At 40.7% G+C, this 53,365-nt stretch overlaps 1 protein-coding gene across 1 annotated transcript; it reads left to right on the top strand.

Moving 5' to 3' along the window:
- The first annotated feature begins 6,762 nt into the window (after positions 1–6,762).
- CPA3 (carboxypeptidase A3) lies at positions 6,763–38,421 on the top strand. Its single transcript, XM_056121917.1, has 11 exons — positions 6,763–6,856; positions 7,124–7,199; positions 11,903–12,027; positions 25,488–25,590; positions 25,742–25,843; positions 26,831–26,929; positions 28,526–28,636; positions 29,903–29,993; positions 30,910–31,112; positions 34,208–34,292; positions 37,975–38,421. The coding sequence occupies exons 1-11, from the start codon at positions 6,789–6,791 to the stop codon at positions 38,160–38,162; spliced, it is 1,251 nt and encodes a 416-aa protein (XP_055977892.1). The 5' UTR covers positions 6,763–6,788; the 3' UTR covers positions 38,163–38,421.
- The last annotated feature ends 14,944 nt before the right edge of the window (positions 38,422–53,365 follow it).

Here is a 53,365-nt window from a genome sequence, read left to right as displayed (position 1 = left end):
AATGGCTCTAGTCCAGCAGTCGTCTCCAAATCTCATTACGGTGTCCAGCCCATCTGATTTTTGATGTCTTGGCAAACGAGACAGCATCCCTGATTCTTAAGCATTGATGGAGGTCGGAACTCCATCAACATGATGAATGACCTGGCACCTGAGTTGCGCAGGAGGAAGAGAGTGGCTTGGAACGCCTTCAAGAGCGTCGAAGAAATAGCTAAGAGGATGAAGAACCTACAGCTCTGGGCACATCTCTTCGATTCCACTGTTCTTCCTGCATTAACATACACCTCAGAGACCTGGGCCCTATGAAAATAGGATGAGAAAGCTATTCAGGTCTCTCAAAGAGGAATCGAAAGAGCTATGCTTGGAGTATCACGCTTCACTCAAATGATAGAGATATGCAAATACAATATAGAATTAAAACTTCAAAATTATATGATCAAGGTTACATAGGAGAAACATTTCTTTCCAATCATACAAAATATTATTTCATTGATTTTATGTGAATTCAAGGAAAATAGACCTGAATAAACTTGTAGCTAAAATAATATATTGAAATGCCTATACTAGTCCAAGACCAGAATCCTCTGAAATCACCATAGTTCTGACATTAAAGGTTGATGAAAGGTTCACTTGCATGCTAAATGAAATGAGTCAGAAAGAAAGGGACAGACATAGAAAGACTGCTTTCATCTGGGGAACATAAGTAACAAAATAGGAGACTAACACCCAAGAATAGCCGAGATAAGTACCAGGAGGTTTACTCCATGGCTTGGAGGCCAGCCGCACATGCGAGGGGTAAAGGCAGCTCAGATAGAGAAGGGAGCACCAAATAAAGGGTGTTAGGAAGATCCGCCCAGGATGGGAGACGCATGCTGAAAGCAGACTCTAGACCGAACATGATTGCCACTCAATGCCTCTTTTGCAAACCACAGAACCCAAAAGGAGAGAGAGAACAAAAGGGAATGCCCTGCCACAGAGGCAGGGTGGGATGGGGGGATGGGGACCGGGAAGGATACTGGGATTAGTGGTGGTGGAGAATGGGCACTGGTGAAGGGATGGGTACTCCATCATTGTATAACTGAAACCCAAGCACAAAAGTTTGTAAGTCTACAACTGTACCTCATGGTTTTCACTAATAATAATTTTTTTAAAAAACGAGTAAGACATTCACCAAGATAGAGTTGACCAGAAACAACTCTATGGTCCATTCCAGGTCAAAGGGTTTTATCAGGAAAATAAATTAAATGCAAACGAAAAAAAAAAAAAGTTGACGAATTGCATTAATTGACCAGTAGATGGCGGTAGTGTTGCCGCTACACTTTGTCAAGCAATCATCAAAATAATTTAATACATCATTTAAGCAGGCAGAGAATATCGCCCCGTTTTATTTAAGTTATATCCACATTGTGAAATGGAGCAGGCACTCCGGTGTGCTTATCTGAGTGGGTATCATGCTTCAGGTTTATCATTCAATTCCCGATACCTCCTCGGCACACAACTTGACTCACCTCTGAAAAGTGACCTGGCCTTGAACTAATAAGATTCCTTGAGACTCGAGGTATCTGGCCAAGCAATAAGGAAGCTTCTTTTTCATAAACTGGGTGTTTTAAAGTCAAACTTTGAAATATATGCGGTCTTTTTCTAAACGACCACGATCCTTTTATGAAGCAGAGGAATGAGAAAGTGTATGAAAAATTTTCTCCTGTAAAATCTTCTGTCACCATAATTCTCTACAGCACAAACATTTCTGCTACTTCCTCTGCAGATGCAAAGGCAATAGTTCACACTCACACTGATCCAATGTTTGTACCTGAATTGGTAAGCTCTATTCAAATTTCAATTCCTCTATTCATTTGTTGACTGAATCTGTGCATATTACTTGACTTACATAAGTCCATATTGCCTCATCTATAATGCCGATATAAGAATTGCTTACAGTGGATTTGTAAGGGTTATATGAAATAATATGTATAGAGCAACTGGAACAATGTCTGGCAAGAAATAAATGAGGTTTTTTCTGGGGGGGGGGGGGGAGACAGTTCACACTCCACGAGAGCTAATTGCCTGGAGTAAAAGCAGAGCAAACCATGTGAGCTCTAGCTGGTCATGCAGATGTGGCTGAGGGTCTCTGCCCTCCTGGCCAGTGGAGCTGAGAGAAAACCTTCCCTCTCTTCTTGGTGCACTGGTCGGGCTGAGTCTGATTCTCTCTTTCAGGCTTCAGCTCTCAACTCCCCAACCCAGCAGCTGGCCAATGCCATAAAAACTTCCCTTTCCCAAAAGGCATCCAGAGGGCAAGACTGGGTTTCCCATCTTTATTACCGAGGTTCTGCATACGTAGAGTCGCATGCTTTATTATCACCTGCTGGACCAACTGACCTATATGAACTGGCACAAGAGAAAATTTCAGGCAGAAAAGGCAGAGGAGGTTGAGGTTGAAGTTGGTGAGGTGATTTGGGCACCTGATGGAGTTTTGGTGAGTCTCTTTCACCCTCCAGGTCAGGGAGGGTGTCATTCTCCTCCTAGCCAGGTCTGGATCACTCACTCACACACACATGCACACACACGCACACGCACACACACACACACACACACACACACACACATTTCTGTCCCAAAATAACCACCTGATTGCAATGCCTGGAAACAGGTGTGTCTGCAGTATTTTGCAGTATGGTTCTGATACAACCTCTACAAACAACTCCAACATTCACGACTAGAAGCAAGGGATTCTGCTTTCAGCCAAGCCCTTATGAAAACCCCAAGCTATTCTAGACATTGAACAGATTGAATTTGAATACAGAAAATTACTGGAACAGTGCTAGAAAATTGAAAGAGAACATTTGCTTCCATTTTCTAGGGCATTTCCTTTATACTACCAATGTTTGAAAAACATGCAGGAAAACACGGCTTTGACAATAAAGCGGCGTTTTAAACCGAGATTAGACACACAGTACCACAAGAAATCCCAGAAGTGCAAGCATCCAGAATGATGGAAAATTATTGCCAGGGGAAGCAGTCAACTTTAAATCTCCTTCTAAAGAGATTAATTTAAACCATGAAACATCTTAAATAGTCGATCCTAAAATGATATGGTGTCCAACAACGATTCAGCCTACGCTATACATGCCAAGACCTTTTCTAAATCTTGATGCAGTAATATATGGTTGTAGTGAGGTCTGCCTGCCAAGACATCAGTTCTGAGAAAAAGCTCCAGAATATTCTTGAAATGCATCTATTGTGCTGTTCCTCAGAGGCTAAATAATTGGAGAGGGGAGGAAAGTCCTAAGATGCCTTTAAAAGCATCGCATGTCTATATCCCGATCCAGAAATAGCGAACTGTCAATAAGCAACAGATATTATAAAGTCAAAGATGCATTTCCCATCTGCACCTGCCCCTGAAAGACAGCAGAATCCAGCAAGCATTTATTCAGATTCTCCCCCAACCCGCCCCGCCCCCCGACTAGAAACTGCCTCACATAGCTCTGAAACTCATCACATAGAAAAAGACTTCCAAAAAATCTTTAGCAGAGCAATAGACTGATGGCAATATGTAATTTTTTCTCCATTTTCAGTCTTTGTTGAATTGTTTTCAGTGGTCATTTATTACTTATACAACCTGAAAATAAAAGCAACACATGAAATTGTGCTCATGAGGTAGACCCCAGGAAAATCAAGACAGAGATGCTACACGCCTAAATGTCCAGTAGAACTTATCAAACACAGGATCCATGCTGGCACTCAATTCTGACACAGCCAATAGAATGCCAGTCTGCAGAGCCTTACCCTGATGCTCTGAGTGGCTTCCGTCTACCTGTAGTCCCTACATATGGCATCTCATTTAGCCCTTGATGCCACACTCTCTTGGCATGTCTGTTTCACACATGAGCAAACCAATGTCAAAGTGAAAAGGCAGCCTGCTGGGGGTAAAGGGCCTAGTATTAAGAGGCTGTTCTTAAGTTTATGCCTGTCTAAAGTAAAATCAAACGCTTGCTTTTCCCCTCAGCCCTGCCAAATGCTCCTTTGAAGCCAGGAGCTTTAGGGGTCTCCAGTGCTGATGAGTCTGTTCCGTGTCAAGAACATGAAGGCATTTCCACGAGTCTCCTTTCCCTTGTCTGTGGGGTTGAGGAAAGACAGCCCTGTAGGGGAAACAACGAAAACGCTGGCGTTACACCGCAGACCAATCAAATGGAGAGGTGGGAGGTTTCACGGGAGACAGTGCCTCTCCCCAAAGACACCCCCTTTTGATATCTAACCCATGAAACCATGATGCCCAGTGTCTTGCATACGGTCATCTCAGGCTTGCCCATGTGGAGAGGTTGTTTTTAAATGGAACTTCATTGGACGGTGTCCGTTGAACTGATAAGCTAAAATGAGACCAATTAGCTCAAAATAAGCAAATAAATCGGAAAGAAGAAAGAAAAACAATTGGCACTCTTGTTCATATGCAGGTCAGGAAGAAACAAAGAAAGTAAAGAGACGCGGAATTAAACCAAAACTGCCCCTTGGATTCAGACCACAGAATGCAGACTGCCACAGGAGGCAGAAAGTAAGGAGGGATCCGACAGACAGTAGTGAAGGAATTCCAGCAATGTGGTGGAGGGGTTAACATGACAAGTTACTTTGCAAAAGAGTGACAGGGTGAAAAATACTATGATGTAAACCAATGTTACCACCACCACCACAACAATAATAATGATGATGATATAGTGATAAGAAAGTAGGAGCCCGGGTGATAGTTCAGGGAGTAGAATGTCTGCCTTGCATGAGATCAACCTGGGTTTGATCCCTGGCATCCCATACGGTCCTTCGAGCACTGCCAGGAGTGCTCTCTGAGTACAGAGTCAGGAGTAGTTCCTGCGCATCACTGGGTGTAGTCCAAAAAAAATAAGTTAAAATAAGCCTTTCACATCCCAGAGAGATAGTATAGAGGGATAAGGCCTTGCTTTGCACGTGGTTGATTCTTGGCACCATAGATGGTTCCCCTGAGCACCACCAGGAGTAATCCTGGAGCACTGCTTGGAGTGACTCAAAACTTAAGAAAAAATATGAATGGTTGAGAACGTAATACAGGTTTTATAGGCTTATGTACCGAGTATATGTCCAACCCAGGTCCGATCCCTGGTACCATACAGCTTCCTGAGCCTCACTGGCACCATATGCTCGAGCTCTCACATTCACTGCCATCCTAGTTGGTTAAGAATCCCACAGAGTGACTCATGGGGACCCCCTAAGTACTGTATTAGAGACCCAAAATAAATAAAATTCACTGGCTGAATTACCTATGATTCAGGATGAAGGCATTGCCTTTCCTCAGATAACACATTATTAGCCAAAGACCTACCCAGAAACTGTTTCCAGTGGTCTATAAGTTATTTTCACTGATTCTGTTTTCAAAAAAGCATTCTAGGGTGTCTACAGTCATCCAGACCCTGAAGGCAGAAGCTGATGACTGAATATTTGAACAACCGAATTTCAGGGTCCCCATTATCCAAAAGTAAGGTGATCCAACGAAACCTTTCACAAGCTGAGATGGCAGTAAAGTGAAGAATTCGTTACCCTACGAATTTATATAGGCAAAAACATTTCCATACCATAAACAGAGCCTAACAAACCATCACAGATAACACATAAAATAATACTCCCATCTAGAAAGAGTGGGGATTTGGTAACGAGCTCACTGGCATAAAGCAGTTTCCTGGGAAAGAGCTTTGTAAGACTCTTGCTGCTCGGAGTTTGAAGTGCAGCTGCCACTAAGAACAGTGGCTGTGCGGGTGCAAATGCGGCTCTGGGGGAGATCACAGGTCTTGCACGTGTGAGGTCCTGGGTTTGATCCCCAGCGCCATCAGACATGGTTTCCTGAGAAGATAGTAATAACAGCAACGTTTAAGTACTCTTCTAGAACAGCTGTTGCAAAACTAACACTGAGTGCTACTGTCACTTCTTGCCTTGAAAAAGCAAAAGTGCTCTTGGGCTTTCTTTTGGCTTGAGAAAACAACGAATGGTAAGTTTTTATAAAATCTAAGTGGTGTTAGGTGAAAATTTGCAACACCAGGGTTAGCTCTTACACCGTACAAGATTCCTGGTTGCTTTAGAAAAAAAAAGTTTTATTTTCCGTGAACCAAAGATGGCAGAGGGAAGACAGCCGCTTTGCAGATGCTTTGACTCTTTCTGTGCATTCAACTCTTCACAAAAAAGCACAGAGCAAATGTTAGGGACTTGGTGTCCTAGAATTGAGATGGTGAACACATCTGTTTTCCAGATCGTAGCGTTTTTAATGCGTTAAAAATATGTTTGTGGTTTCAATGTTTTTAACGATTCCCCTGCAGCTTCAAAAGTATAGTTTATGCAATTAAAAATCATTCACCCTTGATCCAAAGTCCTTTCAGCCCGAGAGTGTAAATTTAAGTTGATTGCTCCTCTCACTCGATTCCACCGGAGAGGTAGCTCACGTCTCAACTTGGTAAACATACCTCTCTGCACCGTGGGGACATTATTTGCACTGCCCTCTCCTTCCTGTATTTGTACAATAAGAGGTTCCAACTGTCTTTGAAGGCATCACAGTCACACGACTTTGGGGTAGCCACCAAATGAGCAGCTGGTATCAGAGCTGCCACTGGGTTCCACCATTTCCAACTAGGAAATACAAGGAGGGGACATTTGGTCCAGCAGAACCCCAAGAGGAAATCAGCTGCTCCCCCAGATAAGAGCTGAGTCATAAAAAGGCGCAGGACATAGGGCCAGACAGGGCTGAGGCATAAAGGGCACTGAGCGTAGGGTCAGTCCAAGGAACCATGTGGTTCATCCTGCCTGCAGTTCTGCTCGCTACCACCCAGGGCATCACCCCCGTCCGCTACGAAAGGTACAATTCCATGCCCGGATTCCCATCTGCAAGGGAAGAGGACCCAATGCCCTTCCTGGTGGTCCTGTTGACTCTTTTGCTTTCTTCTTCTTCTTCTTCTTCTTTGCATTTTGGGGGTTACTCCTGGTTCTGTACTCAGGAATTACTCCTGGTGCTTGCTCAGGAGACTATATGGAATGCTGGGAATCAAACCCAGGTTGGTCACATGCAAGGCAAACACCCTACCTGCTGTACTATCGCTCCAGCCCCTCTTTTGCTTTCTTACAGGGACAAAGTACTCCGGGCGAATCCCCAGGATGAGAAGCAAGCAAACCTCCTAAAGGACTTGGCCCGAACCTACCAGGTAAAGCCTTTAATGGACCATTTGTGATTGTGTGTGTGTGTGTGTCCTTCCTGCCTGCAGATGCTTTTCTCTCTGATTCAATGTGCCCTGCACAAAGACAGAGCCCAGAGCAAGTGACAGGAGCTATTTGGGTAATTCACTCGTGTGGTTATTTCGCCCACAAATTTACCTTCTATTTTTACCTCCCCGAAGCTTTGCAGGCTGGGTCTGGAGCAATAGTCCAGCAGTTAGGGCACTTGCCTTGCATGCAGCTGACTCACAATTCAACACAATTCAGTTCAATTCCAGACACCCCCAAATGGTTCCCTGAGCCTGCCAGGAATGATCCCTGAGCACCACTGGGTGTGGTCCAAAAACAAACAAAGCTTTGCAGGCCATAGCTTTAAGTGAAATTGTGAGATAAGGGCCTGTCACGTTAGATCTGTCTTGGAAACTCACAGGTCTCTCAGGCGACTCCTCAGACACTGCACTGTGGCTGCCTCCTACATACATCCCTTCAAACTGCCTGACACATTGTCAGTGTCATCGTGAACGTGCCAGGAACAGAACTCAGGTCCCAAGAGAATCAATGTTCTGTGACCAGGAGGACGTCAGATTTAAACCCCACAACCAAACCTGGGACTTATTCTAGTCACAGACCCCCTCGTCTCTACATCAGAACAATGCAAAGCACTGAGTATTTCTAACTGGTACTTGGTTCTCTGCTCTGCCACTTGCCACTGGCAAGTCATGTCCAGACTCCTGCAGAGCAGGGCAACCTCAACAGCCCTGCACTGGGGTGCAGGGTTCAAGCTCTGCCTCCCACAAAGCCACAGCTGCACTGCAACCTGAACTGTCTCTCTGATACCTGATGGTCACCACCTCCCATTCGAAGCTTGGTGTTGGCTTTGTTCTGTTGTTTTTGCTATTATAACTTTGAGTGGCTTTATCATTGCTTGCCAATATCACAACATTTCAGAAGTGTAGCTTTATGCCGCATCCCACACAGCTAAGTTGACCAGGGTCCCCGAGGCTAAGGGAGTAACTAAGTCTCCCTTCTGGCAACGGAGTAAGGAGGCCAGACAAGCAGTGTTTGTGCAGCATCTTTATTGAACAAGCAACCGACTTTTATAGGTCTCTAGAAGGAAACATACATTGGAAAAATATACAAGAATGTTCAGGATACATAAGTTTAGAATGTACTGGGCTTCCAGACGTCAATGACGCTTTTCTATAATTACATAGTTTCAATATTTGCCTTGGTTATATATTGATATACCTTAGCAACATGTTCTGCCATAAGAACTAGGAAAGAGCCATCGAGAAAAACAAGAAAGTCAGCCCTTAGATTGCATAACCTCCAGACAATGGTCTCTAATAAACCAGCCTTTAGACAACACGTCCCCAGGACAAGAACTCTGCTAGTATTAACTAGCATAGGCTCCCAAACAGCTTTTCACCGGAATACATCACCACGTTTCCAACGCCTTGCCAACACCAGAAAGAGCTTTCTTCCCATTCCCCCCACCAGTTTCCCTCTGACCTTAGTTTGCACCAAGTTTCGTGTTTGGGGCCAGGCCATTTGTGTTATCTTTCTGAAATGAGTGAAACCATTTTGTACCTCCTTATTTCACTTAACATCAACCCCTAAGGCCCTTGGTATTTTATCCCCAAAGGCATGAGTTCATCTTTTTGAACAGCACAATAGTATTCCATTGAGAATATGTACCACAGCATTTTTGTTCATTTGTTGATGGTATTTAGGTTGTAACTGTGTTTGGGCTAACTGTGAATAATGCTGCTATGAGCTTAGAGGTGCAAATATTCTTTCAAATTAGTATTGTCTTATCCTTTAAATATATGCCTGAGTGGTATCACTTATGGCATTTCTGCTTTGTTTTTCACAGAGGTCACACTAATTTAGTAAACTGTCAAGGTGTGTATGTTCCAGGGGTAAATGGTACTACACCATGCCTACCAGCAAAGTACCAGTAACCTTCTACCAACTCCATTGGATCCTCTTTACCCTTCCTTCCTCACCTCTGTTACTTCTGCTCTGTGAGTCTAAGTGTTTACGTTCCTCATTTTTGAAGGCTTGTATGGTTTTAAAAAGCACTCTACAATGGAAACAGTCTTCAGAGGTCCAAATCTCAGTTCAGTGCTCTTAGGCAAGTGACTTATTCTTGTTCTAAATTTCCCCCTCTACCAAACAGGACTAATACTCATATCAACTCTCTGTGATTATTGTAAAGACTATGTTAGAGCTATTGAAAAGATGTTTAGATCCATCTCAGAAATGGGTGTGGCCATTCTGAGCATTATAAAACCATTTTCTGTTGCGGTTGGTGTCTCCCAGACAGACAGTCTCTGTCATCTCCTACCTGCCATCCTCTTTCTTATCAAACTTCATGGACATCAAAATTCATCACGAAGCACCTTTTCCCATGAGAAACGTGTTTCCTTCATTACTTTCAACTCGTACTAACTCTTCAAGTACTAACTCTTTCCAAGCATAGCCAGGAGTAATTCCTGAGTGTGTGAGTCAGGAATAACCCTTGAGCATCGCTGGGTGTGACCCAAAAAGCAAAAATAAAAAAAGATACTGCCAAATCTGTGTATGGGCCAAAAATAATAAAATAAAAAAGAAGAAGAAAAAAATTATTCTTGTGACCATGCCTGGCATTGATGAGAATGTAGGAAATAAATGACTCTCTCTCTCTCTCTCTCTCTCTCTCTCTCTCTCTCTCTCTCTCTCTCTCACTAACCTTTTTCTCCTCTTAAGTTCTATGCTAAATCTTATAACCATTGCATCCAGCTTGTACCAGTTGTCTAGTGAAAGCTCATGAAAGTTCTCTGAGTCTAAACTCTTGTTTCACATTACCCTGTTAGAGCAGATCAAGTCCTATTGTAGTGACATGACCCTACCTAGTTCAATCATGTTGCATTCTCCATATGCTAGCATGGATTTTTGATCAAAATACACCAATAAATACTGGTTGGATCACAGAAGTCATGCATTCCCACATAATTGTCTGGTTTAGTATGGAGTTCAACTATGAAATAGTCAGGCAGACCAGGATATGCCTACAGTGTCAAGTAATTAATATAAATGGAACCTTTCCTTCACATCTCCTAAGCTGGTGAATCATATTTCATTTGATTTCCCAATGCAGTGCAGTTCTGAAGACCTACAAGAATTGGAATCTTCTCTAGTTATTTTATCGTAGTGCTATCCTCCTGGGCTTAAGTGCCAAATTTCTGAAATTCCCAGCTAGGAAAATAAAGAGAATGAATAGACAGTTGTTAAATGTCTGCATGTTCCAGGCTTCACCTCATTTCACAGTGGTGCTCAGGAGGCCTGGAATTTGGAATTTCCTCCTGGGGATTCTCGGTCTCTGAGAGAGTGGTTCAATGCAAGGGCCCAAAGATGTCGTGCTGCTCAGGCTGGTGCCATCTCAGGGACTCTGAGGTCTCCAGGGCTGTACCCACAATGTAGGGGGGTTGGAGAGGGCAGACTGTCATGCTGAGGATAAAACCAGGGTTGAGCACATGTAAGACATGCACATTAAGTCATATACCATCTCTCTGTCCCTTAATCCTCTTTCAAGGGTTGAGTCTGAAACTCAGAAGTCAGCTGCCCTAAGATGTGTTACAAGAAAAATGGTTAAAGATCCAACTTTCTGTTGGAATCAAGACTTCCAGTAATTTCACAGTTTATAGGGGCATCTGTTTTGAGGTCTGATTGGGGAAAGGGCCATATATTTAATCTATATTCCCAACTAGAGACAGATGTTGTGACGAAACCAACTATAAAACAGCTCAACTCAGTCCCCAAATGGTAGAAGCATAGAGATGAACCAAAACTTTTTGTCCACTCCTTTGGATTTTTGCAGACATGGATTTCCCTCTCTACTATATGAAAGTAGAGAATTCACTTAAAATCTTTCACAAGTCAAAATAGTGAAAAATGAAGAAGCAATTAGCATTTCTTTCTACAAAAACAAAAAATTCATATTCTAAAATCAGAAATATAATCTACCAAATAATATCAAATAATATAGAAACATTTCATTCACATTAAAAGCAGAACTGATACGAGAACAGTAATTCCAGGCAAAGAGTTTTCTGGGCCCCACTAATATTTGGGGATATCAACTACCTCTAGATGTGCTTTCATGGAGCTAATGCTGAAAGCAGTTGCCACTTCTGTCATAAAGCAAAAATCTTCTTCAGATCTATTTAGTTGGGAAAAAATAAGTACTAAAATAGGACTTTTGTTTTAAAAAAAGGAAGAAAAAAGAAAGACAGAAAGAAAAGAAATGGGGTGGTATACAGCAAACTTTCAAAAATCAGGGATACTTGGAAAAAACAATCATCAGTGGAAATGATTTCTTTCCATTCCTTAATAGTAAACAGTTATTTCATATTCTGCAAAAATACCATAAATTTACAAAAATAGTCTATACTTCAGTTGTGTTGAGCTCCAAATTTCTTTCAGGATGTCTGCCTTACTTCTTTATATATATATATATATATATATATATATATTATTAGTGAAACACCCTGAGGTACAGTTGTAGACTTACAAATTTTTGTGCTTGGATTTCAATTATACAATGATCAAATACCCATCCCTCCACCAGTGCCCATTTTGCACTTCTTAATAAAAACGTGGTAGGTGAGCAAATAAGCCCCCTTTGCTAACACTGACTTCATCCCCACAGCTTGATTTCTGGTACCCAGACACTGCATACTACATAACGACAAACATGACGGTTGATTTTCAAGTTGGTGAAAAGGAATCTCAATCCATCCTGAAAGCCTTGGACCAAAATGAAATGCACTACAAGTAAGTCCTTGTCGAATATTCAAATGTGTTGAGTGGAGAATATTTGGGGAACCTTGAAATTAAAGGGAAATACTATTTTTATCATTAGACCACCTGAAACAAAAACTTAATCTTCGTGATAAAATCTATGGTTTTAAATAAAATCTAACTGTAGATAAAAATCTACATTTTTTTAAACAAAATCTTGAGGTAGCTTCTAGGGAGAATAAGACCAAACCTGGTTAACTCTCCTTCCTTCTAATGCTTCCTTCGATCTGCAGTTACCTGCAGTAGCCCAATCCAAAACTTACTGGTGAGCTCTGGTACCACACTCTTGTATTTTGTATTATCCCAGTGCATAAAAGGAGACATGCCCCAAACATAGTTTGCCAGCAATGTGGGAACATGAAGTTTAAAATATATCACTCTTATTTTATTTTATTTTTTATTTATGTTTTTAATTTTTTATATTTTAAATTTTTTTAATTGAATCATTGAGAGAAAGACCCTTACAAAGCTGTTCATGATTAGGTTTCAGTCATACAGCGTTCCAACACCCATCCCTCCACTAGTGAGATGTACAATTCTTCATACGAGAAATTCCTTTTTAGAAAAAGCAAAAGCAAAGCATTAAAATCAGAACTAAATCCAAGAGAAGTGAATTCTACAAGTGTCTAAGGTTCAGCCACGAGGTCCTTACATCTCTAAAGATAAATAAAGAGAAGTTTTGTGTTTAAACAAAATTTAATTTTGTGCCATGAACAAGACGAAAATCGGAAAATACATTATCACAAGTCACTTCATAATATTAAATAAAAGATGTGATTTTGTCCTTTCAAATGTTTGGTAACCTGATCTGAAACTGAGGGACCCTGATTCCAGTCCAAGTTCCTTTTATGAAGACTCATCCTCAAGGCACTACTAAGCTTTTTTTTTTCTTTCTATTTCAGTCCCCAGAAAAATAGAAAGTCAAAATTAATGCTATCACACAAAATAATCTCCTGAGTGATTTATAGGGTTCTAGTGATGTCAGAAAAGCCATACTGTAGAACAGGACTGACTGCTTATCGTGAGTTCTAATGACTGTTGATATTGCCACAATATCGCCAATAAATATAAACTATTGAAATTAAGAAATAGCAAGCAAACAACAGATATTATGACTTTAATGGTTGAAACACTAGTAGGTTAATACAATGGTTATTGACCATTGTTTCATTTTCACTTTCATTTCAGGGTGTTTGTGATATAAATGTAGAAGTCAGAATATTGGAAAAGGATATTTAAAAGTAAGAGATTGGTGAGATAGTATAGGTATGAAGGACTTGCCTTGCATGCAGTTTCCTCCCCAACATCACATGTGGTCCCTTGAGGGATACCAAGAATGATCCCTGAGTACGAAAGCCAAGAGTAAACCCTGAGAATCACTGGATATCGCCCCAAAATCAAACAAACAACAACAAAAAATTAAACCAACAGTTAACCCTTTTTTAATTAATATATCAACATGCGATTTTTATAAATTGCACCATAAAATTAGAAGTGACAATACATAAATAGAACTACGAGGCTATAGAAATGAGTAGGGTCTTAGAAAGAACGTATGGTAAGATTTGGATGGCATCTTGATTTGTTCGTCCAAAGGAAATCGCCCCTTTCTCCTCCCAGTCACCAGGTGAGCCTATCCCTGTTCTTTTCATGGCTGGGGTTTTCCAACAACTCCCTTCCTCACTCTACTCTTTTTATTTACCCCACTGAAACCTGAACCGATTCCTGAGGTCAACAAACATAAAGCAAACGGCCCAGTCTAAAAATAAATTTTAGATGGTCAATTTTATGTAATTTGGCTTGAAGAGAAGAGTGAAAAATGAACTATCATGTTTTCCTTACCATCCGGATAGTGTGGACAGAAAGTTAGTTGCCTGGCCTGAGGGTAGAGGCTGAAACCAGTCACTGTGACACAGGAAAGCGGGACCTGTAGGTGACATGTGTCCACTTCAGGACCCTGCCCACACACCTCTCTCTCTCACCCTAAGGGAGCAGTTCTGACTCCAACTGAGGTCTGCCTCCAGCCCCTCCCAAAGAGTGTGTTTTTCGCTTTGCCTTATGCCAAGATACTTCCTTGCTACCTTCATCAAGAACCAAAGCATTAAACTACCTCTAAAATTGAGTTTTATTTAATTAGGACCTGATTTCTAGAAATTGGCCTAAATTAGCCACAGTTGTGGGAAAGCCACTTAATTAGATAGTTACCTTCCTCAGAAATATAAATATGTAAAGTGATCTGTGCAGACAAGAACGATTTAAAATCTGTCTCCAAGTCCTAATTATATAGATAATTTTATTTGCATATTAATTATATGTGTTACTTTGTGTCAGTCAGCAGCAGAACAGAGTTCTAAGAACAGAGACATCTGGACGGACCCAGGCACTGAGCTGAATGAAACTCTAAGAGGCTGGTTTGACACAATGATTTACTTAGACACCCTTCATTAGACAGTGCATATAAACCACTATTTAGTTTAAAGCATCTGTGTGCAATATTTTTTAGTTTTGTAAATTAAATTACTAAGACAGATTTGATTTTAAAGTAGCGTGTTTGTTCCCTTTCTATTTACACTATTACAAATTTTTAAAAAGTCAACTCCAAAAAAAAAAGAGCCCTTTATATAGTATAAATATAAACTGACAAACCCAAACTGACTGATGAGTCAATATCTGCAGGAAATCACAGTCATTTGGACAGAGCCTAGAGGAGCAGATACTATATTTAAATTCAGCTGTTAAGAACCTTAATGATGTGACTAATTTTTTTACATTGCAAATAGTCAATTTTTAACATTATCCTTTTCTTTGATCAAAAGTTCAAATTAGAAAGAAAAGAGTTGTTAATGAAAGGAAATCCAGAATACAATTGTTAATATAGTATTAAAACCCAACTGGTACAATTAAGTAAAACCTTATTAAGAGCCACATACAATTATGTAGAAAATGCAAAATAGAGCTACACAAAACTGACGCAGCAATAATCAACATTCATATTAATGTCTAATTACCCAATAACGTTCAGTCAGACACAGACGCTGAGTCCCAGTCTCTGCTCAGTCCTATCAAATAAGTATTCAAATCAACCATTCTAGTGGGGCATTCCATGCCTTTTGCCTTCTGTTCTGCATTTTTATGTGTTTATATGCCCGAAAAACCCCATGCAGGTCCACTTCTGCTGCACATGAGGAAGATGTCCAAGTGAGAGACAGAAGTGAGTTTCGGAAGTAGACTTTCCGGAAACATTGAATATTTGACATTTCACACTGACAATTCATTGAGATCCTATCCAGTTTTCTCTCCTTTGGGGAAGTGGAGGGACTGGGCTACACTGAGTGGTATTCAGGACTTCTCCTGACTCTGCTCATGAATCACTCCTAGAAATGCTCAGGGAACCAAATGTGGTAACAGGGATCAAACTAAGAATGGCCACTTGCAAGGCAGGTGCTTTAACTCCTGTACTATTTCTCTGGTCCTATAACTTGTCTCCACTTTCTTTATCCCTAAAACAGTCTAACAGAAAGTTATCTGGGGGATGACCAAGGGCCATTAATCTCTGCTTGGTTACTTCTGTTGACCAAGTGGAGAAAATCTCACCCCCACCCTCATAAACATGTTTCTGTGGGCACACACAGGTACGCCCACACACACACACACACACACACACACGCGCGCGCGCGTGTATGTGAACATACATGGAGACACACAGAGTCAACGGAGATAAGTATAGTCTATCACTAGCTGTCTCCAATCCGTCCTAGTGAATACACTTGTCTTTTTAATAAAATTTCTAAATACAGTGTTTAATTAAAATACAACCTAAAAATAGTTGTAATTCATTATTATTCTGAGTTGCAATAAAATATACATGTAGAATATTACTTTTGGGTGGTTTTTGATGTTTTTTTTTCATTTAATTTTTTCCGAAGCTGTTCATGATTGGTTTTCAGTCATACAATGTTCCAACACCCATACCTCCACCTGTATAATTTCCCAGCACCAAATGTACCCAGTTTCCCTCCCACCCCTCCAAGCACCTCTTCTCTATCTCCCTCTATCTCTCTCTCTATATATATATAAAATTTTAGGCATTATGATTTTCCATAAAGATACTGAAAGTTTATCATGTACATCCTTTTACCTACTTTCAACACTCCTTGTTCAGAGTGACCATTTCAACCAATGTTGTTATAGTGGACTCTCCTCTATCTTAACTACCCTCTGCCCCCCACACCCTTGTAGTAATTTCCAGCCATTGACCAGTCCTCCTGACCAGTTTTCCCTGGCCTTAGATATCAGTTTCAGCCTGTTTTTTGTTTGTTTGTTTGTTTGTTTGCTTTTTATAAACCTGTTTTATGACCCAAAACAGAGATACGTCTGTGAAATCCATGCTCCATTTAACACAGAGCAACCCAATCAGGGACTTACCAGGACCAATGGCATCTTATAGAAATCCAACACACTATTTTGTTTTCTAACTCATTTATCATTGGTCAATGATATTGTTAAATTGCAAGGTTTTAGTTTTACACTTTTTTTTTACTTTTTGGGTCACACCCAGCAATGTACAAGGGTTACTCCTGGCTCTGCACTCAGAAATTACTCCTGGCAGTGCTCAGGGGAACATATGGGATGCTGGGAATCAAACCCGGGTCGGCCACATGCAAGGCAAATGCCCTACCTGCTGTGCTATCACTCCAGCACCTAGTTTTACACTTTTAATATGTACACGAAACATTCCCAGCATCAAGTTTCAGCATCATCTTACCACCCAAAATCGAGGAGTTAGTTTTTTTTTTTATTAGTGAAACACCATGAGGTATAGTTGTAGATTTACAATTTTTTGTGCGTGGGTTTCAATTATACAATGATCAAATACCCATCCCTCCACCAGTGCCCATTTTCCACCACCATGGATAATATACCTCCCACCCCCATCCCCCCCCCATCCCACCCTGCCTCTGTGGCAGGGCAATCCCTTGTGTTCTCTCTCGAGGAGTTAGTTTTGTTTTGTTTTATGTCCATGTGTTTTCTTTACTTGTTCATAATCTACGTATGAGTGAAATGACCCCATGACTGTCTTCCAATTCCTGACTTATTTCACTGAGCACCATCTCCTCGAGTTTCATCCATTTTGTCTTAAAAGGCATGATTTCAATCTTTTGTCATGGAAGAGTACTATTTTCATGGGATAGAAGGAGAGAGAGAGAGAAAGAAATAGAACTTCTTTTTATCTAGTCATCTGTAAATGGTCATTTTTTTAAATTTCAGGGTTTGGTTATAGTGAATATGAGCATAAGTGTGCAAATTATGTCTAAATAAGTACTCTAAAATCAGGCTTTCTGAGTAGCCTCTAAAGGCTTCTCAGGGGCATGGGGAGGAGTCCATACAAATTTTAAAGACAACAACAATAACTCTGCCTTCCTGAAACATCTTTCCCCACTACAGGTACACACACACACAGACACACACACACTCGTGAGCGCACATGCGCACACGCACACAGCAAAGTCCCTAGGGCCAGTATATACACTGGTCCACCATTTTCCAGCCTTCCTTTTTGTTCTCTAGAAAGAAACAAATGGTGGGGGGGGGGGGGGTACCTTGAAATTGCCAAGATAGGAGGGCCATGGCATATTAAGAAGTTGACAGGGAATCTATGTCAGGCCCAGAGATTCCATTTCCTGCAAAAGGCCATGGGATGAGGACCCCAGCTCGATGCTGGGGTGAGGTTCCATGAGCTTCCAACCCAACTTCTGTGTGTTACCACATGTCTCAGCCATGGAGTCTCCCGAAGCACTAGGAATACGGGGTGATGCCAGGACTCAATTAAGATAGTCCATATGACGATTACACAATCAGATATGGAATTGCATTCTGAACAACATGTCCCTCTAAAACACGAGACCCAGTGAACATCAGCCCTTCTCAGCAGCATTTATCCTCTTGCCTACCTTTGGGAATTTTTTTAAACAAGGTAAACATATCTTCGTGGAGGGCTAAAATAATATTCGGGAGAAAATAATTTGGTTTCTTCTGCTTAACTCTGGCTGTTGGTAGAGTGGAAGGGCTCAGTGAAAATAACATCTGGCCCTAGTTCTTAATTTCCAGCCTTAGGCTTAATTTCTCGGCCCGAGCAGCAGCAATCTGGCACTGATCTGATGTCCTCATGCAGCTGCATTTGTGCAAAGGTCGTATTTCAGCTCACACAGTTTTCTTTTGCGGCTGTTACCACAAGAGCTAAGTTGATATGTATAACTCTAAAAATATTCTTAGATACAAGCTTCCTGTGACTAATTAATACCGCCTTATGTTACGCATCAACCTCTGGGACCATAAAATTTCTTTTTTGCCTGATTCTGCTAGTAGGAAGGCAGGTGGAGCAAAAGGGAGCAAAAGCCACATGCCCTGTTCGGAGTCCAAAGCAAGTCAATCGATCTGGAGTGGCCACCCAGGATCCCTGTGACTTTCACACTCCCAGCAGTTCCAAAACTGTTGTCACTGAGTTGTTTCCGCCCTCCTTCCCCCGCTCTCCAAAATCCCAGATTTATCATAAGTCAAAATCCAAGCGTACAGTGAATTCAATATAATGTGCATGATAATGTACTTGCCTGTGCTGTTAATGAGAATCAATATTCATGAGCAGTACTTTGGTCCCATGTGCTAAATAAACTCTAATTAGGAGCATACCTCCTTTATGCGCTGTCTGGGAACTCAGATCAGTCAATCAGCAAGAAGCAACCGACAAGTAGACCGGACCCTACAGTGTCATAGTTCGTTATCATCCAAAACGGGAGAAACCGGAGTCAAACAGCCACGCATCATCGAAGCCTCTTCTTACAAGCTTGTGAGATCATTGTTGATTTTGCAGCTTCGCGTGTCACTGTTGTACTGAGATTTCTGGGTGCCAGTGGTATGGCAAGCTCTTTGCTTATTTCACTTCGTTTCAACTGCATCACTAGCCTGACTGCCCTTTTGGTCCCTTTATAAAAGGCAAGAGGCTGAGACTCAGACAGGAACACTACCCAGACCACAATACTAGAAGGCGCCGCACTCGAGGGGGAACCCAGTAAGATCTCATCACAGAACCTTTTCCTGTGAGCTACTGCTTCCTTAGTGAACAGGACAGACAGGGTGACAATGTGAATGCTACCGGACTGTGTGGCTAGAATGGGACAAGTACTTCAATGATAAGTATAGATTTTGTATGTAGGATTTTCTGGGTTCAACCCCCAGCGCCATGCACAGCAAATACTCATGTAAGCTGAATGACTGCTGTGAATGTTTTAAGAAATAAACTGCATCTTCCCACAGAGGCATCACTGCTAAGAGGACAATACCTGGCATTTCACCCTCTAAAGCAGGACAGTGCCTTTTGTCATACAGAGTCCATGGGAAATGAAATATATCATCTGGAGGAGAAAATTATTCAAACAAGCACAATTTTGGAAAAATCCTTTTTAAAATAAAGATCTCATCAAATATTTTCATCATAAATCATGGTTGTCTACTTTACAAACAGGATATAGAATGTATTTATCTTTGGTTAAGACATCATTGATTATTGACAGGAATTGCCAGGCTTTGCCATAAAAGGAAAACACTCTCAATGGCTGCTGAAAATCCCCTTTATTTGCAGGGTCACTTGGATCTATATGAAAGTATCAGTGATTTGCTAGATCCTGCTGGCTAGATACTTTCACCTTCTTTTTTTCTATCACTTACCGAGAGTGTGCTTGCTTCTGCAAGATATTGTTACTATGCCCCATGTATTTTTCTAAGTTAAGCATACTTTTTGTTATTTTAAACCCTTTTTATTTAGGTTTAAGTGTTCTGTTCTTACTTTTCATTGATACACCACACCACTCCCAGGCAGCCCACCTCCCTTCACCAGTGTCCCTAGGGCCCTTCCCAGCCACCACCCCCCATTCCCTCCAGGTAAGCCCAGTTCTGAAAAACCCTCAGCGTTGTCAACCAGAAGACCAATCTATCTGGGGAGGTGGGCAGCGAGCAGGTTTCAGGAGCTGTGGAGCTGGACCCATCAAGATGACAGAGGTTGGGCCTGGAGGCTGCTCTATGCAGACTTTTTAAAAAGGATTTGTGAAATAAGAGAAATGAGGATCTTTGTGAGATTGGCTTTATAAAATTCTTAGGGTTGTAACATTATAGCTAACATTAAGAATTCCAGTAAATTTTTATGCAGCCACATATTCACGATCACGATCACGATCATCCTATTGTTCGTCGATTGCTTCGAGCAGGCACCAGTAATATCTCCTTTGCCCTAGCCCTGAGATTTTAAAAAGTGCCATATTCAAGTCTCTTTCAGGGTTAGGAAAATAAGACCCATCATTGTTACTGGTAATTGGCATATTGTGTACACTATGGGGAGTTTGCCAGACTCTGCCATGTGGGCAGGTTATATTGGGTAGCCTGCCAGGTTGTCCAAAGTAAGAATGAGATAATAAGATGTAACACGGCCGGCCGCACGCTTCCAGGAGCTGGGTTTTGTAGTCTCTGGGTTCTTGGCCGTTGATGGGATTACAGGGCACCCGGGGTGGGAGGGTGGGTAGTTGGTGGGTGTGACTCCTGCCTACTGGAAGATGGAGGATCTGGCTGGAGGATGCTCAGCCCCGATCCGAGCAGGCTTGGAGATCTCAGCCCCGGGACCCGCATGCCTTTGTTCCTCTGCTGGTACCTTCATGCGTGTGGAGAGTGGTCTCAGCATGGCTGTGGCTGGTTCTGGAGGTCTTCAGCTGCTGGGGCTGCCCGAGGTGGGGAGAGAAACTTGACCCACCCACCTCCAAGGGGCTCTGGCGAGGACAGCCAGGGGCAGGAGACTCTGCACTGTTCTCTTCTGGGAGCTGGGTTTTATAGTCTCTGGGTCTTGGCAGTTGATGGGATTACACAGCCACATATTCATGGAAAACAAATATTTGAACATATCAATAGATCTATCTTATTCATCTCAAAATGGCAATCAGCATTTTATAGTTTCTTATTTAAAATCAGAAGAAAAAATGAGATAGCTCTCTCACCATTATTCATCCCCAAAGTTGAAAGAGTTTAGTAATTGCAATAAAACAAGGATAAAAGTAAAATGTTAGTTTTGGGAGAGAACTCTACAGAAACCCTGAATATATCATTTATAAAAATATAAATATAACCCTAAAAATTCCTAGAAGTTATCTTCTAAATTAATAAAATAAATATAAATAATAATTTTAATATACCAATGATAAGTAGTTTAAATATTTAATTAAAAATGTAAATGTAGAATTATAACTAAAAATCAAAATACACAAAATTTTACTGAAAAATAAGTTACAACTATATTATTATATTTAATAATTCTCAAATAAATTATAAGAAACTCCCCTTTCTTATAATTCTCATAATTTTTAATGATTCTGGCAAAACCCTGTTTCAGAAGAGGTTGGAGGGTCCGGAACGATAGTACAGCAGGGAGGGCATTTGCCATGCATGTGGCCGACCCAGGTTCAATCTCCCATATGGTATCCCAAAAACCACCAGGAGTAATTCCTGAGTGCAGAGCCAGGAGTAACCCCTGAGCATCACTGTATGTGACCCAAAAAGCAAAAAATAAAAAGAGGTTGGATTACTCATGACTATTGAAAACAGGAATAAGGAGACATGTTATTATATATTAAAAGTTGCTGTAGGAGCCAGAGATTTAGGGGGTTACAATAGGGGTTTAGCCCATTACCTTGCATGTGGCCAACCCAGATTGAGTTGGCGAATCCAGCACAGCTGACAGTCTTTTGACCATTACCAGTCATGTTCCCTGATCACAGAGCCAGGAGTAAGCCCTGAGAACTACCAGATGTGGCCCACAAAACACAAACAAATCAACAAATAAATAAATAAATATAAAATTGTCTAAGTCAAATGTGGTTTGTTCTTACACAAGAGTAGGAAAACTGATCCAAAGGTGACTTTAGAGAAACCCCAAAGAGAAGATAGCACTACACTGTAGTACTGTCCTCCCATTGTTCATCAATTTGCTCGAGAGGGAACCGGTAACATCTCCATTGTGAGACCTGTTGTTACTGGTTTTGGCATATTGAATACACCACGCGGAGCTTGCCAGGCTCTGCCGTGTGGGCAGGATACTCTCGGTAGCTTGCCGGGCTCTCCAAGAGGGGCGGAGCAATCGAACCCAGGTCAGTTGTGTGCAAGGCAAACACCCTACCCGCTGTGCTATCACACAGAAGATACTCAAAATTAAATATTTGTGTTTATAATAAAAAAAACTTTGAGGCATAATTATTTTATGATTACCATAGTTTAGGTAATATGGTTTCAAATAATGTTAAAGTTCACAGCGTTGATATACAAAGTTGCTGCACCCCACCACCATTAAGTTCCCATACCCTCCACCACTGTCCCTGTGTCATGTCTGGCTTGACCTTCATCCACCCACCTACTCCCACTATTAGTCCATTTTGAAATCCAAGGCCAAGGGTTTATTATTATCCTAAACTACCTAGTTCCTTGTTTTGTTGCGTTTTTTTTGTGAGACATCAGTCTTGACGTGAGCAAGATTGCATTCAAATTCCCAATTCCACCACATGCATCTTATGAGCATTTAAATTTTTGAAGTCGCCTTGGGGAAAACAGTGAGAAGATTAACAAGAGGAAATAAAATCCAACAGGTCAAACAGCACCTTGCCTAGGTTAAACAAATGGATGTTGGAGTGAATATGTCAAGTATGAAGTTAGACATGGGGGCCATGGGGATTCCGGAAGCTAGAGATGCAAATATGGTCAGTACTAGAGTTGGAAGAGCTCACATAAAGAAATGAGATCATTAACCAGTCATCTGTTCTCGGGCACTCAGGGTTTTTCCAGATTCTGGCTATTGTAAACAGTGCTACAATGAACAAACAAGTACAAATGTCACTTCGACTATACTTTTTTGCCTCTCTGGGATATATTCCCAGGAGTGGTATTGCTGGGTCAAATGGGGGCTCAATTTCTAGTTTTGAGAATTGTCCATACTGTTTTCCAAAAGGGCTGAACCAGTTGGCATTCCCACCAGCAGCATTGCATTCATCTAGGGAACATAAAGTAACAAAATAGGAGACTAACACCCAAGAATAGCCGAGATAAGTACCAGGAGGTTTACTCCATGGCTTGGAAGCCAACCACACAGGCTAGGGGTAAAGGTAGCTCAGATAGAGAAGGGAGCACCAAATAAAGGGCATTGGGAAGATCCACCCAGGATGGGAGATGCATGCTGAAAGTAGACTATAGACCAAACATGATTGCCACTCAATTCCTCTTTTGCAAACCACAACACCCAAAAGGAGAGAGAGAACAAAAGGGAATGCCATGCCACAGAGGCAGGATGGGATGGGGGGGGGGGGGGTAGGAGGTGGGAAGGATACCGGGATTAGTGGTGGTGGAGAATGGGCACTGGTGGAGGGATGGGTACTCGATCATTGTATAAATGAAACCCAAGCACAAAAATTTGTAAGTCTACAACTGTACCTTATGGTGTTTCACTAATAAAAATTTTAAAAAATAGAAATGAGATCATTCTTGGCAAGATTAAGAGAAAAGAAGGGAGAGCATAAGCCCTCTACACCCAGTGTTCACCTCTCTAACAATCTAAATCTAATTTCATCCCCTTCAAAGCCATCCTAGCCATGTTTAGCTATATAACCACATGGCACTTATTGAAGCACTGTTCCTTGGTTTTCTCATCCCTGAAATGAAGATCATAATCTTATGGGCAGATGAAATTATTTATTGTACATGCCTAGCACACAGTCAGAAATAAGTCCATGCTCACTATTGTCATTGTAGTTACATTTCTCCCCACTCTCAAAACATGAAATGATAAGGAATTCCACACAGTCAGTCTGTGCATAACAGTATCCATTGCTGCTTTTGGGGTATGTGTGTAAGCATGTGTGTGGCTTACAGAGAAGATGAGGGGTGGCTATAGATCAGTGCTGACGAGGCATGATATGATGCAGGCCATATATATACTTCAAATATTTCCATAACCAAGAAGCAAGAGCAATTAATTTTAGCAATATAATATTTAACCTCGTATATTCAAAATATTATTTAAATATGTCATTAATGAGGTATAATACTTGACTTTTTACACTTCAAATTCCAGCATATATATTATTTTTCATTTTTTATAATTTTATTTATTAAATCACCGTGAGAGCAGTTACAAAGCTTACGGGTTTAAGTCTCGGTCATACAATGAAACACCCATACTTTTGCCAGTATCCATTCTCCACCACCAAAAACCCCAGTGTGTCCCCATCCCACACCCTGCCCCTACCTGTGGGGCAGATGATTTCCACATTACTCTCTCTCTGCTTTGATTACATTCAATATTTCGACACCAGACCCACTATTATTATTTGAAATTTTACCCCGACACTCAGATCTGCCAAAAAGGCAACAGTAGACAATTTGTTTTCTATTGCTAGTTATAAATAGCATAGGACGTCGCGTGGCTGCAGTAGTGGCCACACGATTTTGAAATTCCAAAATTTTAACAATTAAATCTGGAGGGATTTCTGCCAAAACCTTCTGGGTTCCAATATTTGTTCTTGAGCCTCTTGGATCATGACCATTAAGCAGCTTGATCAGGAGCCAGAGAGGCCGTTCGTGAGCGGCAACTCAGGGTCTCGTTGGGGTGGGGAGGAAAGGGCCTGCTGCACCCCCATCCTGTGAGGCTGCGCATGTCTCATCACTGCGGGTCCAAACCTGACTGTCCAATGGCCTCTGGAGGATGGGAACCACCGAGCCGGCAAGGGGGAGCAGGCAGAGGGACTACACCCTTTCCCCCCCTGGGGTGGTCTGGCGCTGGTAACCCATTGTGGGGACCAGACACATCTCTGCCAAAAGCCGTTGGATTTCGAGATTTGTTTCTGAGTCACTGGGATCATGGCCATTAAGCAGTTCGATCAGGAACCAGAGAGGCCTTGCCTCCAATTATATACCTGAGCTGGAGGTGGTTTGTGGGTGTGTCTCCCACATACCTAACTTTTGGTCGTTTACTTTCTTGGTAAACTTTGCCCCAAGTTTTTGGGGTCTGGCCAAAGGCACAGCAGCAATTTTGGGGTATCTGGAAGTCTGAAGGCATCATCAGGCTGCTGATATCCAGCATATATATTTTAATGGTACATTCAATAGTTTTCATTTTTAATGACTTTTTTAAGTTATTAAAAACTCTACAGTGAGAGGTGACCATGTTGGACAACAGATTTTCTCAATTAAAAAGGAGCTCAAAAGTCAAACCTAAAAGAGATGGGGGAGGAGAAAAAAATCGAAAAACAAGGCAAATTGAATCTAAGTAGAGAAGGAAGGCGAGAACATTTCTGCAAATAAAAGACATTTCTATTTTTCTTTCTCCAGTAAATGTTTATTTTCTCATTGAACAGAATCCTGATTGATGATCTGCAGGAAGAGATTGAGAAACAGTGTGATGTTAAAGAAGAGAGAAAAGGCAGACATAGTTATGCAAAATATCATAACTGGGACGAGGTACAGTATAAAATTCCTGGACTTCTAAAAACTACCTTCAATATTTTGTGTCACTTAGTTTTCTCTTATTAAGAAAAAAATCTACCCTCAGTATTTGGTGTCATTACGTTTTTTCTTATTCTTGTTTCTCAAAATTGGTTTTGCTCTTAAGATCGTTGCTTGGATGGAAAAGATGTTGGATAAACACCCCAAAATGATCTCACGAATAAAAATTGGGACCACTATTGAAGACAATCCACTTTATGTTCTGAAGGTACAAACAATTCAAAACCTACTGATTTGTATTACCATTGAAAATGATGTTTGAAAGTTATACTGTGACAGAAACTGTGTAACAATAGGAAGTCTTAGCTGTTGAGGAGTATTTAAGCTCTAGATGGTCATTCAAGGGTAGAAATGGCAGATGGTATTAGTCCAAGCCAAGAAAACTCTATAATAAACCAGTAATGAGACATTGCAGGCTAACCCAGAAAATGAATGCAAGAGTTTATTATGTTCCTAGTACATGAAATATTTCCCATTGATTGAGATTCAGCAACACTAATAAATGTCACAAGGTAAAAGAGAAACTAAAGAAGCACAAGACCACAAAATCCCAGAAGAGTGAGGCATTTCATGCGTATATTGATGGAGATTCCCTTCTACAACAAAGCAAATGAATGATACTCAACTGCTGTTGGATTTCTGTACAAACGCCACTTCCTCTAGCATTCCCTTAATAACTGGGAGGAAATTTCTTACCTTGAATCACCATCAAGTCATTGTCTCCAACTACCCAAAACAAACATAATTCCTTTCAAAGAGGTAGCCCTTCAAATATCAGGGCACTGTACCTCCTCCCTAACTAAAGATAGTTAAAGTATTTTTTCTTCACTCCAGACCACCACATCTGGCTCATGAAGCCAAAATATTAAGAGAAAATTGTATGGGAAAAAATTACAATCTGTTGCATGGTAGCAATAAAGCGAGAAAAAAAGCAGTCCAATGGAAAAAATTTTAAAAAGCCAGAAGTAACTCTAATGCAGGAAAAAGTATTAATATTTTGAAAAACACAGTATCCATGGATGATTGATGGATATATAGAAACTCCAGATGTTATGGCCTTCCCTGAGAATCTCTACACACTTACTCATTACACAGGAGATGAGGGAAATAAAGTTTTAGGAACAGAGTTATTGGACTACATGGAATCTGGGGGTGAGTTCTTGCAATACAACATTTCCAGCTTACTTTTAAATAGGTTGGGAATAAAGATGAAAAGAAGGCTATCTTTATGGATTGTGGCATTCATGCCCGAGAATGGGTCTCCCCAGCTTTCTGCCAGTGGTTTGTGTATCAGGTAAGTGACCCAGCACACTCACACATTTCTCCTGGATTGTCATGTCCCCAGAACTTTACTGAGCAGCAAGTGACAGCAGCTCCAACTAACCAGCAGAAACACACTCTGTGCCAGAGGGAAATAAGCACTCTGGACTTGACTCAAAACTTCACACTTGATACAACTGACACTTTCCTCCCGACTTCTTGGGCTCCCAGCTGACAGTTTATTAAACTGTCACAGTTTTATAAGACATTAGAAAATTTGGGGGGGGGGTTGTGGGAGGGGATGGGGACAGCTACCTTATGAAAGTTTCTCCAAGAGTTATGTATGCAACATCTGAACATCTATTATATAACCTACAAGTGTGGTCCTTCTTCCTTGAGCCGAAAGTACAGAACCTAAGTTTCTGTTTAAATAGTTCATGCACAAAAAAGCCAGTTAGAAACCTGAACAAAAGTGATTTTAAATAAGACTATTATAAGTATCTTCAATACCTAAACCCAGAGGATTTACTTTTTTTTTACACTGTAGGGGAGGAAAAACGTTCATATTTCTTCTACTCTTCTAGGATTCTCAACTGGTCTTTATAACCAAGGAGAAACATACAAATTTATTCAGTTAAAAAGTTTTATATGACATGGAAGATTTCATAAGGAAATAAAAACCTAAAGAGGAGTATAAAAACAGAAAAAAAAATATTAAAGTGAGACACACACACTTGAACTTACTTTTCAAGTGAAAAATCACTCTCTTCTATAAAAAGATGAATCCTGATTATAGTCTAGCTATTCCCTCTTACTTTATTTCTACTGTATTTTGATTTCTACTCTCCAAATCTCCTTCCTGCCAGATTTTGCATCCACCACTGATGAGATGTGCATGATAATGGCTTTCTGGCCATGGATACTTTCACTGGGAATGACTTTACAACTAGCACTGATTTATTCCAGTAGTTGTTTTAGCACTTCCAGCTGAGAGGCCAGAGCCCCTCTTACTCAACCCATAAAGGAACACACATTCCAGGGCAAATAAGAAATCTCTTGGTTCCAATATAGAGATCGCTTGGAAGAAGGTGTTCAAGAATGATAAGATATTTAAGGCAGCCAGAAAGAAAGTCCAAATAACTTAAGAAACTTCAGTTCGATGCAAGAAAAATGTTGGTGGGTCAATTTCAATAGTTTGAGTTTTTAATAGAAAGCTTTTTCTTTATTTTTACATAGAGCTAACTTATAAATCTTCCCCAATATTTACAGACTCTATCTATATTGACCTAACAATATTAAATCAAATTATTCCCTAATTTTTACTGCTGGTTTCAGACCACCATTCATTGCAGGAAATATATTTCCTATATAATGTTTTTAGCACTTCCAATCTCAATGATCATTGAAAGAATGTTTCATTCAATTACTTTCTCTAGTCTAAAGAAGTGTCATATCTTTCTGTCATCTACATGGGTCAGTAACTTTTGTACAATTTAGAAAAAAATATGGTTTAAGTACTTTGGGCAAAATGAAGAACTGCAGGATAAAACAGCTTTTCATTTCAACCAAAGGTTTTTAGATGGTAACAAAACTTCAACAATAGCTTAAGTTTTTTTTTCTATGCCTACAGGCAGCCAAATCTTATGGGAAGAACAAAATCATGACCAAACTCCTAGATCGAATGAATTTTTATGTTCTTCCTGTGTTCAACGTTGATGGATATATTTGGTCATGGACACAGGTAGGTTTTCATTCATAGATTGATCGTACTTATTGACTTTATGACCACTGATCATCATGTGACAAGTTTGTGTAATCAGCAAATTCCAACTCAGATGAGTATATTGTTTTATAGTCTCAATTTCAGACAAGAGCAAACATGACTTCCTGGTTGCTTGTGTATCCTTGAAATCATACGACATTTTTGTTGCTAAAGCTAGTACTGTGGGGAAAAAAATGAAGTAGTAATTTTATATGATATGATATAGCATAGCTAATTAAACAAAAATTATAAATAAAAATTGATATGGACCAGAGAGAAAATACAACAGATAAGGAGCTTGCCTTGCATTGGCCAACCTGGGTTCAATCCCTGGCATTGCTGATGGTCCCCTAAGAAATGCTAGGAGTGACTAACCTTTGAGCACAGAACCAGTAATATATTTCCTAAGCACCATTAGACGCGGCCCCTGCAAAAATAAAAATAAATAAATAAATACAATTAATTAAAAGGCACTATATACAGTGATTGTAAAGCAAATGTCATTGTACCCTATCAATTTGAGGCAGCGTTTAAGGTAAAATAATTATATCCAAAAAATTTAATACAGTTATCTGTTATTAAACAGGAACCTTTATTGTCCCCTTACTGTTTTATAAATAAGATTAATAATAAACATCCACACTGACATAGAATACCAAATTATTTTATGAAAATTATGCTCCAACCCTTTGAGCTATATTATATCTGAATTTCTAAATAGTGAAAGGTGTAATAAAGTTAGTATCTAAATTACAGGCAATTTTAGAGTACTTTTGATTTTTTTTGTTTTTTTGCTTTTTGGGTCACACCCGGCAATGCACAGGGGTTCCTCCTGGCTCTGCGCTCAGGAATTACCCCTGGCGGTGCTCAGGGGACCATATGGGATGCTGGGAATCAAACCCGGGTTGGCCACGTGCAAGGCCAACGTCCTACCTGCTGTGCTATTGCTCCAGCCCCTGTTGATTATTTTTTAAGACTGAAAACTAACCAGCAGGTTTTTTTTGAAACTATAGAATGGCTTTATTAAGGTCCTAGAGTGTTAATGAAAAACTAAATTTCTGAAGTTGTTGCAAATTATAATTTTAAAAGGCATTTTTCCTTTATAATAAAGGGATGCAAGGTAACTAGACTTTTAAAAAAAAAAGGTTGTAGATACGTGCTGAAAAAATACAAATGATCAAACTGAAAAAAGTGAGTGTATCTATTGTGTAATGATGTAATCACTTCCATCATTCAATACCGCAGGATCGCATGTGGAGAAAAAATCGTTCCAAGAACCAGAACTCAGAATGCATCGGTACAGATCTCAATAGGAACTTCAATGCTTCCTGGGATGGTGAGTAACAGACTTGATTTCAAGAGACAGTGCAATAAAGCGTGTTTAGCCACTGAATTTTGCTAAACCACCTACTTATTTAAGGAAGCAAAGATTGATCTTGGTTGGGTGAATGTTACTTCTCCTACCTGCAAAATAAAACGATGCCCCACTACCGCAGAGGGATTCTGAATGATTTGTTGTATGGGAGGAGAGAGGATCCCGGGGACCCAACCATCTTTACTCGTTACATCAACTTGGCACACTCCAGACGCACAGAACGTCATACAGTCTGGAGTGAGATCTCAGTTCCCCTCCCTCCTCTTCCTGGTCTTATAAATTGGAGAAGCACCATTGGTTAAACCCAACCTACAAGTGGTTCTTAGATGGTTTGGGAAAAGAGACATCTAAGGCACAGAGCCTGCTCATGGAAATAGCCCGTGCTAGCAGAACTCACACCATCAGGAGACACACTGGTCAGGAGAAATTACACGAGTCCCATCCGTGCAGGTTGTCCTTCCCTCATTTTCTTGAACTGCGACCCCAGCATTTAGTCCTGCTCTGCCATGATAAATAGGATAGTAAGGTGGGGGCAAGCTGCCTGCTGAGGCAGGTCAGATACTCAGGCTCCAGGAATGATGCTCGCCCACCCCACAGTAGTGCCCAGGTTGAACTGGACTGTGGACAAGATGACCCCAGACTGCTGGGTATGACTCCTGTGACCTGGGAAATATTAGAAGTGGGAAGCCAGCAAAGCTAGGATACCCCAGGGGGCCTCAGCCTGCGATGCTGTGACGTGCGTGAACCAGTAACCTACAGTCAGTGGGACTTTAAGTCTGGCTCACACGTTCTAAACATTTCGGGAATCCCCCTGGGAAGAGGCAGGGGCTGCGCGATGCAAGTAGGGTGGGTTCTCATGTACCCATGTTCTCTGCAGCTTTACCTGTCACCAACAACCCATGTTTTCCTATCTATCGGGGCCCCGCGCCGGAATCGGAGAGAGAGACAAAAGCTGTCACTGACTTCATCCGAAAACACCAGCAATCTATCAAGGCCTACATCACCTTCCATTCCTACTCCCAAATGCTAATGTACCCCTATGGATACACCAAAGAACTGCCCTCAAACCACAAGGAACTGGTACGTAGGGGGAAGTCTACGTTCATGCCTACCCCCCATTTTAAATCAGCTCCTTATGAACTACTTGAGTTGTGTAATGCTGAAGAAAATAAAGGAAGAAATTCACTTTATTAGAGTTAAAATCATCTTCAAATTAACTTTTCATTTGATAAAAGTACATAGGTAATAAGATCTTTCATGCAAAGTGATTATGCTAATAGTGATATAGGTATCACTGTATGACTGTCCTCCCGTTGTTCATCAGTTTGCTCCAGCGGGTCCAGTAACAACATTGTGAGACTTGTTACAGTAATATATGACTAAGCCTAAAATTCTGTTACCACACAGATTATGATTTAGCTAAGCATTTACCATGATTATACATATGCCACAACCTAGAGCAAAGGTATCTACTTTAAAAACATTTGTCAGGATCTCTTTGATAGTTCTTAATATTTTATTAAATTAGTTTAATTTTAGCCTCCTGATTCATTGGGAAATGAAATTAATTATTTTACTTTCTAAAGGAAGAACTTTATGTTTGGAAAACCTTCCACAAAGAATGAACTGTTTTTCTGGGACTATTACCACTAATATATTTTTCTTTCCCTTGGAGATAATTTTATTATCTTAGTTTTATTTTAAAAGAGAGAGGGAGAGAGAGAGGGAGAGAGAGGGAGAGAGAGAGAGAGAGAGAGAAAGAGAGATGTCCACATGTGGGTTTCAATAAATCAGAATATCTGACAGGCTGAATGAATGGAAACAAAGGAAATAGTTTTAATTACTGTAGAAGAAAAGAAAACAGAAAAAAATTAACATCGATCGCCTGGTGGTTGACAAATATAACAACACACTCAGTAAGAGCTATAATTCAAATAATGCTTCATAAAATTAGTTTTCAAGAAATAAGAGGTCAGATTGTCATTCTGACTTCACTCAATTGTATTCTGCACAACAGCATTTAATTTGAAGTTGAGCTGAGGTTTGAACCAGTCATTAAAACCATCTATAATTATACTACAAAGAAAATAGACAAGCGATATATGGCTCATTTATTTAACCAATCAAGTTCAGAATTTACATCCATGAATTTGATCAATTTATGCAAAGATGAAGCAACTTGACTTTAATCTGCCTTTAGGAAAAGAAAGCCTATGAAAATATAATATTTATCAATAAAATTATAGACAAATACATAGAACAAACTACTTTGAGTAAAGAGTTAATAGACAAAAATTAAACCAACTGAGAAAAATCATTTGTTTATATACAATATATTTAAAGACCTAAAATAATCTTCATTTAGAGTTCAAATTTGTTAGTAACTATAATCCATTAAAGTTGATGCCAATAATCATTCTCAGAATACAGAACACTAAAGAGCATAGGAAAGCATCACATGGCATTCTGGAAAATGAACTCTAAGTTAACAAATTTTTTAAAATGTTTACTTTTGATTGAGAAACCATTGATACTTTAAATGAGATATCACAGTTTACAAGAGTAATGAAGAGCAGGAAAAAATAGTTTATCTGATAAGGCACTTACTTTGCATGCAGCGTACTGGGGTTCACTAGCACTCACACACAGTACTCTGAGCATTTCCAGGAGTAATACCAGAGCACTGCAAGGTGTGACCCAGAAACAAAGAAATTCAATAATATTGAGTTATTACAGTTGCAAGGCCATTATACCAAAACCCCCACCCGTGTTTCAAGATGCCTCTACCATTATCCCACAGTCCCTTTCCCTGCCCTCCACCCCTCGCTCCCTAGTACTTAGTTCTATCGATCATGTCTCAGAGTTTGTTTGAGCCAAATTGTCTAGTATTTATTTATTTATTTATTGCTTTTTGGGTCACACCCAGCAATGCACAGCCAAGTCACTCTTGGCTCTGAACTCAGGAATCACTCCCGGCGGTGGTCGGGGACCATATGGGATGCTGGGAATCGAACCTGGGTTGGCCGCGTGCAAGACAAACGCTCTACCAGCTCCAGCCCCTGTCTGGTATTTATCTTTTACTTCCTAACTCACTGCACCAAGCATGACACTTTCCAATCCCATCAGGTTGCAGAAGGCTTCAGAAATTCAGTTTCTTAGAGCTGATTGGTCTGTCTGCAGACCACTATTTCCTGATTCGTTCATCTATTATTGGACACGTGCTGGTTTCCAGATCTTGGCAATTGTAAGAAGTGCTGAGATGAATATAGATGTACATGTCTTTTTGAATTAATATTTTTCTATTTTTGAGGTATCTCCCTGAGGTTATATAAAAGTTATATTCACAATATATTGAGGTGGCTACAACCTATTTTTCCAGAGAGACTGAACCCTGCGGTGGTGCCACCAACAGTGAATGTAAAGTCCTTGTCACCACATCCCCACCAGCACTATTTCCAGTCTTTATTCATATAGAACCTTCTGGTATTCGTGTTTTTAAACAGGAGACAACTGCCCTCTTAACCCTTAAGATGCTCAGATCCCAAGTGTGTAAATCCTATAATGATAAAACAGGAAAGAACAAATGGGAGACACTGACTTTGGAAAGACAATTACTTGAAACCCAAAAAAGAAAAATCTGATAGAAAAAGAGTATGATTTCTAGAAAGAACGATGGAGGAGACAGGAGGGAAGAGGGGGAAGAATGCGAAAGAAAGAAATGCTGGGGCTGGAGCAATAGCACAGCGGGTAGGGCGTTTGCTTTGCACATGGCCTACCCGGGTTTGATTCTCAGCATCCCATATGGTCCCCAGAGCACCCCCAGGAGTAATTCTTGAGTGCATGAGCCAGGAATAACCCCTGTGCATCGACAGATAGGACCAAAAAACAAAAAAAGAAATAAATGAAAAATGAGGTGTTACTATATATTACTGCTTCACCTTGAAAAGAATCTCTATGTTGTCTTAGTGAAAATTAATTTCTCACTCAATAATTTATTTTGATCTTCAAATGTCAAATAAGCAATAAGATAGTTTATTTGACATTTAATAAAATTTTATCAAATTCAATTTAATAAATTAATGTTATTAGTTCTTTCCCCCATCCCCAACAACAACAAAAATAATGTTATTAAATGGTATTTTATCATTCCTCTCTAATGGCCTTTTTCTCTCCAGGACAAAGTAGCAAAGATCGGTGCTGAAGCTGTAGCCACTCGATACGGAACCAGCTATATCTATGGCCCAATAGCATCAACAATTTGTAAGTTTTCCATCACATTTACTGGCTCAGTTTCTCCAATTATCTTTTCACAAATATGTAAGAGAATGGTATAACAGGCACAAGGGTGAGCACATCCAGAATCATTCATTTAAACTCCAGTTTTTCAAAAGGAAGTTCGGAATCATGGTATAAATCTAGGGGTCAAAGTCAGGTCACTGAGGGAAGGGATGAGATTATTATAGAAACTAATACTGGACTTTTCACGAGATGCAAGCTCAACAGAAGTAATTAAGTCCAAACAAATTTACAGTATAATTCATCTACCTACCTTCAACAATGTTTAATCCTCACAGGAACTAATACCAATTAGGATGGGGTCCAAACGGTTTGGTTTTGTTTTCATTTTTTTAACTACTTAAGTACTGAAGTTTTCTAACTACTTCGACTCTAAAAACTGCTTAAGTTTTTTTTAACTACTTGGACTCTTTCTTCCACTGATTTTTATTAGTGAAACACCATGAGGTACAGTTGTAGACTTACGAATTTTTGTGCTTGGGTTCAGTTATATAATGATCGAGTACTCATCCCTCCACCAGTGCCCATTTCCCACCACCACTGATCCCAGTATCCCTCCCACCCACCCCCCATTCTCCCCCCCCACAACACCCTGCCTCTGTGGCAGGGCATTCCCCTTTGTTCTCTCTCTCCTTTTGGGTGCTGTGGTTTGCAAAAGAGGCATTGAGTGGCAATCGTGTTCGGTCTGTAGTCTACTTTCAGCATGCATCTCCCATCCTGGGAGGATCCTCCCAACACCTTTTACTTGGTGCTCCCTTCTCTATCTGAGCTGCCTTTTCCCTAGCATGTGCAGCTGGCCTCCAAGCCATGGAGTGAACCTCCTGGTCCTTATCTTGGACAAGCCAATTTTTAACCTACTGCTTCTGCCAAGATTTCAAAATTTATGCCACATTCCTTCTATTGAATGACTGAATGAAGCCAAACATATTCCGCTGAATACCTGTACCTTTTCCTACCCTCCTTACCAGCCTGAGCACTGACTTTATTAATTACTAATAATAATTCCATTTTCCCAGCCATCTAGATTGAAACCTTAGTCATGTTGATCAAATTCTGTAACTCTTCCATTACAGTATTTCTTCCCTAGCCTCTTCCATTCTGCTCCCAGCGTGCTGACTTTGCACTAGTTCAGTCTTTCCATTCATAACCCTTCCCAATTGCTGTCTGCTCTCCCCTGTCCAAATTGACCCTCGCCAAAATGATGAACAGAACCACAGTGATTGTTCTGGCCTCCCAAACAAAACTGAAACACCTTGTCCTGATTTACCTGATATTCTGAGTTTCATTCCACGAACACACCGCTCTTGATTCCAGGCTTCTGGATCTCTGTGACCTCAACAGCCTGAAAAATGCCTCCAGTCTTTACTAACCTTGTGGTTCACTCATTAGATTGCTTTCTTCCATCACCATCTGGAAAAACACAAGCCTTCTGTCAAGACTCTCCTCAAAAATACCACCTCCATCACAGAGGTGAAATGCAATCTCTTCACCCGTCCTAAACTTTTCCCCTTAAGACCTGGTAAGCTCTGGTTCCTTTCCCACCCTGACATATTCTGCCCTCTCTCCTGATTAATATCTTTGACATCATTCCCAAAGCTTTCAGTAGCATTTTCTTATCTTTCTACTCTGAATCACCCACCCTTCTCAGTGAGAAGGAACAAGCATTGTTAATATTAAAGTTTTAATAAATATTTCTTTTCGGGGGGGACGCTGTTTCGGAGACCACACCTGGTGGTGCTCAGGGCTTACTCCTGGCTCTGCACTTAGGAATGACTCCTTGGCAATACTCAGGGGACTATCTGGGATATTGGCAAGCAAACCCTGTTTGGCCATATACAAGGCAAGCCACCAGGTTATTGTTCCAGTCCCTTAATATTTCTTGCTTGAATGCTTAACATTATCTCTTCCATCTTCCTATCAAAATATCCCTTTCTTTTTCCTTTCTCCCTTAGAATTTTGCACTCTGGTATTTCAGCCTGAAATGTTTTTGTCAGTAAAACTTGTGTCATATTCTAGAACTTACTTCTATTCCACAAATGATTTGTGCAGCAAAGAGTTTCCTCCATGATATAAAACAAACTAATATGAACACATGGATAGTTTGAAAGGAATGAAGAAGGTGCTCGAACACAGGTCCCGCTGGGTGGTAGAATTTACCAGAAAAGCAAGACAGGTTAGACAGAGAAGGGTCAGTGGATTGAATGGGGGCCTACTGGTCAGATTGAGCCAGCAGAGGCCTCAAAGGATAAAGACCCATTTGGCACAATTTTGGGGGTCTTTCATTGTGTGTGTTTGAGCTGGCTAAGTGGAAGTTTTTGCTTTTCACAGATTAGTTGATTTGGGGAGGTAGGTGAGTAGTTATGTAGGCAATCCTGGAAACTAAACAGCAGAGTTGAGCAACAATGGAAACTGTAGAACCTCCTGGACACAGCTAAATCATTTTAGCAGGCAAACATTTAAGCCCGCTGATCATGCTAGTAGAGACAGTACTAACCTGTCAAGCATACGGGTCTTAAACAATGAGTCTTGCTGCACTCATTTGTAGAATATAAAATAACATAATATGAGACAGACACCCAAGGACAGTATAGACAAGGACCAGGAATATTACTCCATGTTTTGAAGCCTGCCTCATGAGCTAGGGGAGAAGGCAGCTGGGATAGAGAAGGGATCACTAAGTCAATGATGGTGGAAGGAATCATTCGAGATGGGAGATGTGTGCTGAAAGTAGATAAAGGACCAAACGTGATAACCTCTCAGTATCTGTATTGCAAACCATAATGCCCCAAAGTAGAGACAGAGAGTATGGGGGAAACTGTCTGCCATGAAGGCAGGGTGAGGGGTGGGATGGGATATACTGGGGACGTTGGTGGTGGAGAATGTGCACTGCTGGAGGGATGGGTGTTTGATCATTGTATGATTGAAACTCAAGCATGAAAGCTCTGTAACTGTCTCACGGCGATTCAATTTTAAAAAAAGAAAGAAAGAAAACTAAAAAAGAAAAAGTGCGTCTTGGTAAGGGGGCTTTTCTAGACCATTTCATCGTATCAACATGCTCTTATCTAAATCTTAAGTTTCATAACCCATGGGTATGGGTTTATATTTTCAATCTTTTTAATTAAATAATAGTCTTCTTAGTAACATTTCATAAATGCTGACAGGAAAAAGTCAGATTTAGTGACATCCTCATAACTAGTTTAAGCTTCCTTGGTTGGTTTTCTAATGACAAATCGGTTTAACACTAGTAACGTGATTAGCAAGAAAATTGATATACTGAGTACAGAGATAATGTACTTTTGCATTATTTGCGTGCATCGATTCTAGTCCTTGCTTCCTTCCTTGCTGCTAGCACTTACTCAGACCTCCTCTCTCTGCCACTCTATGTGCCCATGAAACAAAGTCAGTTCGATGGCTGGCCCAAGTAGAATGTAATTTTAGAAATACAGCACATATTTAAGATATATGGTGAATCCCAAAGCCATGATTACTTTTTGTCCTATGCTGTACATGCCACTACTTCCATTCATTACCACAATTAACTGTGCACATAATTATTTTTACTGCTAATTTTATGCCAGTGAATTTCCATTTCAAGAAAAATGCTGCATTTGTTTCTAATTAAATATTTATCGCTTATGTTTTACAGACCAAACAACAGGTTCTTCCTTAGACTGGGCTTATGACCTGGGCATCAAACACACATTTGCCTTCGAGCTCCGAGATAAAGGCAGATTTGGATTTTTGCTTCCAGAATCTCAGATAAAATCAACTTGTAAGGAGACCATGCTAGCTGTCAAATTTATTGCCAAATTTGTCCTCAAGAATAGTTCCTAAAGGATTGCCCGTAGCTTGGGAGACAATTAACCCTTCTTAGATTCTTTCACCAGAAAGTAATCTTCAGTTAGCCCTAGAGGGGTTGCCATGCCATTTTTGCTCACTTAACTCCTATCTATTTCTTATTGTCTTTTATTTACTATTATTTTGCAAGGCCTTAGCAAAGTCCTTTTTAAGAAAAAGCTTTTGACTGCCTTTCTTTGCTCCCTTTAAAGTTTAAAGCTAATGCATACTATTTTGAGCAATTAGGAAGACGATATATATATATATATATATATATATATATATATATATATAAAGTCGTCGGGGAAGAAATGAAAACCTTTTGTTTCCCCAGCATTTTTATGATGTAGGTTCATCATTTCATCTACAGATGGGAATAAAAATAAAATGCATTCTCATGCTTTAAAAATGCCTCTTCTCTCTTTTAATATTCTTCAAATCTTACTGTTAGCATTCATAGTCAAACACTAATGCTTATCATAGTCAATAATATGATAAAAACATTACTTGAATTTTCAAAAACACAATCTTTCCTACACACATTTTAATAGAAGTTTTCAGGGCTTATATCTTCACCATAGCAAAAAGTAATCCTAGCCAAAAGAACTAGTTTACATAGAGATGAATCAGTACTTTAAACAACCAATCCAGTTCCCATCAACATATGGTATATTAAATTCAAAATAGTCTGAGTTCGCCTACTTTCTCTTCCATAAGCAGAATAAGGAACCTGCCAAAGCACCTCTGAGCAAATGCAAACACAGCCATCATGTAAGCCCTGTCCTTACAATGGACAGAAATGTTATCAGAAGCTGATAAGAAAATTTTACATTAGTTGGGGCAGTGGTAACTTGCTACTCCCAGACTATGTATAGCCCATAGTGTGAGATAGTATTACAGGATACCTTTTCCCCAAAAGAGATTCACAAGACCTCCTCATACGACCACAGTGGGCTTGGGCTTTTCTATTCTAGAAATAAAGTGCACAGATGCCTAGTCAACAGAGGGAGAACTCCAGAGTTGCTTGACTTCCTCTGATATCTCTCAGAACATTCTAGATGAAAACTTTTAGCTTTCTAAAAGATCCTGATAAACCAAGTCAAAAAATAATTATCTGGGAGGTTTCTCATGAATACTTTTAGAATTTGGTGAAACAAAGAATTCCCTCCAATCTACAATGGAAGATTTTTCTGGTAGGCAAAAGCTTCCCAGACAGAATCATGTAGGAGAAACCACTACCAAGATCCCTCCCCCCCCAAAAAAGTAAAGGCTTTACGAGTCGAAGAAGAGAATGTAATTCAGGAGTATAAAGGTTAAAATTATGTTACAAAATCAAACTATCTTTGTGAAAAACATAATATTCAAACCTTTTGTAAAATAAATAATATTATTCAGCATTCAAACTAGCATTTTAAGCATAAATGTAAATTTGTTTCATTATAAGTGCCATATGGGAATATAGTATCATCCATACGTATGTGTTGAACTCAGAAAGAACTGAAAGGAAGTCAAACTTTAACATTTACCACTGAATATTGCCTCATGTTTATCCATTATTTAGATTATAGAAACTACTAAGTTGAGCACACATTTTACTAAAACTTGAAATACAGTGTAGTTTAATATTTTTCCTCACACTCATAAAAATAAATTTAGTGACTAACATATCAAAACTCCTCATGAGACAGTTTCTTATCTTAACTGACTAACTTTTGAATGGTATCTCAGGATATTGTGTGTGTGTGTGTGTGTGTGTGTGTGTGTGTGTCTTATTTCACATGAATTGAGAAAATAAGTGTATGAAGAGAAAATCTCCATTCAGGTTTTTAAAACTTCACTTTCTTTCCAGAGAGGTTTAAGGAAGTGCTGTGATTTCTCATTTATCAGCAGAGGTCTTTGTAGCCAACTTAAAAGTTTTGCTGTTTTCAAGCTCTGAGTCAGGAGTCACCCTAAGAACAATCATGTATGACTGAAAACCAAAATGACCCCAAAAAATTTAATTCTATTGTTCCTTAAAATATCCTTGGCACAATGCATCCCACCAGAAAATCATCCTTTCTTTTTCAGTTTTCTTACTATCAAATTTACTCAAGGAAGATTATTTTGTAGTTTGAAGTTGTATTATTCTACAGCAATGATATCGTGACTGAGACACACATTTTACCAACAGTTTGTACTAATAATTTTGCTAATGCAAAAAAAAAGTCTTCAAAGAGTGAGCATTATGACTCCAAACTGAATTTTAAATACCTTATCCAAGATAGCCTCCTTCTGTCCTGTGCTCTAGATACATTCCAAAACTGAATGTAAACTTTTGGAGTCACGCTAGGCAGTGCACAGGGCTTACTCCTGGTTCTGCACTCAGGAATTACTCCTGGCAGTGCTCAGGGAACCATATGGGATGCTGGGGATCAAACCCAGTTGTGCTTGTGCATGGCCCTATCCACTGTACTATCACTCCAGCCCTCTCTATTTCTTACTTATGACAAACTGCTGTACCTGATTTTGTTAGATTAAGAAATAAATAAGAAATTCTCTGAGAAATGTGCAGCACATCACTGGAACACGCAAGTCCTCTCTTCTCACATTCTCTCTTTTCATGTTTTCTCCTGCTGGCTTCTTGGGATATTTTTCTCTTTCATATAGTACATGTAACCATTTTTCTAAAATAAAGAATATGCAGGGGGGGCAAGGGAGTGGGTTGGAGAGATATTACAGTGGATAAAGCACTTGCCTTGCACACCACTGACCTGGGTTTGATCCCTGCCACCACATGTGATTCTCCTCCCTCAAAAAGTGATCCCCGTGGTACTGGAGCACTAGTACAGCAGGTAGGGCGTATGCCTTGCATGTGGTCGACCAGGGTTCAATTCCCAGCATCCCATATGGTCCCCTGAGCACCACCAGGAGTAATTCCTGAGTGCAAAGCCAAGAGTGACTCCTAGGCACCGCCAGGTGTGACCCAAAAAGAAAAAAAAAAGTAACCCCCGAGTTCTGAGTCAGAGTAGGTTCCAAGCACAGCAGAGCCTGGTGGAGGAGGAGAAGATGAAACAGAGGAGGAAGAGCAAGAGAGGAAGAGGAGGAGGAGGAGGAGAAGGAGGAGGAGGAGGAGGAAGAGGAAGAGGAAGAGGAAGAGGAAGAGGAAGAGGAGAAGGATAAAGAACAAGAAGGGAATAAAAGCGTTGGTTTAAAAATCTATAGTAAAGTACTGTAATGTTTTCAGAAATGCAACTCCCCAAGATATAAGCACTCATCAGCAAAAGCTGTAATCAATCTTATTTAAGATTGATTTGAGCATCAATAAACAATGTACTAATGCACAACAAAGTGATTTTAGAACTATTGTATGCTAAGAGACTAGATATTAATTACTTTATCACTAAAAGTGATGGCTAATTATGAGGTGATAAAGGTGCTAGCTAATACTATATTGCAATTAATATATCTAATGAACTGGGTTTTAAAACCCAGCTCCCAGAAGAGAACAGCACAGAGTCTCCTGTCTCTGTGCCTGGCGGTCCTCACAAGGGCCCCTTGGAGAAGGGTGGATTGAGTTTCCCTCCCCACCCCAAGCAAAGCCCCAGCAGCTGAAGACCTCCAGTTCCAGTCACAGCCATGCTTAAGACCACTCTCCACACGTTTGGACGAGCCTCACACATGCAGGAACCAGCAGAGGAACCCAGGTGTGAGGGACCCGGGGCGTAGATCTCCAAGCCTGCTCAGATTGGGACTGGGCCTCCTCTACCCAGATCTCCCATCTTCCAGTAGCTAGGCTTTATACCCACCAACTGCCCCTGGCACCGTGTAATTCCATCAACGACCAAGACCCAGAGACTATAAAACCCAGTTCCCAGAAGAAGCAAATGTGGCCACATGACATCTTATTATCCAGTTCTTATCTGGAGAACCTGGCAGGCTACAGAAAGTATCCTGCCCACACAGCAGAGTCTGGCAAACTCCCCGTGGTGTGTAGAATATGCCAAAAACCAGTATCAATGATGGGTCTCATTCTCCTGACCCTGAAAGAGCCTTGAATGTGGCACTTTCTAAAATCTCAGGCCTAGGATGAAGAAGACATTACTGGTGCCTGCTCGAGGAAATCAATGAACAACAGGATGACAGTGATACAGTGATATCTAATGAAGACGTATACCTTGATCTTATATCATAATGGAAGTCAAGTATGTGTCAGTAAAAAATTAAATTTTTATTGAATTATTGTGAGATACAGTTGTAAAGCTTTCATGTTTGAGTTTCAGTCATACAATGATTGAACACCCATCCCTCTACAAGTGCAATTTTTCCAACACCAATGTCCCCAGTATCCCCCCATCCACCCCTCCTGCTACAGATACTGAGAGGCCATCACGTTTGGTCCTTTATCTACTTTCTCCCATTATCTACACATCTCCCATCCCCAACAATACCTCCCACCATCGACTTAATGATCTCTTCTCTCTTCCAGCTGCCTTCTGCCCCCAGCTCATTAGACAGTCTTCCAATTATGGAGCAATAATCCTGGCCCTTGTGTCTACTGTCCTTGGGTGTCAGTCTCATATTATGTTATTTTGTATTCCACAAATGAGTGCAGTCATTCTATGTCTGTCCCTCTCTTCCTGACTCATTTCACATAGCATGATACTCTCCATGACCATCTGCTGGAATACAAGGAGCTTAGGTTTATCAGGTTACACCCATCCTAGTCAAAAGAAGCTAAAATCTGTAGAGACAAAGCATACCGTTTGAGATGTTTTCAATCCCATGTCAAAACCCTTGATTCCCTGCAACTTTTGAAAAATTCAATTATCTAAGAGCATTTGTAACAGGAGTCCGGATAATCCACCTATCGTCTTTTCCATAGATCTTACTGAAAAGGTACTAGAACAATTCTGCATGTGATTTAAAGAGTTTCTTATAACAAAACAATTTGATCAGTTCCTTTTCTTAAACCAACCTCAAACCTCATATACACATTCCTTTTACAAACATTCTATAACTGGATTCTTTTCCTTTTTCCCACTGATATCTTCATCAATTATCTTTCTGACTTAAGACACGCATCTATATTCCTAATAGTCATCCCACAAGTTTAACCTCTTATTTTACTGAACTTAGTACAACATGATCTCCCAAGTTTAGACACTAGTTACCAATCATCTCATTTAACATTGACAAAAATACTTTGAAATACCATTTCAAAAGCATTATATCAGTTCTATAGGTATGCAAAAGGCTTTAGAGATGCTCACAACTAAAGTTCTTACAACATACATTCACTGGCAAAAGTTCACTTCACATTAGAAATTAACCAAGAGACATCTTAGAATTCAAATACAAAAAAATTAAAACACTCATAGATGACCATGAAACAGAAAGCATTTCACACTTAGGTACAAAGTTCTGTGAAGGTCAGGACTAGGTTGATACCTGGAGACAAAGCTTGGCATGAAATAAAATTATCAAAATAATAGCATGCACTTTTAAGCAATAGACAGACTGATTAACAACATAGTAAAATTTCCCACATTTTCCATGCAATTCTCCATTCTCAGAAACTATTACAGAAGGCTGACATCTGAGGTGAACCCATTTTATAACTCTTAGTAGTTGTAGAAATTTTAGTTACCAAGAGTCTCAGAGATCATATAGAGCACTGGTAGGACAAACTTTGCAACCAATTTTATAACTCTAGAAGCTCATGTTTAAACTAAACCATTACTTTTTGAACCTGTTTTCATGTGTTATAGTTATTTTAACTCCTTCTAGGTCAAATCTTCTAATCCAATGCAGATACAAATATGTGCATTAACATAACAGCATAAGACCTATAAACAATCATTTTTATAAAACATAATATAACCTTCTTTGGCTTAATTTCAATAGTTCTTGTACCTTAATTATTTAAAATCATGAGCTTTCTATACCAGACATTTTTAACAATTCCACAAAAATACAAACATGCTTTCAAACACAGAAAAAGCCCTTTGGATTTTTTTTAACCAAACTTTGATATTAGCATAAGAAAATACTTGAATTGCCACTGTTTATGGAAACATAAGAAAACTTTATTTTGATGCCTTCTGTACCTCTGTTGTTTGTAAAAGCGGCCTAATTTTTCATTAAAGTTAGCTGAGGCTTGTAAGATAAGGTCTTGCTTTCTCTGAACTCTTATTTCACTTTAGTTTCAGGCTCTAGTTCCATAGCTCTTCTAGATAGTACGAGATTCTTAAGTTCAAAAGGATTTTACCTGTTAATCATTACTGTTCTTCTAATAAGAAATTTAGATTGAGAATTCTGCTCTCTCTGTAGGCTCAACCTTCTAATGAGGGATCTTCATTTAACTCTTGTCTAACAGGTTCACTGGGTTGCATATCACTAACTTCTCTAGAATTTCTACTCCTGATTTCAGCCTGGTCCCAACACTCGAGTGTTCCACATAGACAGGCAGATAGACACAGACAGACAGACAGACAAACACGACAATGAACTGACTAAAACACCACACATACATGTGCACACATCTGTAGTTGATCGATCAATCTGACCCTTCAAAAAATGGCAGGGAGAAACTGATGGACTGAGAAAGGAAGGGACAGTCCCCAGGGCGAAGAAACCTTATCGCTGATTGGAAACCCTGCTCCCCATTTCCCAGCCTGACCAGCCAGTCTCCCGCTTGTTAAAAATGGGTCAAGAAAGCACTCTTGTTGATATAAGCCGACAAAATAAACTACGACAAAGGTGTTACCACATTTTGGTCAAGGCTAGTTCTGAGGCAGGGAGCTAGTATCATGATCTTGCATTTTCCTGCCTCCTCTGCTTTGATGATCCTATTTCTTTTGTTACCTGCAAAGATCTGACTGCAGAATGATCTGGTAATGCAAACTGCCATTCACTGTATATCCTTCCCAATATTCTAACTTATACTCAGGCCACGTGGTGTTTCAGAGGTCAACAAGATATTCCTTATCTAAACCACCTATTTGGAAACTCTTCCGGTGTTTTAACGAGCAAACCAAAGGAGAATATTTAGGTACTGATGTAGAATTTCCCATACCTCCTAAGTGTCAGCAATAACCTATGAAAGGGAGAGAAAAGAAAAATCTAGGGTAGGATAATTCCTTAGCAAGCTCTCCTCCTAATAGTTTCTAGTGTTGTGGTTCTAGAGAGAGCGCGGACACGACCACAACTGCATGCCAGCCCATCAGAAAAATCTCTCTTTAAAGGACGTCTCCTTTAGAGATTTCTGAGTCACCCCAGGCGGCCCTAGGTCCTGCCTCCCGAGCGTCCACACAACCATGGCTTGCAAATGTGGAGCCATACCTAGAGTGCCATGGGTTTCCAAGAAGCCTATTAAGGGGAGAAGAGAAAAGTTCTGCCTTTCTTAGCTTGCCACATATTCCAATGCTCCCTGCTGACGCTTTCTTCCACAAACTTCTTGCCTGTCTTTTTACCTCTTTTTTATTCTCTGCTTCACTTTGCCTAGGGCTAAACCTGCTGACTGCCTCCATTAGCATTTGAATTGACCTCTAGCTGATTCTGCTGGTTAGAATGCTTGGGGAAAGGAATTTCTACCTAGAAATTGATCTGCCTTAGTTTTCCAAGATCTTCTCACTAGTGGGCTCTCCTCCCATTCCTCCCGTAGTGGATAGTGGACGGTGATGCAAGACAGACAAAAGAGGGGTGCCTCTTTGCAGAGACCATTCAGATGCTTGCCTGGCTGGTGGAGAACTTAGCCTTAGTGGTTCAGCGTTGTGACTTGTGACCGGCAGCTATACCAGTGCCACCATTGACCATATGTTCTCCGTGGAGTCGCAGGCAGCTCACTCGAGCTCCGTGACTTTAGAGGGACTTTAAGAGTGCCAGGTCGTGAAGCTACAAAATCACGCCCGACAGGAGGACCTATCAGGGTGCTCATACAAACACACTTTCACACAGAGGTTATCACATTCCTCCTCCAGTCCCCCTAGAGATTTCCAAGGGAGCATACCTTCACAGCAGATCTTCCACAGATTGCCTCCTTTATCCGAGCCACAAGGTTTGGAGAGAAGGAACCTCCTGGGGGCCAATCCACACCAAAGGAAGGCCATTCTGATGAACAATAATTGTCAAACTTACCTTTCTTGATCATCAAGCCCAGATTCTGAGCTTTCCTGTGGATCTCAAAGAAGTGATCAAGAATTAAAGCTTTGGGGGTCGATTGATTCTGTTTATTAAACAATCTCAATAAACAGAACTAAGAGAACTAATAAGACAAATACACACACTAAGGACACACGCACAGATCACACTCCTGCACTCGCTCGGATCGGTCCACTCTCTCACAGGGGTGCGCACCACACTCACCAGTCACCCTGGGACTCCTGAATATGCCCAAAGGGTGTGCACGTGATTGTCACCTCCGAAGGGTTTAGTTCTTCCAGGTCTTCTCCCGGCGCCGGATTTTCCAGAACAGATGAGGCCTCCAGAACAGATGAGGGCTAGAGGAAACCCTATGTCCCCCCAAGTACTCCCAGTCAGGGTTAGCTACTTCCCTGCCGCGGTCCAGAAGGGGACACCGTCCCCCCAGAAAACAGATGGAATATTCCCCAGAATTTTTTTTAAGGCCTTTTCAAAACCCACTCTCTGGGCCCGTTTGCCGTCAGGAGATCTCGCTGGGGCCTCCAAATGTTAGGGCACGGATCGTGATCTCCCTTTAACGACCAAGAGACTCCAGAGACTGCAAACAGCAAGCAAGGTTTATTGTAAGACTGGCTAGCCAGGGTCAAACTGCCTACACAGACATGCAGGTCAGTTAGGTGAGGCAAGACCCCGAACTTCTTCAAAGGGGATCTTATATAGGCCTTCACTGGCCGTTACAGCAAAGCCCGCGCATTTCATAGCCAATAGATTTGTAACAACATATACTTTCTTAACCAATCCATTTAAAAGTACCTCACTCCTTAGCCTATAGATTCAAAGATCAGCATTTACGTACATAGGCATTGTGGCTAGTGGGCATCTGGTAACTCGGACATTTGGTTATCACCTGGCTTCCTTTGATTCTCAGGCCTGCATTCCGGAGTTGGATAAGGGAAGAGTTCCTAAGGGAGGTAACAGATAAGGAGGGCCCAACAAATGGTTCCCGACTTTACGTTCCAACAGGGAAGAGTTTCACTCTAAAGCTCTGCTAGGGAGGGGGCAGGAAAGGGAGAGTTACTAATTTATAGAGTTTTAACTCTGGAATCTCCCTCAGCGTCCCTAGGGACCTAACAAAAGTAACGAGACTAGGACCCTGCTAGGAATAGGAAAGACTATCTGGCCTGAGCGCTGTAGTCTGAGGTCGAGATGACCCTAGGAGAGCAATTCTATAAGCTCAAGGTATTTCTTACTGTATCCATACAAAATGATTTATATTACGTATGCTTATATGTTTGTTGGCCAAGGAAAGGAGAAACACACCCAGGAGATTCCGCTATAGGGTGTGTTGATCTGCTAAATGAGAATCTGTTCTAGAAGCTGCTTTCCCCTGTGTCCTGACTAGTTTGGATGAGGCTGAACACTTCTCCCCTTCAAACTGCCTTCAGTAAATAATTTCAGTATATTGTAAGAGGCAGTTTCCCTTTTCTCTCAGTAATCTCAGGTGCTAGCCAGGCCTGATCTTTGGGATGTAGATTCCCAGCCCTAGCCAGGCTAGTCTTTGGGATGCAAAGCTCAGGTACTTGTCTGTGGGATGTAGATTCCAAGCTCTAGCAGACTGGTCTTTGGGATGCAAATCCAAGTGCTTGTAGCTTGTGAAAGTGCTTGTGAAAGGTTTCAGTCTTGGTTTTGTATCTTCTTTCCGAAGGAGGCCAAAATTACTGGCCTGCAGATGTAAAGAAACAATGTATGTTTTGCCGCCTCAATGTTCTTTCTGTAACTCCTTTTGAAAACATCACTGTATTGCGCCCTTTAGAGGTACCGTGATCTATATAAAGAGATTTTCGGGACTCTCTAAGAACACGTGCTTTAGAGAACCTGTGAAGATGGGGCTGAGAGAATGGGGACAGAAGCTGAGAGAATGTGGGAGCACGTGCTTGAGAGATTCTGGGCCCTCTATGACATACACTTCTTCCATGTAATAAACTGCTACTAAGACCAACCAGCCTGGTCCTCGTTTCCTTCCTTCGCCTGCCTATGGCCATCAACCTCCCTGGAGTGGGGAAACGGCCTGAGAATACCGAACACGGGCAGCGGGAGAGATAGGCTGCTGCCGTCCCTTTTGTGTTTACACAACCATCCACTTATAAGCAAATTTCACAACTTCATCTTTCCTAATAGCTGCATAGTATTTCATTGTGAAGATGTACCAAAGTCTCTTTAACCAGTCGTCTGTTATCGAGCACTCAGGCTGTTTCCAGATTCTGGCTATTGTGAGCAGTGCTGCAATGAACAAACAAGTGCAGATGTCACTTCGACTATACTTTTTTGCACTCTCTGGATGTATAAACTCTTGGAGGCCAGGGGAGGCCCCAGCGACTCTCCCCCTCGCTGCCCGGGTTCTAGGGGGCCCCGGGCCACTCGCTCAGCTGAGGCGGCCCGGGTCATGGGGCAAGGGAGGACCAAGCCAGTTGATTGATCAGTTGCCATTTTATTCCATTCTCCACACACGCCTGCCCCAGTCTCTCTGAGGCCCCCATTGTAGTTTCACACTACCCCTCATTCCCATCTTCTCCTGTCTCTCCCGCTCATCTCTCTGTGCTCCATCTCACCGCCTGGGCTCTCTCTCCGTGTGCCTGTACTCTTCTTCTACATTCTTCTCCTTCTGTTCCCCCTTGCTAGTCTCTGGGCACTCCATCTTGCCACCCTGCTCTCTCTCCCATCTCTCCAACTCTCTTGTCTCTCCAACTCCCTGTACTCTGGGCCAACACAGCACCCAGTCTGGTAGCCAAATCAACATAAGAAAGCCCTTCCTGCCAGGGCAGAAACAGGGCAGAAACAGGGGGGGCAGAAATGGGGAGGGGAGGGGAGGGGGGAGGGGGGGTCCAAAGACCTTCCTGACTGCCCAAGAGCAAAATACCTCTTAAGGTGTTTTTCTCCTTTCCTCAGTCCAATAACTCAAACAACATCTTAGTACTAGTTATTTTTGTATGGGCACAGTAAGAGATACATTGAGGCTTGTAAGGCAGCTGTCCTGGGAATATAGACTCAGACCATAGCGCTCAGGCCAGATACACTGTCACTGTCACTGTCCTCCCGTTGTTCATCGATTTGCTCGAGCGGGCCCAGTAACACTGTGAGACTTGTTACTGTGTTGACATATCGAATACGTCACAGGTAGCTTGCCAGGCTTTGCCATGCGGGCAAGATAACGTTCAGTAGCTTGCCAGGCTCTCCGAGAGGGGCGGAGGAATCGAACTTGGGTTGGCCATGTTAGCTGCGTGCAAGGCAGATGCCCTACCCGCTGTGCTATAGCTCCAGCCCAGGCCAGATTAATCTTACCTAACCCTAGCAGTGCCCGAATCTAGTTAATGACTTTTTGGATCATGACAGCATTTGTCCATGACCAAGCTCTTTACTTATAGTTAAGCATTATGGCACTTTGGCCAGGCCCATTTTGATGCCAGGGTAGCACATAGCTTACCGTTTGTCCTGGTTCCATCCAATCCCTTGTCGGGACCCTGCTTTGGGGGGGGTGCTAGGAAGTAAGGGCAGCTGAGGCTTAGGTGTAGAGAACAGATGCCCAGGAGGAAAAAAAATCACTGAGAGTCATGTTACAAATGCATAGTATATACTGTCTTCTTGTGTCCATACAAAAAGGACATTGCTCTGAATAAACTATGCAAAGGACTTAAGGGGAAGAGAAAGATAATATTTACAAGTTAACAGAGCACAAAGAAAGAAGTTACAAATAAACACAGAGGAATGGGAGCACTGTGATGGGAGAAATCCAATAAACCCAAACTACCTGAGGCTATGTAGGAAGGACAAAACTATGTTATCCTACATCGGAATATATTCCCATAAGTGGTATTATGGAGTCATATGAAAGCTCAATTTCTAGTTTAAAAAATAAAATTTAAAAGAAGCAAAGGCATCCAAAAACTGTATCAACCACCCCCCTGGGAAACAGCTGGCTAGCTCCTGCAGTCCCATCTTCCCTCACTTTAGGAAGTATCCTACACAGGCCCATGGTCAGATAAAGGTTCCATTTCCAAACAACTATGAAGTCTGATGATGAGCTGCCATCTCTGACTATAAAAAAATATAATAGCATGCACCTGGACCTCTCGCAAGTAATGTAATAGCTTCAGATGCGCCCTGGTGGAAAACCTAAGATGGTCATACTGCATTAAGGACAATACCCAGACTAGACTTCAGGAAGTGTGAGCTTAAATCCTGAATCTATCAGTGAGTGGAAAACTAAAACACTTCGTTGCAGGAGAACAAGATAAAAAGCAAATTATGAAGTGGCAGGAAATAGTTGCAAGTGTGTGAGGGATTAATATCCAAAATGTGTAACAATGTATCAAAAATAAATAAGGAGCTCATAATTTTCTAATATATGTTCATCTATCATTTAAAATATCTTTTAAAATAATTCAATTAGACTTGCTCTTCTCAAGCCCATGTTCTCTATTGAACACATTTTTTGCATGTTTGTCTCTTTGCTTGCCTATTTCCACTCTGAAGAAGCCTGTGTTCTCTGAAACACAAATTTCTCTCTTTCTCTCCCCTCACATATTTCTAAATAACTTTTCATTAAAATTATCTTGCTTCAAAAAAATAACAAAATAAAATAATTCAATTTAAAATGAATGACCTGAATCGACATTTTCCACAGAAGATGGGTACATTTCTGGTACATGATGCCTCCTTTTCAATCCGCTGGCGTTGTGCAGGAAATGACAAATGGATCTCAAATTAGGAGTAACACACAAATGCAACTCTTCAGATCATAAGGTTGGATTCTGCAGAAGCACGTTAAAAGCAATAGCATTTACTAAATAGTTCAGCTAATATGAATACATGGCAATATTTCAAAGATTATGCCTTTCCACTTCTTTCTCCTTTCCAACACAATCGTATTTCATGATTAAAATACCAAGCCATTTTTCTATAACGAGTAGAAATGAGTCATAATGGCGTCTTGAAATTTTCGGCAGCATATCGGCTACTGTCAGAAATTCCTTAGGCAAAGCTTTTGGGAGACTATCTTGCATTTCATTGTCACAAAAACCCATTATACCAGGACAGATCTCAGTCTGCCTGAGAACATCTATCTGAGGGTTATAATTTTGTCATAAAAATTTGCTCTCACATGAACTTAGCATAAAAGGTCTCTGTCCAGAAAATAGGGATTGAAATGGATAAATCATCACTTGAACTGCTTTTTTGCTCACTTATCCTTCAATTACAAACCTTAAGTTCACTGGTGTCAGGAGAGGTTAAACCAGGAAAACGTAAAACAATTTTTGAAATATGTGAGGGAAATTTGACACTTAATGTTTCAAATGCGTTATTATTGCCATGGTATTACTGAAGCCTGCTATCGATTCATTGCACATTATGGAGAAATGCTTAAGAGGTGGCTCATGAAACAAAAGAAAAATACAGAAGTATAATTTCACATATCAAATAAACTGCAAATACTCCGGGGTGGGGGGGCGGGGAACACAATGTCTGATTTTAAAAGTCCTTTTATGTCCTTGATTCATTTCTGAAAATTCTGCTTTGCAAAACTCAAATTTTAAGAAGCAATTAAAGTTTAACAGGACGACCATTGCGAGATCAGGGACAGCTTAAAGAATGGCGATCATTATAGCAGTGATGAGCACAGGGAAAGTGCCTTTGGCGTGACACTGTATCATTTAAAAAAAACTGTCTTCCCAGCCAAGGCCTCATTGGATCATAACAATTTTAGAAGATCAAGTGGAGGGTGCTATTATTACCCCCATTTTATATTTTAGACACCATGATTCAAAATGCTGTGACTTACACTTCACATAAATAAATGGGTATCACCTCTCCAGAGGGAGAGAGCAGAAAATGCTACCTTGTTTATGAGCCATCAATTTACTTTCTAATTCTCAAACCCGTGAACATGATACCATCATATACCCAAAGTGTACCCTACTGAATGACCTAGAACTAGACTGGAAGTTCCTCAGAATCGCCTGGGGAATGGATGCAGAATCCTAACTTATGGCAGAATCCTGATCCAGAGTTTCTAAAACAGAGTGATAGGGCAGAGCACAAGACATTTTGTTGCTGCTGTGTGTTTTTTTTTTCTTTCTTTCTTTTCTTTTTTTTTTTTTGCGGCGGTGGGGGAAGGCCACACCTGCCAAGGCTCAGGGCTTACTCCTGGCTCTGCACTCAGTAAGTAATTACTCCTAGAAGTGCTCAGGAGACCATATGGGATGCCGGGGATCAAATCCAGTTTGGTCATGTGCAAAGCAAGTGACCCCCCTGTCCTCCAATCTCTCCGACCCCCAAACATTTTATCCTCAAGACGTTCTAGGTAATATCAGTGCTGCTGCTCTAACAACCATACTTTGAGAACCACTAGTACAGAATAAACCAGTCTCCTCTCAATGAACATGGATTCTCCCAGTAACTGAAATGAACTTTATTGAACAGTGTAGCTGACTTGCAAAAGTGGTTTACTCATGGGATATAATTTCAACTAAAATTAGGTTAACAGAGTAGTGACACAGAGTTACTATTTCCAATTCCTACCTCCTATAAATATACAAGTATATAAAAGTGTGAAATTCTGATTTTTTTTTCTACAGATTTAGGGAGTGGTTCTCTGGAATCACCTGGGATCACCAGAAATTCTTGACCAACCCATCAGTGGTTCAACACAAGGACCCAGAGATATGATATTCCTGAGCCCTGAGATGCCGGAGATTACCCAGGCTGGGATCCCCCTGAGCTGCCCCCAGCAATGTTTGGAGGACCATGTGATCCCTGGGACTGAACCATGGTCAGGCACAACCTAGGCATGAGCTGTAACCATTGTGAAGCTTGCAATCATTTTCTATAGATTTTAAAGTAATTAGTATTAATTTATTTATGTTTATAAATTATAAATTTATCAGCTTTTTGTCTCACTTATTTCAATTTTATGCTGAATGGTCTATCCAAATCATCTCATAGATCAAAAAGATAACTGACTTCCGCCCAGCCGCAGACTCACTAGGCTACATTCAACTGAGGAAATTCAACTTCAGAAATCCTGG

This window comes from Sorex fumeus, unplaced genomic scaffold (genome assembly GCF_029834395.1).
Source record: "Sorex fumeus unplaced genomic scaffold, SorFum_2.1 ptg000044l, whole genome shotgun sequence".
NCBI lineage: Eukaryota > Metazoa > Chordata > Mammalia > Eulipotyphla > Soricidae > Sorex > Sorex fumeus.
This window is presented reverse-complemented; position numbering and strand designations above follow the sequence as displayed.

Bases quoted from the DNA above. Each gene is read 5' to 3' on its own strand.
- CPA3 (XM_056121917.1), top strand. From the start codon at position 6,789: ATGTGGTTCATCCTGCCTGCAGTTCTGCTCGCTACCACCCAGGGCATC. The intron at 6,857-7,123 runs GTACAATTCCAT...GCTTTCTTACAG, and splicing joins ACCCCCGTCCGCTACGAAAG to GGACAAAGTACTCCGGGCGA. The intron at 31,113-34,207 runs GTACGTAGGGGG...TTTTCTCTCCAG, and splicing joins CCTCAAACCACAAGGAACTG to GACAAAGTAGCAAAGATCGG.